Here is a 69,172-nt window from a genome sequence, read left to right as displayed (position 1 = left end):
GTTATTCCGAAGCCGGGGAGGCATTGTTACAGGGTTACGAGAGGAGCTTCCGCACCTCGCACGCTGCTAGCCGTCATCTGTGGTCAGCCCTCCGCCTCGCCCTGCACCGGCAGCTGAGGGGGCTGTGGGAGGGCTCAAAACTTGGTTCCTATTTTCCTGTCAATTAATTTTCATATTAAAAGGTCCTTTCTTATTTTTTAATCCCAATATGGCTTCTATAATGTCTCAAGGAACACCCTGCAGCACTGCCGCGCGCGCGCGCACACCCCCGCCCCCCCCCCCCCCGCCCCAAATTACAGACAAAGATTATTCAGTGAGAAGTAGACAGGTAACTACTTTTGGGTCGAGGCAGATAGGCATTCTCCCTAATTTGTACAAAATTTGTAAATTTTCAAAGATCATAATTTGAAGTTATATGCAAAAACATGCTGCCAAATTCAATGCGTATGAAGGATTGTGTCATAAGGACAAAATAATGGAACTGAAAAGTCTGTCTTACAAAATTGTTTTCATAAAGTTACAACTCAGGCAGGTTCCGTTGTAAAAGCTAGTTATGCAGTAGCATATTTAATAGCAAAAAAAAGAAAACCATTTATGATGGTAAATTTATTCAGCAATGTATACAAAGCATAGCAGACAGAATTCGCCCTGAGAAAAGGGGAGGACATTTCTAAAATCATTTTGTCTCACCAGATTATAGCCAGGCAAATTGAAGGAATTGGAAAATCTAGTGAATGAGGTTTGGAGAGTAAAGCTGCTAGTTTTAAATTTTCCCATTTGGCAATGGGTGATAGTGCTGGTGGTGCAGATAAAGCTCAGCTTGCCGGTTTATTAGAAGTATTGGTGACTGCGGTAATGCCACTGAAATGGCTTTTTTAGTGTCATTAAAAGAAAACTAAATCAAGAGATTTCTATAAAGCAGTAGATATGTTAAAGCAACTTTCTTTGTTGTCAACATACCTGGCACAGTTACTGACGGTGCCCCGGTGATGGTAGGTAAGAGAGGGACTGGTAGAATTAACAAAAGATGATGCAGCTGCTGCCCCAAACTCACATTTGATGAAGCATCATTGCATAGTACATCAAGAAAATTAATGCACAAAAGCTGTAAAAATGGATAGAGTCGTGCAAATCATGAAGACCGAATTTCCTAAGAACTAAGGGATTGAATCATCCCCAATTCCAGGAATTCCTTAAAAGTATTGATGGTGACATCATTAATTTTGCGAAAGTAAGGTAACTGAGTCAAGGCGAAACGTTGAAGAGATTTTATGATTTGCGAAATGTTACCAAGTCATTTATGGTATCAGAAAACGTGCTGAAACTTGATGAAAACTGGCTTACAGATGTAGCATTTTTAGTGGCTTTAACTGCTCATTTAAATGAGTTAAATGTGCATCTTCAAGGTGAAAACCAACTTAATACCGTATTTCAAACCATAACAGTGTTCCAAATGAAACAAATTACAGCAAGCTCAAATTAAGGCAAAAAATTCTGTGCATTTCAACATGGCTAAACAGTCCTGGGAACAGCAAAAAATAATGCCATCTTTTTGATTTGATGACAAGAATTTGAAAACATTACAATTTTTCTGGGAAAATAATAAATATTTTGTATATTTGTGATTCCATTTTCAGTCAACATAAATGTACCTGCCAATTTTCAAGTGGATTGCATAGAAATGCGTTCTGACATTCAATTTAAAGAAAAATTTGACCATGTCTCTTTACTGGACTTGCATAACACCTATCTTCCCAGAGACAGATATCCCTTGCTTCACAGTCATGCTTTATTCATGTTACCATTATTTGGTAGCATTTAGATTTGTGAGCAACTATTTTAAAGAATGAAACACATTAAGAGTAAAATTAGAACCAAAATATCAGCACCTTGAGGAACTGCAACTACTATCAAACCAGATACTGATACTCTAGTTTCTCAAATGTCAAACATCCTACTAGTTTTATGTTGCTCTCTTTTCTTTTATAATAAAAATAAATGCCTTTCTATTGCTTAGATATGTATGTTTTCTGTATTAGTGATCACAAACTTGGGACCTGCTCTGTGATTTAAAAAAATTATTGAAAAGGCTGCTGCTTCATTAGGATTATTCTGTAAGAACTTTTTTGCTTATTTGTGGTGGCGGATACTACAAAAATGCACAGACCTCAGGGCCCCACCCCCCGCCGCCACTCGGCAGTTTTTGTTAGTGTTTGTATATTTAATGTGTGGCCCAAGACAGCTCTTCTTCCATTGTGGCCCAGAGACACCAAAAGGTTGGACACCCTTGTTTTACAGAGTAGGACTTGATTGGTATTTTGATTCTGCTTGGGCATTGGAAGATTTTCTGTCTTTAAAATGGAGGTGATTTCTGATGTAACTACAATGTAAGATAATTATTATGTGAATATAAGATAGTGATATCTTCTCTAAGGTGTTTTTTAGGTTAGTGGGGGAGATTGAAAAGTATGGATGTTGTTAAGGTTCAAATCAGTTTTCATGTAAGAAGAAAAGGTAGGCAGATACATGCATAGGGAGGAACAGTTAAGTGGATGCTGTGATGATAACAAACAAGTATTAGAAAAGAATTCCACTGGTCAGCTGGCAGTGAAAATATAAAGAGATAGCTCAAGGTCTGTTACTTGCAATAGGTAGGTGGAAATTGTAAGCCATAGTCCTAGAAGACTTGGAGCCCACAAGATGGAAGGGAAGCTGATGGGTTCTGTTTTGGGAATGGATAGGCACATACAGAGGTTAGTTGACTGCTATTGATGAAAGCAAGAAAATCTGAAGACCGTTTAGTGCGCCGAAAGTTAGTGTTGCGCTTACCACTCTATGTAGCTCAGTTCGTCGTCATCCTGCAAAGCAAAAGCTCAATTCCCAGTTGGAGCGTGTGCCTGGGTTATGGGTCCGGTCCCCATTCGGAGCATAAGTTATGTTTCTCTCACATTGATGTTTTTCTCTCCTTTCTCCCTGCCTTCCCCTCTATAAAAGTAGAAATCTTTTTTAAAAAATTAGAATGTTAGTTCCTGGCGGGTATGACTCAGTGGATCGAGTGCTGGCCTGCGAACCAAAGGGTCACTGGTTTGATTCCCGGTCAGGACACAGGCCTGGGCTGTGGGGCCAGGTCCCCGGTCGGGGGTGCGTGAGAGGCAACCACACATCGATGTTTCCCTCTCTTCCCCTTTCTAAAAATAAGAAATTAAAAATAAATTAAAATGTTAATACTGTACGTGGTCCTTTCCATAAATACCCTTTTCCCTATTAAGGAATATCCTAATACAGCTGCTTATGATAGCTGTTTCTGGTATGCAGGCATGTGCAGTGATTGGGTTCTAAAGACCAAAATTGACAAAAATCACTGTTGAAAATTACCTGTATATGGCTTTATGGATATGTGTGCTGTATACTTGCCTGATAGTTGAAACAGCAGATTACACCTCAGTCCTGAGTTGCACATCAGTGAAGTTGCTCCTGTTGTATTAGAGGCTATGTGGTGTGGAAACGAGACATGCTGGCCAGTACGTGCTCAGTTTGTGAAGTAATTAAAACATGAACCAGTACCATCGTTTGCTAATGCAGACCTCTGTGGACTTCTCTGGTGATGGGATTTTTATAGGTGTGCCTATTTTGGATATTTCACATAAATGGAATCTTGTAACATGTACTCTTTAATGACTAGCTTTTTTCACTTAACACAGTGCTTTTAAGATTCATCAGTGTTGTAGCATGTACCCGTACTTGTCTTTATGTTATTGAGTGGTAAGAATATAGTTTTGGGGAACAATTTCATTATTAGATAAGAACTACAAATATTTCCTCTCATTCTGTGGGTTGTCTTTTCCACCCTTGACGGTGCCCTTTAAGTGTTTTTCACGAAGTCCAGTTTCTTTTGTTGCTCATGTTGGTGTCCTGCCTAAGAAACTCCCCGAATCTAACCGTTCATAGTTTTAGCTTTTACATTTAGATCTTTGATCCAATGTCATTCTTCTGCATGTGGCGCTCAAGTTGTCCCAGCACTTTGTCAGACCTCTTTCCCCTTTGAGTGGCCTTGGTGCTCTTTTTGAAAATAATTACCATAAATACAGTGTGGGGCCGAAGTGGGTTTACCATTGTGAATATGTGAAACAGTTCATTCTTGTATTATTTATTATTGTATTATTCAACTACTTCGTCTTCAAATAATTTTAATTTTATTTCAGTTGTAAAGTATCATTTGCCATCTTACCCATTTTAAGCTCAGTAGTGTTAACCATATTCACGCTGTTTACAGGTCTCACTCCCCATCTCGTAAAACTAAAAATACACCCATTGCACAGCTCTCCGCTTCCACTGTTCCCCAGTCCTGGCCACCACCAACCTGCTTTTGATTGATGTAAAGAATTTGACTACCCCAGATACCTCATAGAGTTCAGTTATCCAGTATTTGTCTTTTTTGTGACTGTCTTGTTTTCTTTAGTATGATGTCCTCTAGGTTCATCCACGTATAGCATGTGACAGGACTTTCTTTTAGACTGAACATCCCATTTTACATACGTACTTGACATTTTCTTTATCCACTTGACCATTAATGGACATTTTGGGTGTTTCCACCTCTTGGCCATTGTGAATAATGGTGCAATGAACATGAGTGTGCATGTCTTTTCAAGACCTTGCTTTTTAATTATCAACTTCCCAGAGTCTGAAAGTTCTTAATGTCTTGATTGACTAAAAATGTAGATTCAGCCAATTTCTATGTAGTCCTTAGTGAGTGCATTCAATTAGTAATAGTGACTTATTTCATTTGTAGTGATGATGATGATGATTTTGAGGATGAGGAAGCTGAAGAAAAAGCTCCAGTAAAGAAAGTAAGTAGGACATATAATGCTACCAGGCTGTCAGAAGTAAGTAATAACAGAAATTATGGAGATTTTTCCGGTGCTATCTACTTGTTTTATAGTGAATGGAAGCTGGTTTGGGGAGGAAATGATGGTTTCATACTTAAAATTGGTCCTGAGCAGGGCGGTCTGGAAACTCTCTGGTAGTGGGGAATGACTTGTTTTCTTATCATGTGGCTTTCTCCCTCTTTGTTAGTCCTTCTGCAGCTTTTTGTCAAAATGATTGCTTTAATCTTAGCCTCACAGCTGCTTTTATTAACATGGTTTAGGGCAGTTTTATGTACACTGGTTATGTCTGTATGTGTTCACTAAGATTAATTTTTACTTACAGTCTATACGAGATACCCCAGCCAAAAATGCACAAAAATCAAACCAGAATGGAAAAGACTCAAAACCATCAACACCAAGATCAAAAGTAAGTGGCAACATAAAAATAAAGGCTTCATTGAAACTGAAAGAATGTCATCTGAAATTCAATCTAAAATGTGCTTGTTGATAGCCATTGTCATACATATGATAATATATTATCTAATATATGCTATGATATATTTTCTCAACTAGAAATACTTTTATTATGATACAGAGTTATCTCCTGTAAGTGATCTTGCTTGTTGAAAGATAAATTTATTGCACGGTGCAGTTTCTCAGCCCTGGCTGCATAGTAGAATCAAGTGAGGATCTTCAAAGAACCCAGAGCCTGGGCGTAGTTAATCTGAATGCCCCAGGTGTTGGGCTGCGTTGGCGTTCTTAGTGCTCCTGGGCCGCTGGTTTCAGTCGACGGCGCCCGGGAAGTGCAGAGCTGACCCAGGGTTGTCTGGGAATGCAGGCTCCAGTTCCTTTTTTAAGGAATGGCTTAAAAAACAAAATTACTCAGCAACTCAATTCTGGTTATTTACTGGTTGTTACAAGGAAGGGTTATAAGAATAACTTCACTGGAAACATCTAGGTAGTATGGGTCTTACTGAAGAGCTGTGTCTCAAAACTTTCTGAAATTTAAACTTTTCTTCCAGGGTCAAGAATCCTTCAAAAAACAGGAAAAAACTCCTAAAACACCGAAAGGACCTAGTTCTGTAGAAGACATTAAAGCAAAAATGCAAGCAAGTATAGAAAAAGTGAGTAAAATTATCTTTAGGAAACTAGATAAGCTTATGTACCTCTCCCTCAGATCATCCCTTTCTTGGGAGTTTGGGACAGCACTGTTCCTCACTTTCAATCCTTAACATACCCGCTCCTTTTGTGGAGTGAAATTTTTTTCAGAAAGGGATTATTAGTTATTCACTTTCATTTATAATCTCTGGTGATTTATTTCCATGTGTGAAGTTACGTGTGTTTAATTTTCCATTATAAAAGAAACACACATAGGTTGATTGTCAGATGCACTGCTGACCTCGGATGTTACAGTGAGGTGAATGAGAGAACACGTTTCTCTGCCTGGCCTTCTGGTTGTAAGAATCTACAGAACCAGCAGAGGGCGTGTGAGTCTTAATGAAATGGAAACGGCTGGAAAAGTCAAGGCCTTGTAGTTTGCTATTGTAGTGGGGGGAAAAAGGATTGGCTATAGTCAAAAACTTTTTCCAAAAAATGGAATCATTTCTGTTTACCTTTTATACCGCAGTGTCACCAGGTAGTGCGTTTGGTTATATCTTGAATGAGTTTCTCAGTGACTGAAAGACTTATTATTGAGTTTCCCTTCGTCTTAAATATTAGAAATGCGAGAAGAGGATTAGGTCTCATTATGCTACTTACTTGACTCGGGGACTAAACTAAACTTCGGGGAACTCTGAACTTGGAGATTATGGAATAATTGATTTAAATATCTTGAAACACATTTGAGGGAAGCTTTAATTCTGTGAATACCAGCACTTTTAGGTCCCAATTATTGAGGGTAAGTGGGGCGGCAAGGAAAAGTCTGACCCCTTCCCCGGGTGTTCTCGTGCTCCCTGGGTTCTGCGTGGCCTCAGTAGATTCCCTTTCCGTGTGCAGTGACGGCCCCATTGGAAAAATTCCGTTCTAGAACCAGCGTGTGTTTCTCGGTTTTACTTCTGTGTTACTGTTGACCTTCCTCGTATGGCTGCTTTATTTTTAGCCCTTACATACAGTGCTAAAATGACCTTTTTTAGATGCCCCTCCCCCGCGTTTTAATATGGTCCTATCTCCTTGGTTTAATTGCAGGCGCATTGAACAACCCTGGGCACTACTGGTAAATTAAGCCCAAAGATGGGGAAAGAGGAAAAGGAGAGAGAAATGTAGTCCATGCTGAGTGCCATCAGCAATCCAGACTGAAGCCTTCCATTTTAACCTCAGTCCCCTTTCCGGGTTTACCGCTCAGCCATGCCCCGCTCCAGGCTGGAAGCACTCACTCTTGGCCTCCTAAAGCGCTTTTCTTTTGACCGCTGTGTTTCAGTGAACTTTTCTTTCTGCTATTCATTTGCCTTACTTTTTTGACCATGTTTTAAACACGTTTGTATCTCCCTAGCTGCTCAATAAATATTTGAATGGCTCAAATCAGAATGTATGTGACAGTAATTTAAAATTGGAAAATTAAAGTGAGGTTTATTTTTCAGGTGATTAGGTATCGTACACTATACCTGATCCCTAACCTATTTCTTGCCATGGTCCCTTTGGCATTCCTGACGCCTTCTTGACTTTTTAAAATGCATAAAAAGAATAAGTTAGAAGGAAAATCAAAATTTAGTCATCAAAATAGGAAACAGGTGTGATGTACATGGTACATTAAATAACTACAGTAGCGATACAAACATTTCACGGTTGTAATGCTTTGAAAATTATTTGGTGTTAATACTCTTGCTGGTTTCATCCTCGTGCCCGTAATTGAAGGAAATGCCAAACTTTAGGGATTAGTGAAATGCAGTCACATTAATTATTTTCCATCGTTCATATACTCCTGAATGAACTCTCGGGTTAGTTTTGTGCGGGACATACGTTCTTAATGTATGCATTAAAGCGATCTTTTAATGGTTTTGGTCAGTGGTCTACATGGTACTCAAGGGGTGTGCGTGTGTTTTGTATTCGGTTCTGGATGCGTGAGGGCGATTACACTGACGTGTTAGGGAAGAGGGAACACTTCTCTTCCCCTGGTGGGCAGTCCAGTGGACACTGGAGCCCCTGAAGAACCTTAAGCACAGCTTTCGCTTCCTACTTCTGAGGCGGCGGGGAGAACGGGACGCTGAAACCTTCCGTGTGGGAGTGCCGTGGGAGAACTAGGTTCTGGGGGTTGCTCGGGAGGTCTTTCTGGGCCTGAAAGAGATGTATTCAGTATTTTAAAAGAATTCAAGGGACAAGGAATGACCTGACGAGCCATGTAAGAGCATGCAAATACGAGGAATTTCATAATTCACGAACTGTTTACATACTCACCTGTAATGATGCTTTTGTTTCACTAGGGTGGCTCACTTCCCAAAGTGGAAGCCAAGTTCATCAATTACGTGAAGAACTGCTTCCGGATGACTGACCAGGAGGTAACTTGAGTTTTCTCAAGACATGACCTAAGTCAGTTTTTTATTGCAATTTATTATGATTCTTTATTTTTATGATTCTTTTAGCCTTTTTTTAAGCGCTGGCCTCTTTTAAAAGACTCCTAACCACAGACAATACTTGAAATTAAATATAGGGAAACATTAAAGAATTTAGTTGGCAAAGACTGAAAAGATAACTTTTTTAGTGTATTTCCCCCACCTTTGATACAGTTGGTAAATTATCTCTCGGTTACTGAAGTCCGGTTTTTTTGGTACTGTGTTGGCCAAGGAGGTAAACTGTGGTTTTCCTTGCACTCCATTTGGCTGCGTGGGGTGGTCTAGTCTTTGCTTTCTTGTGAGTTGGCAGAGGAAGACCATTTTCTCCATACATCTTATGGGAAGCGCATTTTGCTGAAATGAGCCTGAAGTGTAAAATCTGGAAACAAGAAGCCAAATTGTAATTAGTGCTCAGTATTTTAGTTTGAGTCAACTCCTGGATTTTTCTGGGTTTTTTGCACATGAAGGCATTTTGTCAGTAGAAAATTTGCCTTAATTTTTATTGTCTGTCTGTGGCTACTAACTCACAGGTTGTAAAGGAAGACGCGGAAGCAGCTGACCGGGTTGCCAGGCATCGCGCATGTGCTGCGCATCCTGTGCTTTGTCTCCGTCAGGGCCCGCAGGGTCTCCTAGCCTTTTTCAATAAAGAAAGATGTCAGTTAGAGCTACCTTTTTCTTACAATATTTAGTATTTAAATCATTGAACAGCAACACTTTTTCTCAGATTTGAAACCCTTTCAGTGGTTCAACACTTGACAGTGGCTTGTGAGTTCAGCCTTGATGGACTTGGTGGCCACGAGATGATCAAATTTCAGTTCTTTTGATGGCGGTTCTGGTGGGGGGGGTGTGGTGTGTGCATGTAATTGTAAATCCTGTGCATTTTCTGAGTAATTGACATTTACTAAACAGTTTGAAACTGCAGTATGCAGTTGTTAATTCAGTGTTGAAAATGGTGGGAAGTCAGATACAGACCAGCGTGCACTGACGGGTAAGTGTAGAGAGAGGTACCTGGTTTCTCCAGCCCTTACCAAAGACGTAGCAAAGGGAAATTTCGGTTCAGAAAAATTCAAGTGAAGACAAAAGTAATTACGTTGCAAGGGCCGTCCATACAGTGTAACGTCAGTCTTCCCGCTGAAAAGTGACTGCACTCACTGCTAACAGAAGTAGTTTCTGACTCCAAAACTGAAAGTATACTTTTAAGTGCCAGGATGAAATTTCTGCAATAGTAAAAAATGTAATAGCTCAATTTACTACTACAGAGATTATCAAAACTAAATGCCTCACGTTTTTATGGCATAGCTACAGATGCAAGTAATCACTATAAAAATTTTCCCATTGCTTGTGCAGTTTTTCTTGTGAAAATGTGTTACTTATGAGGATTTGGCTAGTAAAATCCCTTCCAGATGGACTTGAGAAACAGCAAGTTTTTTGCCGAAATTCTTGAATTAAGAGTTGGAAAAACTTATATACTTTGTGGAGAGAATACAGATACAAATTTTGGTGAATGTGTAAAGGTGCAAACAGTGTTAATTCAAAAGTTGACGCAAAGCATGAATGACTCCATGGGTCGTGTTGCTGGCCTCCTCGTGTTCTACGTAAGACTGGTCAAGCCGGGGCTGCTACTTTCTTTCAACTCTGCGTGTCGTGAAAGTGCTCTCAGAGTTGTGAGGATGAGCACACTCACTGAAGGCGTTCCGTTGCTTTTAAAGAAATTGTTGCATTCTTTAAAGAATTCACCAAAACATCAAGTCTGTTCTTTTAAAAGAGTACATTATTGATGACTAGAAAAAGAAATGCCAACTTGAAGTAGATAATACTGTACCTATCAAGACTCACTTGAAATGGATTTTTATCACTTGAAGATGTTGATTTTTACATGGTTGTCACTGAATATACCAGGGTGGGGCAAAAGTAGGTTTACAGTTTTGTGTGAAAAATACTACAGTAATTAACAAGAACACACAGTTCTGCACATTGGCCCCTGTAAGCCTGCTTTGCCCACCCTGTGGAATCATTGTCATGTTGAAGGACACAGAAACTGACGGTGGTAACAGTGCTTTGTGTTGTCTGACTGCACTTTTTGGTAGATGGCATTCTAAGTAATTGGGAGGTTTCAAGAGGGAAAAAGCAAGCCAGGTTAAGTGCTTTAACCAGATACGAGCGTTCCTTCTGCTAATAGGGCAGGACGTGCTCACTGTACCAACTCGTGATGCTAATGCTGAGCAAGGTCTCATTACTGAATGTTCACTGCACACAATGAAATGGTTTGGATGTGCCCACTTTTGAAGAATTGAGTTACAATATAAAGAACACACTGAGAAGTTTTATAAGCAAATTCTGTAAAGCAAGGAACTGCTGAGATCCCACATCCTTAGGGAAATACAAAGAGTGAAGAAAAAGATGTAATTTCAGATGAACATAATTTTTAGTGTGTGTCCCATGCACCTGTGCATAGGCTTAGACATAACCGGAACTGCGTTCTGTGTTCGGATTTGCCGAGCCTGGCAGCCCGGAAGCAGTCGGACACGGAGGCAGCGCGGCCTGACTGCTCTTTCTTCAGGAGATGTCTAAGCTGCTCCATACGTATTATTACTGTAATTTTCTTACAGAGGATCCTGTGATTTTTATGACAGAATTGAAGTTTTAAGACTGAGTATAAATTTTTTTGAAATCCTTAATTATCTAGAGTGAACCTTTTTGGTGGTAGAATGAAAAATAGATATGTTGAACTGTACAAAGAGACGTGGTTTAATTTATTGGTTGTCTGAAGTGCTGCGGTTCTTTAACCACATTTCTTTCTTTTTTTTTTTTTCCAGGCTATTCAAGATCTCTGGCAGTGGAGGAAGTCTCTTTAAGAAAATAGTTTAAACAGTTTGTTAAAATTTTCCGTCTTATTTCATTTCTGTAACAGTTGATATCTGGCTGTCCTTTTTATAATGCAGAGTGAGAACTTTCCCTACCGTGTCTGATAAATGTTGTCCAGGTTCCATTGCCAAGAATGTGTTGTCCAAAATGCCTGTTTAGTTTTTAAAGATGGAGCTCCACCCTTTGCTTGGTTCTAAGTATGTATGGAATGTTATGATAGGACATAGTAGTAGCGGTGGTCAGACAAATGGGAATGGTGGGGAGACGAAAATATACATGTGAAATAAACTCAGTATTTTAATAAAGTAGCACTGTTTCTCTTTTTATTATTTCTCTTTATACTTCGTCAAAAATAAACGTACATAGTTAAAAGTGTCAAATAGTAGCCTAAAGTCTCATGAGAACAATAGTCCCTGCCTTACCCCTGTAAAATAGCTCAGGCTTCTCACAGTCAAACAGTCTATTTTTCATTGTGAGGATTTGGTGCTTAGACCTCCTTACCTCCCGATAGTAGGTAGTTACAGCCGTGCTGATGTTTCCAGATGCCCCACCAGGCCTCTCCTCATCCGTCCTAGCCTTTCCACTCCCCGAAGAAAATCTGGCCTGTAAAAGCCGCCTGCACTGTCTTCTCTCAGGCAGACCAGAAAATGATTTCTGGTCCTACTTTCTGAATTTGCCCTCCCTGACTCCCTCTCCTTCCCCTAAAAAAAAGGAGATCCCTGGGGAAAAAGTTGAATTCTCCTGTGGTTGTACAAGGACATTCGGGGGCCAACTCGGTTGTTTCCCTGTGATCCCCGTGCATGATGGCTGGGAAGTACCTTCCTATTTGCGCTCTCCTATTCTCCAGTAGTTCCCTAGCAACATGGGCAAAAGTATTTTCTGAGTCTCTGTATCTGAAAAATGTGTTGATTTCTGACAGAAAATACAGTGCTACCTTGTCCGTTGAATCTTAGAAAATTTTCAATTGTATACCTTCTTCCTTGGCCTGATCTTTTGCCGTTCCCATATATTCAGCATATGAACAGGGTGGTGGTTTTTGTTTCTTATTTGTGGTGGTAACAGACTTCTATTGCAGGTGTTCTGAGATGTTGCACTGTGTTCTCAAGTCTTGCTCTGGGCCCGGCTAGACTGGGTCTGTCCTCCAGAGGCCGTCCTCCCCTTCTGGGCAGTGTCTGTGGTGCTTTCAGTCACCTACCTCAACTCCCTTTCATTCTTAGGCCTTTGATTCTGTGGACGTATTTCCTTCTTGTGTAAACTGTAGGTGAGAGACTTGTCTTCAGATTTGTGACTTCAGATGCCCTTTCTAGTGCAGGGATGCAGACTCGGATCTGAAGGAATTCTAGCATACACACTGGTGGCTCATTTTTCAGCCTGTTCACTTTTTCTTTCATGTTGGTGAGGAGGGCGGCACTTGTTGACCAGGCTGTATAGTTCCAGCTACGCTTTGATGTGGTCTGCAGGCATCGGCCCTTTAATCTGCGAGGTGCTTGTGCAGAGCACCCTTGTCGCGGTCGGTGGGTGGAAGATGGGAGCAGTACTTCGTTGCCTAGTCCCAGCTTCGGGTGCCAGGTGCCTCTTCTGTCACTTAGTCGGAGTTTTCTTCATTGGTGATTTCCCTGCAGGACAGTCTGTCCTTGCGGCTTCTCCATACCTTTATTTTAATGGAGACACAGTAGGACATGGTAACAATGTTTCGCTGGAAAGTACCTCCATCTTAAAAGATACTTATATTCTTCAAGTTTCAAAGATCGTCTACCTTACATGGACAGGATGATCCCAAGTAAAACACTAAACCAACCTGCATGTTAACGAGTTACTGGTGCCAAAGGCACAGAGAACTAGGTCCAAGGGGAGTCATCTTAGGTAGCGTCTCGGTGTCAGTCGTGGCGCGTGGTAGGTAGTAATTGTGACTGTGCGTGTTCGGACGTGGAAGCGACCTTGCAGGAAAATGTCCTAACCAAAGTGTAGGTCTGAGGTTTCTAGGATGCTAGTTGCTTCGTGTGGAAGTTAAACCTCACCTTCGGGTTAGCTGAGGGCACTTTTATGCAGGAGGGAACGTAAGGACTTTTCATCGGTCTGAAGGAAAGCAATTGGTGGCCTTCCTGGTCACCCTCTTTGTGCTCATTAAAAAAAGCTAATCAGATCCCTCTTTGAAAAAATGTTCCAGGTAGGGCTTTGCTTTTTTTCCCCCTGAAAAGCAGAAATTAACGATTTCGCTGCGCCTCAGGTCATTCATAGCAGTCATTACTAGACATCAGCCAATTACGTGTGGTGGGGAGCTGGAAACCGAACGTGACCAGGGTGACTTAGGAAACCTTCAAAAACTGACTCTTGCCCAGCAACACTGGCTGTGCTTAGGTTAGTGTAGGCTTAAGGATTTTCTAAGACCAGTAAGGAAAACAATTACTTTTCCTTAGTTCCTAGTGTTCATCTTCTTGAAGGCTAGCGGAGGCAGCTGTGAGAGCAGCCGGTTTATCCTCAGGCTGGGGGATGTGCCCTGCGTTGGCCGGGGTTCCTGGCCACCGCGGGTCTGCAGCTTGCCGTCAAGCGCTTGCTGATCGCATCGGCTATTTCCCGCGCGCCAGTCTCCTGAACGGGAATGTTAGTGGGGTAGCCCTGAGCAGTGCCCCTTGTCATTCTGCAGGCATTCTCTAAAATCCCCACTTTCGCTGCCTCCATTCGTACCTAACTTTGAAACATATTTTTGATGTTTTATTATCTTACCAAATTTTCAGAATCATGGCTTCATGTCCCAGCAACCTGTGAAAGTAACTAGTGAGTTTTCAGTATCCTGAACTCAGACTCGGATGTACTTGTATTCCATCCAATCCATTGTATTTATCTTTGGGGCCAAGGGAATCCCCTTCAAGCTGGCCTCTACCATCAGAGACTCCAGCGGTCTTTGATGTCAGGCGTCTTATCTTCGTTTTCTCAGACCTGGAACGGAGTGCTGGTTCCTTTCTTTAAGAAAAGAAGAGTGGAGACCACAGTCTGGTGAGAGCGATGCCCGCTGATACTGTTCAGCTGACTGTGGGTAACCAGGTCAAACCCTTGGGGGGAAAGGCAACGGGGAAATTGTAGGGGCCCTCGGAGGGCGGAGGGGCGCTCGGTGGCCGGCGGTGGCGAGCTGCTGCTCGCTCGAGTCGTGCCAGGCTAGGTCCCAGGTGAGAACTCTGCAGATGTGTTACCTTAAACCCCAACCAGAGAACAGAATAGGTTCATAAGGCCATCTGGGGAGAGCGGGGGGGCTGTCTAAACCGGACCATGCAAATAACAGAGTGATAGAATGAGGTTTATAGTGGCCTGTCACAAAGCCTGCGGGAGCTGCTATGTCTTCAGACAACCAGTAGCTTAATGAGGGGAGACCAGCATTGTCTCGGGTGTGGGGTTCTGCTGTTGTTCAAGAAGAAAGGTTCGAGGGTCACCAGTGCTCCCCCAGCCTATCAATCAAAGACAGTGGTCTGGGCTCTGGAGATAGCGGGGTTAAAGCTACTTCAGAAAGCCAAGGCCACCTTCCAGCCAGTTCTTACAAACAGCCAGTTGCTCTCTGACTCATAGACTTGGCAGTAGAGGTCCTGTTTTAATGCTGAGAAAGTTTCAAGCGCTGGTTTTGAGAAAATTTTAGTCTCCTCTGCGAAGGGTGTACTTTTCTTATTAAACTGTTTGATCCTGTTGAAGATTTGAAGGCTGCATTTATTTGTCTTACGTTCCCAGGCTGGAGTGTCTGCCATCTTTTAAAAAAATGTTTGTATTCCGCAGATGACCTGACATTTGGGAGTCTTACCATTGGAGAGAGGCAGAAAACAAGAGTCAGACTCTGGTGCTGTTATTTACTTTCCCTTGAAAGAGAGATAGGAAGAATCTAAACATTTGGGTATATACTGTATTCCAGAGTTCTAAGGGCTGGGGATTAGGAAGCAAAACAAGTAACTGCCCTGCAATGCTGGCATTCATGGGGCGGTCTACATACCTTCTCAGTTCCCCTTAAGGCAACCAGGGATTTTCTAGATGGGAATCTCAGAAAACTGCAAGTTCACTGGCCTGGCGTGGGGGGTGGAATGCAGGTCTGGCTGGCTCCAGCGCCACCCAGCACCTGGCCACCTAGGCCCAACGCCTGACCTTGGACGGCAGTCGCCTGCTCGCTGACCTGCTCAGTCACTACTGCACGGTTCCATTTCACCTGCGGCGGTGGTCGAAAACTGCATTTTGACCTTTAACTTTAAAGCCGTCGATAGATAAATTTCCAAACCAAGTGGTATCCCCACGCCGTTAAGTACTACTTGGCCCTAAGAAGGAACAACTATGGAGAAAAGCAACAAACAGACGAGGATGAATCGCCAAGGTATGCTGAGCAAAAGGAGCCAGACACAACAGAGCGCATACTGAATGGTTCGATTTATGTGAAGCTAGACTCCAGAGCCAATAGATTAAACTTGGGACCAATCATGGGCGTGGGGAAGTTGCCTGAGAAAGGTGTTTGCATAGGTAAACATTTGTCAAACTTGAAGCGCACTTTAAACATGCATTTAGAAGTTTTATGTAAATAGCACCCTTGAAAAGGCCTTTGTGGCTCCCCAGTCGGCCTGTGAGGGGCTACAAGGGATGACCCGGCACTGCCTGTTGGCAGCCTCATCTGCCGCCCCTCCCCTGGCTAACCCTGCCCCTCACCCAGGCCTTCGCTACGTGCAGGCACTTGCCATCTTTTGCCTGGAATATTCCTTTGCACGGCTGACTGCTGATGGGCCATCTTCCCCAGTCGAAATGCTTTTTAAGAGCAGGGAGCTTGTCCATCTTCAACCAGGGTCTCACAGGATGAGCTCAATAAGTAGTGACTGTATTCATGGGAAATGACTGTCCTATGGTGGCACATTTTAAGTGCTATATGAACATTAGAACATTTAAGGTTCATGTGTTTGTTAAACAGGTATACAAAAACGAGGTGTGGGGGGGGGGTGGTGAATGCCGGGAAAAAGGGAAAATGTAAAATGGCTGGATTGGGAGTCAAAAGTCAGGTTCTGGTTAAACAACCTCTTCAACTGTAAACCGAGAATGAGCCTGCCTCCCTACTTCATGGAATGAAGAAACGAACATGAAAATAACCTGAAAACCATAATTAGCATTATTAATAATAATTGCTAAAGCCTTTGGCGCCTCCATTGTGTGCCTGACTGATCTTATTCAGTAACAATGCACAACGGAGGTGCTACTGGTCTTAGCCGCGGTTTGCAGATAAGCACAGTCTCAGACTTGCTGGAATTTGTGTCAGAGGCAGCCCTGAAACATAGGACCTCTGACTTCAGTTAATTCTCTTACTCTTAAATGGACATTTGAGTCAGTCTTATTTTAGCGATAGTGAGATGGAAAAATACACTTTATCTGAGCATGAAAAGCCTGCAAGCACCTTAGCTAGAACATCGTGACATATCTACTCCATCCAAAAGTAATGGGGGCCAGGATGGAAGACTTGAAGCATGATTCTTAGCTAGGAAATCCTGCAAACACCCCACGTGGCCAAACCGCCTCTTGACTGGTCTGTCGGAGTTCTTCACATAAAGCAAGAACAAGGATGGTGGCCATGACTCAGGTCCCAGCAGGGTATTTCTGTCCCTCTCTGCGTGCGTGGCCATTTGTGCCTCTCCCGGGGTGGGTGCATTTTCTCTAGGACTTGGGACTTACCAGTGACTGCAAGGCCAGTTCTGGCAATGAGAATGTCCAAGTAAATTCAGGCCAGCCCTTCACACAAGAGCTTTGCCCATCCCTTGGCAGCTAATTTTGAAAAGGTTCTCTGCATTTGTTTTGGGTCCGATGCCAGAATAGAGGCTATCTATTTAAGAGAGCCTCAGCCTGGGAAAGGAACTTAAAATAGCTTGCAGAGAGGCCTGGTATTTGGGACAATCGGTGCTATTTCACATTTTGAGACTCTAAGAAATAGCAGCGTTGGAGGGCGCCTTACCCTCAGTCTACACTCCAGTGAAATGGGAGCATCAGCCCCAACCAACAATAACAGGAGGTTTGAAGCCCAGCAGTGCGGATTCCTGGGTTCTGCTTTTTGAGCTTGCCCACCAGTTTCTTTCCTACTATGACCTGTTCCCTTTAGCGGCAGACCAAAAAGCAGAGCTTGTCTGTCCAGGGCGTGAAGGTGAGGCAGTTGCGGGTGACAACATTTTGAGGTTGGTGGGAAGGGTAGGAGTGATGCCTCTGAAGGGGTAGAGGCGGTGAGAAGAGATGTCCTGAGTGAGTGGGGTTGGGGGCGGGGCGGACTCCTGGTTAACGGGGCCAAACTGCTTAGCAGGCAAAGGGAAGCCAGTCTCGGTCCGGAGGCCACGACTGGGCCTCGAGTGGTCGCTGACCAGAGTCCTGCTGGCTCCTCTGGGTCGGGAGCCCGCCCGGGCTGGGGCTGCAGTGAAGCCTCGCGGCCGCTAGGTAGCAGCCGTGCGTTTCCCAAGCTGGCTCGCGGGCCAGAGAGCCCAGCTGGAATCCCTTGTACCCAGCCGAGAGCCCCGGAGGGGTAGTCGTAGACACCCTGGAGACCCCTCCCCCTCAACCTCACAGGGTTTTCTGCACTTGTATCCAATACGGGGAGGGGAAGGAGAGATTAGAAGGGGATCACTTAGTGCGGCCAGCTATCCTAGAAGGCAGTTGGGACACGCCAAGGTCGTGCGTGGACTCACGGGGCGGGTAAAAGCGACCCCCTTCAGGGGAGCCGCCCCGGGGGCTGGGCCTGGCCCGCCCCCTCTTCGCTCCCCCACTCCAGCGCTGTTGGGTGTGAGTGAGAGTGACTGGCGAATGTGGGCGCGTGAGGACGTTCCGCACCTAACTGCGTTCTTGGGGACCACCGCCTGCCCTATTCGGGCAGCGTCTGCGCCGCGGCGCGGGTCTTGACTCCCTGGCGCAGAGCTCCGACGGCTGCCGACGCTCACCAGCTCCAGTCTCGCGGGCTCTGCCCCTTCGGAGCTGCCGGTCCCGTCGCCGAGTCCGAGCACCTCCCTCCAACCGGAGCCGCCAGGAGAAGGAGGAGGAGGAGGCAGTGGAGAGGCCGCGGCAGGCAGGCAAGCAGGCAGGGCCGCCTTTGATGTGGGCGAGGCGCACCCAGGCGAGCTGAGCGCCCGTCCGGCCGCGCCCCGAGGGGGGAGCCCCCGGGCCCCGCATCCTCATTGTGCCGGCTCGGGCCCGGGCCCGCCCCCGGCCCCCCGCCCCCTCGCCGCCCGCGCGTAGAAAACGCCCCGGCCGCCGCCAGTGGTGGGAGGCGGCGATGCGCACGGCCAGAGAGACGCGGAGGAGGAGACATGAGCCGGCGGGCGCCCAGACGGAGCGGCCGTGACGCGTTCGTGCTGCAGCCGCGCGCTCCTCCGGCCCCAGAGCGCTGACCCCTGGCCCCGTGCAGCCCCGCGCCCCGGCCGGAGAGTGCGCCCTAGGTTCCAGCCCCGCCACGCATGCTGTCCCCGGAGTGAGCCGGGCAGCCAGCCTCCCGCGGACGCCCGGACGGCCGGCCGGCCGGCAGTGAGCAAGCTTCCCCGCACCAGCCTCCTGCACAGCCCGGAGGGCGCAGCGCTCGGGAGGAGCCGCGCGGGGCGCTGATGCCGCAGGGCGCGCCGCGGAGCGCCCCGGAGCAGCAGAGTCTGCAGCAGCAGCAGCAGCCGGCGAGGAGGGAGCAGCAGCAGCGGCGGCGGCGGCGGCGGAGGCGGCGGAGGCGCCCGGTCCCGGCCGCGCGGAGCGGACATGTGCAGGCTGGGCTAGGAGCCGCCGCCTCCTCCCCGCCCAGCGATGTATTCAGCGCCCTCCGCCTGCACTTGCCTGTAAGCGCTCGCGCGCGGGGCTGCCCACCCTGCCTGGCCGTCTGTCCGTGTGCCCGTGGCTCTGTCTGCCCGCCCGTCTGACTTTCCGGCTGAGTGTCTGTCTGTACGCGCGCCCCCCTCTTTGACGTGCCACTAACCATCTCTCCCTCTCTCTCCCGCAGGTGTTTACACTTCCTGCTGCTGTGCTTCCAGGTACAGGTACGTGGGCTTCTGACTCTGACCTCCCCCCGCCCCTGCCTCGCGGTGCTCGCCGCGCCCCCTCCCTGTGCCCCACCCCTCCTGGGCGCCGAGCCTAGTGCACCTGTTCCCAGGGCGCGGAAGGGCGGCTCCGCGCGCTCCCTGCGCCGGCCGGGGACCGGCCCAGGGCCAGGGGCTCTGCTGCGGGGCTCGGCCTCTGTCGGCCTCTGCTGGGAGGAGATCCCTGGAGCCGGCGGGCTCAGCCGCTGCGATGTGCCGGCTCCAAGCCCCCTGCCCGCAGCCGGTGAGGAGTTGGGACCTAGGGGTTTTCTCTGTCAACCGTCCCTTAACATCCCCGATCGCTCTTCCAAACAAAAAGGCTCCTTGCAGCCGAGTGGATTTTGAGTCCAGGGAGAACTAGCTGCAGTTGTAAATTACTCTGTGGTTTCAAAGGCGTTTTCAGCGTTTGAGAGAGACAGACAGACGGACAGAGACGCGCGACTAGGGGAGACTGGGCTGAGAGCGAGCTGAGTGAGTCCTAGGGCCGAGGGGCTGTTCCCTGCGAGGCCGCTCCCGAGCCGGCGGCGCTCCGCACACCCTCGGCCAAGGTGGTGCAGCCCTCGGCTGGTTCCCGGCCTCGCTCCCCGCTCGCTCGCTCTCCGAGAATCAGAAGAGGGCTTGGCGCTCAGCCTGGAAAGCACTTGCTAAAATCTGATCTGTTACTTCAGCAGCTTTCAGACTCGGGAAGGTCTTGGCACGCAGACAGTTGGAACACTCCGGCTTCCAAAGCCGTGGAAATGAAGGAGGGGGGGGGGCGGTGGAGAGAAGAGGGAAAGAGGGAGCCGACTTCAGCCCCGATTAGAACCAGACCAGGGCTGCCTCAGCACCGCGGTGGGGGTGGGGGGGCAAAGGGAAAGGGAATAGGAAGTGCCAGCTGCCCTAGCCCCCACCCACCTAGAGCTGTGAGGGAGGGGCCCTCCGAGGGGCTGGACTGGGGCCAAGAGAGATTATCTGCCCTCTTGAAGGCAGGTGTCCTCACAAGGTTAGAGAGGGTGCTTAGGCTTCAGGCTTCTGGGTTCCAGAGGTGCCCGCGTGGCCCTGAGCAGGGAAAACGATGGTCCTCCCGGTTTTCCAGCACCGGGCGCCCTGCGGTGTGTGCTGAGTGCTGTGGCCTCTCAGCCGCCTCCCGGCGCAGTGTGTGGTGGTGGTGGGTCTGCTTATCCCCCCTCCTGCTCCTGGGAGAGGATTGTTACCATCAGGATGGGCACTGAGCTGGGGTCAGCTGGTTGGGGCTGGGGGCTGGAAGGCAGGCAGGCAGGCAGGATGGATGGATAGACGGATGGATGGACAGACTGATGGGCTCTTCCCTCCTGTTGGCCAGGCTGGGGTCCCCAGTGACTCCTTGAATCAATACAACTGGAGTCAGTAACTTAAGACTGGCTGTTTGCCAAAGCAGATGTGACCCTGTGTGCGGGTGGGGGCGGGGAGAGGCTGGTGCGGGAGAGAGAGGCCAGTGCCAGGCATGGCCCGCCTGGCTCGCAGCTGAGTCCCCAGGCAGAGGGCAGGCCCCAGGGTCACTGCGGAGGATCCGCCTGTCCGACCCGGGCAAGCGCTGCTCTCCGCAGGGCTGAGCCCGGGGGCGGGAGACCATGAAATGGGCATGCAGGTTGGCCGCGGACGGTGCTGCCTGAGCTTCCTGATGCTCGCCGACTCTTGGTCCTTGAAGCGGGGCCCAGGAGGGGTTGTGTGTGGTCTCTGTGTTCTCTGGGGGAGTGTGAGGGAGGGAAGCTGGCCCCTGCATCCCACCTCCACCTCCTTGGCCAGAGCTAGAGCCAGCCTCTCGGGGAAGAGCTGGGTGGTCTGTCTGGGTTACGTCCATCTGGGTTAGGGCTTCAAGCAGGTGAGGCAGCCCCCTCTCCTACCTCCCCCCCTTCCTTTGCAGCTTTTCCCCATTCAAACTGCCGCAGGACTGACGTTTTTAACCCATACACCCTGAGAGCGGCTAAGGATGGGGGGAAGGGTCCCGAAACATTGCACCCACATGGTGCTTGTGTCTGGGAGAGGGTTCCCGGCTCCCCACAGATCTTCAGAGGCACCTAGGGTTCCTAAAAGATAAAGAAACACCGCCATGGGGTGTCCGGGCAAGGCTGGCAGGCTCGGGCCCCCGTTCCTGCTCTAGGGAAGAAGGCAGAGTAGCCACGGAGGTGGTGACTGGCAGCCTGAAGTCGGCCCCTGCAGAGGCGTGTATCGGGCAGGCCCTGAAGAGCAGCTGCCTCCGGGCAGGGCAGGGCGAGCTTCCGGGGTGGCTGGGGCTGTGCCCTCCGGGGGCCAGGCTGAGCCCCCGCTTCATCTTTCCCTGTCTGTAGGCCCTGTGAGTCTGAGCTTTGTCATTTGTGAAATGGGTGGCCCTGAGGCTGAGGTGACCCACGAGAGGTGTGTGCCAGAAGTTTTGCAAATCCTCCCCCACTCAAGAAGGCAGGTTGTTGTACTGAGAAGGGGGTGCACCCCGGCCCTTCCCCAACCCCATGTTTTGGGAGACTGGTCCAGTCTGAGCCATGGAGTCTGGTCTGGACTCCTCCTCTCTTCCCATCCGCCAGCCACCAGGCCCAGGATGGGCCCCTGCCCCCAGCCACATGTTCCTGAGCATAGTCCATGCCAGACAGGGCCCTCCCCCTCCCCCATGTGGTGAACCCCGCCCTCACTGCCGGCCACCCCGGGAAGCGGGACGCTGGGAATTTAATAAAATCCCTTCTCCACACGACCCGGGACACCGCAGATAGCTCGAATCGGAAGAATTTTAAAAATTTCCAAGGGGAGCAAGCGGCGTGACCAGTAAAATTGCTTTTCTGCACTTGGCTGAGCGCTGACAATGACACCGGGCTGGGCCTTTCACGCTGCCCGGCGGCACCTGCCCGACATTGTTCCTGGCCTTCCCCAGGCAGGCCTGGCGGAGGCGGCCCGGGGCGGGGCCTCGGTGCCGCCCGTGCCCTCCCGCGGCGCTGCTTCCTCTCTCACCGCGCCGCGTGTCCAAGGTTGGAAGTGTCCTTCCACGCCCCTCGGCCTCGCGCCCCCACCCCTGTGCCTGGCCACCCTCCTCTGGGTCTGGAGGAGGACGGGAAGCGGCCCTGTTGGACAGCACTTTCTTAAAGCGGCGATATCATCTGTCTGTCCATCCAGGTAGATAGTCATTCAACAAATACTCGAGGGGAGCCTGCTTCCTGCTGGTCCCACAAGTAGGCCTGGTCTGCCGCTGGCCTCCGGGGCTCCCCGGCTATACATAGGAGCTCCTTTGACCATGGCCCTCTGTCCTCAGGCTGGGAAGTGCTCCTAACTCAGGTTGGAGAAGCCACCTGCCTCGGGTCAAAGAGCACCGCGTGTAAGGGTTCCAGAGTGTCCCTTGCCTCAGAGGCTTATCTCATGCTTCCTCCTGAAGTAAGAGAGGGTAACATTCCTATGTCACAGATGGAGAAACTGAGGCATAGAGCAGGGAAGGGGTGTATTCAAGGCCATGCTGACTAAGACTCCAGATTCAAGGTCTTGTATTTCTTCCCAACACGCCAGGCAGACAGGCGGTTTTCGGAAACAATAAGGAATTATCCGGAAAGAATACTGGTGGGAAAGAGGATTCCCAGGAGCCAGGCGCAGGGTCCCCAGTGGGAGCTCCCCGCAGGCCTCTGCGGTGGGGAAATGCTCGGAGCCTGGGCAGGGGTCTCTGCGGTGGCAGGCGCCTGGCTCGGAGGCTGCAGGTTCTGATCTTCCTGGACTGTTCTGGTCTGAGAGGGTCTCAGAGCCAGTAGTGGGTATGTTTTGGGGGGTGGGGCCCATGGGACTCAGCACTGTGCCCCCCCCCGCCCCCGGCTTCTTTCCTAGCAGGGAGGGAGAGGGGGCACCCTGCCAACATTCCCGCAGTGTCACCTGCTCTGAGATAAGAAGGTGGATTTTTAAAATTTCTTGTGGTTGGCACGGCCAGTGTCAGCAGCAGGCTTGGGGCCGGGCGTCAGGGCCACCGCGCTACCCCCACCCTGCCTTGGGCACGTGGGGCCCCCAAAAGGAGATGGCGGGCGCAGTGGGGAGACTTCCTGTCCTCGGCCGGACCTCTTGGCTCTGGCCTTGTCATCCAGCAGGAGTGTTATGGGTGTGGCCCGTCAGGCTAACGGCGACGCTGGTGACCGCCACCAGGTGTTGCGCGCTCACCATGCGGCGGGCTGGTGCTTTCTCCCCCTTGACAAGATGGAATTCGGGAATTAGCTCTCCAGATGAAGACAGTGTGGCCCAGCGGCATGAAATAGCCTGCCTCGGGGGGCAGGGCCAGAGGGGGCAGACTGGCTTTGGCTCCGAGTGGGGCGGCTCGAGGTCCCCAGCTTCTTACACGGCAGAACGAGCGCTCTGGGCTCTGCCAGCCTGGCTCAGGCGGCCAGTCTGCCTTGTCGTTGTTGTGTGACCCTGGACAAGTTACTTAACCTCTCTGGGCCACAGCTTCTGCACATGTAAGATGGGAGGGAAAGAACTAACAAAACAGCCCCTACTTCCCAGGGGTGTAGCGTGGGGGCCGGCGCATCTGCGTTTCAGATCTAGTTCTGGGCCTCTCGCCCGGGGGGTGCTCCCTGCCACCAGCCCTTGCTCGTGTGCTGAGCTCCCCTTGCCCAGGGCACTGCCACCTCCTGGTGGCAGGGGCAGGGGCCATCTGGCTCCAGCCAGGCTTGCTGGGAGGGGCCGGGGGATGTGTTGATATCATTTTGCTCTGACATCGACATGGCATAAGGCCTCAGACCCATTTAAAATGCCGCTGTGCCAAGGACGGAGCCAGGGACAAGCTGCCCATGGGCAGAACAACTCTCAGGATCCCGGGGATGGTGGCTCTTTGGATGACCTCCCTCTCTGTGCCTCAGCTTACCCACTTGGGTCTTAGGTGAGCGAGGAGGCTTCTGCGGTGCTGGAAGGTGTGGGCTTTGGCACAGGAGAGACATGGATTTGCTGAGCAGCTGCGCAGCGAATGACTCTGTCAACCCTCTGCACCTCAGCTTCCCCATCCGTAAAATGGGGCAATGAGAGGCACTTACTTTTCAGGGTGATTGTGCGGGCTCCGCGGAGTAGTTCACACAGGGCCGCCGCATGAGGCTGACACTCAGTAAGTCACTGAGGGACGGTGATGGTGCGGTCAACGACATGTTAGGTGTGTGACGTGTGGCAGATGCCGAAGAAAGCCAGGCGGACCTGCTCCCGGCCCAGTGGCATCGGCCTCCAGTCTGAGGCTCTGGACCTCGGTCTGGATGTAACCCTCACTGCACCTCTCGATGGCTGTGTGGCCTTGGGCGAGATCCTTCGCCTCTCTGCGTTTCTGCCTCCTCATCCCGTGGGAAACGGGTCGAGCGGGACCCCTCTCCCGCCCGTTGGGAGGAGCCCCCGAAGCCACGTCTCAGGCCAGTTGTGCGGCAGGCTCGCCAGTGCGTCTCTGCATTAGCACACAGCGAACATTCGTGGGACGCCGCCGCACGGCTGGCCCTGGGCTGCGCTTCGAGGGGGGATAAGGAAGACACCCAAGGCCTCAGCTTTGTCCTGAAAAAGGGGATGTCCTGGGGAGGGACGGCCAGCGCTTTGGGTGGCTTTCTTCACCGCACTCTGCTTTGGGTCTCCTTAGTGCTCAGTCCCTGGCCCATGAGTCGGGGTGTTCTCTGCCGGGGCCCACAGGGATGCATAGGAGCTCAGGCCGGGGACCCAGCCCCGGCCATGCCCGCTCAGCCCTCTGTGGCCATGCATGGAGCAGATTGCTTGGGCTGTGTGTGGCTCATCTTTCACGTGGGCATCCAGAGAGACCCTCCCCGTTGGAGTTGCTGTGAGGTGGGTTGTGGCCCCCGGGGGGTGCCTTGGCACGGTGCCCCACTCATTGTAAGTGTTAAGTAAATGTGAGCTGCAGTTACGCGTGGGACTCGGGGGTTCCCGGAGGCCTGCTTGTCCGCCAGCTCCCGGTTCCCGGACGTCAGGGGAGGCCGGCCGCATCCTTGGGCCCTGCAGCACCTGGCGCAGGCCCGGCACGCGGGGTCGGGGCAGGGGTGGGGGGGTCAGGTCAGTGCCGGAGCGGAGGGCGGAGGGCATCAGCTCCTCTTGGGGCTGGGCATCCACACAGAGCGCTCCCAGGGTACCAGGTGTGTGGAGCAGGAGGTTCAGGACCTGTCCCTGCCCTAGGGGACTTGAGAGTAACCTGGAGGACCTGTGCCGGGGGACAGGGCCTCGCGGGTGCCGTGCTAGTCTGACACAGGGCCCTGCAACCAGATGCTGGGGCGAGAGGGTCTGGCCAGAGATGGTGCCCTGTTTGAATCTTGAAAGACGAGAAGCCTCCGTGTGTGCGTGTCTGTGTGCGTGTGTGCGTGTGTGTGTGTGTGTGTGTGTGTGTGTGTGAGAGAGAGAGAGAGAGAGAGCGAGAGAGTGTCAGGCAGCTGTTGCGGGCTCCCAGAACCTCTGCACGCAGAGCAGGGAATGTCCTGATGTGCTCAGGGGAGTCCACGCCACTTGGGGTGTCTGGAGCATCAAGTTCAGGAACGGGGGTGAAGTAAAAAGCCAGAGTGGGCGTTGATCACCGACGACGTCAGGGGCTTGTTTATTACCTTGTAGGTGGGCCTGCCTCCTGACCCAAGGGCGCTGAGGGAGAGGGAATTGAAAAGGGGGGGGAGGGGAAAGGGAAGAAAGGCAGGAGCATGGGTCTTTAGGTGTCCCGCTCCCTCCCGAAGGCTGGCTCCAGGCTGCCCGCCAGCGGCACCCATATTGATGATCTGTTCGGAGAAGGCTGATGTATGGGGAGAGGGAGTTCTGGTCAGCCGCCTTGGGTGGCAGCAGCCCCCACCCCCATCCTGATGGCTCAGCCCTGCCAATCAATACATTGATAGCCCTGGGAGCTTAATGGAGAGGCTGGGGGCGGGGAAGGTCCTGGCTGGGTTGGGCGTGGGGAGTGTAACAGGAGAGAGGGGAGAAGCCTGGGGCTGAGCAGTGGGTGGGGGCGCTGATCAGAGCCAAGCTCCGATTCAGGGGTGGGCCTGGCCTGCCTCCTCTTCTTTCTGTCCAGGGGCGCTAGCTGGGGGAAATCCGTGGGCTCGCGAGCCAGCCATGGGTTCCAGTCTTGGCTCTGTCGCTTTCTGTAAGACTTGGGCCAGTCCCCCCGGCCTCTGTGTCTCCCTTTGTCCGGGGGGATGGTAGTCGTCAGACCTGCCCAGTTCGTGTGAGGAGGAAGGAGACAGTGCCTGGGAAGTGCTTAGCGCGGGCCTGGCACGGCGCGAGCGCCCACGAAGTGGGAGCCAGCCTCGGTCTCGCGCTCCACGATAATAACAGTCCGTGGAGCCCCGGGGGCTGGCAGCCACGCCCGGGCCTGCGTCCAGGCCGCTTGCTCTCGAGGAAGTTTGGGGAGCTGCATTTCGGGGTGGAGAACGGGGCTGACTCTATCAGGGCCCACTTCCGGAGTGTGGGGTGCAGGTCTCAGGTTCGAATCCCGAACCAGGACAAAGCCTTGGCCCCGCTGGCTGCTGCTGCTGCCGCCACCGGGGGAGGCTGGCGGTGGTGGAATGTGGCCGGAAGTCTGTGGGCTGCCCCTCCTGGGACCAGGGAGACCCTCCCTTTCTGGGCAGCCTGCCTGGAGACAGGGGCATGGCTCGTATGAGGGCTCAGGGATGGGCACCTGGGCGGGAGGGGGCAGCCTGACCCCATCCTCTGCTCTCGGGTGGGGGAGTGAGCTCAAGGCCTCCAGCCCCAGGCCCCGCCCACGATGGCTGGTGGCCAGAACCAACTGCTGCCCTGAATAGGGGGAAGGAGCCACAGGGAGGAGAGGAGATGGAAGAGATGCAAGGCGGCAAGGGGGAGGTGGTGGAGAGCTTGGCTTCTAGGCCAGACAGACAGGGAGCTGGACGTGAGTCGCGATTCCTTTTCTCACCAGCTCTGACTTTGGACAAGTGATGTAACTCCTCTGAGCCTCAGTTACTTCATCTGTAAAATGGGGACAATAATCACACCAAGTCTTCGGGCCGCTCTGGGGATTCCGTAGGATCACTGACCTAACGTGGTTCTTCACACAGACGATGTGTTCAATAAGCGGTGAAGTCGTGGCTGTTCAGAAAACCATGCAAAAGAAGAGGGAAAAGGTCACGACTATTGCTACTAGTATGATATTTTTCTGACATAAATATTATAAACAATTCCTCTTCTGCTGCTGAGAATGCTGAAGGTCACAGGAATCAAAGAAGGTGGTGATTGGCAGGGGGTGGGGTCAGGAAGCACCTGAGGTCCATACAGGTTGTTGGAGTGTGTGGTGTGTGTGTTTGTGTCATGTGTGTATGTAGGTGATGTGTGATGTGGCACATGCCTGTGGGACATGGGGCTGTGGCCTGGGAAGAAACAGGAAGCCCCCAAAGGTACCTTCAGAGCCAGGAGTGGGTGAGTGAGGCTGAGACCCTCAGGGAGCTCGGGTGCGGCCATGCGGCCATGGGACGGGGACCCGGGTCGGTGTCCGAAAGCTGGCCCTGGGCTAGGGGCTCACCCCAGCCTCTTTCCACCCCACAGAAGGTTCCGATCAGGAGCCTCAGGGAGGAGGCTTGGAAGGCGGGCAGGGCCAGATCGTGAAGATTGTTCCCACCTGGGGACGCTGTGCTGTGGGTCATGGGGAGGCGGGCAGAGCGTGGGCAGCGGAACAGCACCCCACCCCCCAGTTTGTTGTAGAGCTGCGCCGACAAGGGTGAGACTGCAGGTGGAGGGGGCAGCCCTGTCCCACTCAGCACCATGTCCCTGAGGGGCTCGGGGGCAGGGCTGGCGGGAGAGTGGTATCTGTGGGGCTCTCGTTGCCCCTGAGCAGTTCCTGGACCGGGGAGTCGATATTTCCAGCCCCCGCTCCATGACCTGACACCTGGAGGGGTGTCAGCAGACAGCAGCGCTGACTGTTCTAGAAGGCCCGGAAGAGAGCCCCCACCCTTAGCAGCAGGACAGGGGGAGAGAAGGGTCCTGAGTCGGCACTTTGTGTGAGCCCTGCAGGCGGCCCTGGGAGTGCCCTGGGCTCGAGAGCCGCCTCGGGGGTCCGCCCTGTGCGCCAGCTCTCCCTGGGCGCGCCTCCCTGGGTGGCTGAAGGAATTAGACGAGGTGCCGTACCGAAAGGCTGCCATGCGGAGTGCCCGGGACAGCGGCTGACAGCTTTGAAAAACACCCCTCTGTCGCCCCTGCGTTGGGTGCTCCGCTTGTCTGGGTAGGAAGCGGTGGGGCTGATCCTGGCCACCAGGTCGCCCTTGTCCCTGCCACCGTGGCTGAGCAAACGTTAGTGGGATGGCAGAGCCAGAGATGTGGAGCGAGGCAGGCATGCTGGAGGCTGGGACAATACGCTGCAGTGTCCCAGGCCCTAAGCCAGACTGGGGTGGGGTAGGGCAGGGCAGGAACGGCTTCCAGACCAGGCATCTGAGGACACGTGCCGGGTGGGCAGGCAGGGCAGGGTGCCCTGGGCAGAGCCCCGGGCCTGAGCGAAGGTCTGGAGCCCCCGGAAGTCTTCCCTGGGAAGCCCAGAGGCCTCCTGCCTTGTCAGGGGGACAGACTCTGTTTCCGTGTCAGAGGCCATTCTGCCACCTCCCTCGGGGTTGATGGGACAGAGGGGGACTTAAATGGTGGAAGCTGGGCAAGATGGATGTCTCCTCCCACATCCTGGGGCCGGACACCGGACGGCCCCTCCTGACCCCGGGGCGCCGCGCCGCCTCCGTCCAGTGCGCCAGGAGAAAATTGTTAATGGGAGGCCAGCTTCTGGGGCAGGGCTGCTCCCCTCAGGGGCCTGGGGTGAGGAGATTGGTTTGACCTCTGGTCGATAAGGTCTCCTGTGAGCAGGAGGAGAGTTGGAGGACAGGGAGGGAGGCTGGAGACCGGCCCCTGGGGGCGGGGCCAGGGCCAGGGCCAGGCCTCCATGGGAACTCATTCCGGGGAGGTTGAAGGCCTTGGATGGGGGGGTCTTCAGGCCGCATGCCCCCAGGGTTCTTCCCTCCCTGAGCACCAAGGTGTGGAGTGGTTGGGTCCGAACGTGGCTGTGCATGGTGGTGGGGGGCCAGCTACGGGGCTGGCAGAAGGGAAGGGTGTGCACGCTCAGTGCACCGGCTGTGGCATGGCTCCCTGTCTCCAGGCTGTGTGACTCAGAGCAACTGACTCGCCTTTCTGAGCCTCAGTTTCCATATCTGTTAAATGGATCTGATAAGCATTCCCATGTCCCGTGGGTCCCAGACGATCAAAAGCAATAACATTTTCCTAAATTGTCATCTTTGCCTCGGAAGGGCCTTGTCTGTAGGGACAGGGGCAGTGATTTGCTTGTGTCCCCAAGAGGCTTCTGTTTGCAGGGCTTCCCTGGGGGCCTCTCCCAGGGCCGCCTTCCGCTGCTGAGCCCTTACTTCTCCCCAGGCGCTGTGCTGCGACCTCCTGTTTGTAACCCTGGCGCCCAGAGGCGGGTGCCGTTGTCCTCATCCTTGTTTCAGAGGCGAGGAAACCGAGGCCCAGCGAGGTTAGGGAGTTACCTAGGGTCCCTTCGCTAGGGAGTGGTGTGCCCTGGGTTTTGAACCAGCTCCGGCTGGCCCTGGTGGGGCAGGCGGGGCAGGTGGGGCAGGCGGGGTCCAGCAAGGTGGGGCTGCCGTTGCTGTCTCCGTGACCTTGTCAGCTCTGCTTCGGAGCCTCAGTTTCCTCAGCTGTAATACAGGCCAGTGCTTCCCCCCACCTCCACCAAGGATGGTGGTGAAGGGCGAATCATGAGGCCCAGCTGAGGTGCCCGCGGGGTCCAGGCTGGGGCGGGAGGATTCCGTGCAGGTCAGCTGGGGACAGAGCCCCTCGACTGCGAGTGCGCGTGGCCATGAGGGAAACATGGTTCTTGGCCTTGGCAGCCCACAGCCCAGGGGTGAGACAGGGGCAGCCAGGCTCCCAAGAGCTCTGCCAGGGCCGAGCGGGCCATGCTTTTGTGGGACTGAGGTCCTGTGTGCCTGGCATTGTGCCAGACCTGTGGGTACGGAGAATAAACCTAGAACACTGTCTGTCTGGGCTTGAAGAATCGTTCAGCTTTGTGGTTAAGAAGAGGTGGGACAGGCATATAATTAGCAGGGCTTAGAAAAGCCTTATTTAATGTTAAATGGAGTGACAGGACTCCAGGCCCTTTCAGTGTTCATTTGTTCATTTCTTTCTGCATTCATTCGACGACGGTTTGAGTTAGAGCTGTGCTGGGGATGCAGCAGCAGACGACGGAGAGGCAGCTCCAGAGTTCCTGGTGCTGCCAGCCTAGTCAGGAGGAGACAGACAAAAACCAGATCAAGACGTTAGGTCTGGTTGAAAGTGTTAGAAAGAAAAACAAGGCATGGCCGAGGGATGGACAGTGGCCTGCCTCAGAAAGCAGTCAAGAAAGGCTTGCCTCGGGATGGGACAGCCGAGCAGAGTCCCAGGGGAAGTAGAGGAGCCGGAATGGAAAAACTTGGGAGAGAGCATCAGCAGCTGGAGGAGCGCGTGCAAAGGCCCTGGGGCAGGTGCGCATTCGGTGTCTCAAATGCTCAGAGGCCTGATGAGGCAGCCAGTGTGAGGGGCGGGGGCGTGGCAGGAGATGAAGGTGGAGAGCTGGCAGGGCTCATCCTGCAGCGCGTGGAGGCCGTGGTGGGGGCTCTGCCGTCCAGGCGTGACGGGAGCCCCGGAGAGTGTGCGGGCAGGGCCACAGAGGTGATTGGGTTTGCTGGAGGAGAGACAGCCAGTGGGCAGGAGTGGAAGCTGGAGGCAGGTGAGGGGCCAGGCTCGGAGAAGGGAGACTGGAGGCGCCAGTGTGGGCGTAGCCAGAGGCGGGCTCTGGAGAGGCGGTCGGACATGAACTAAAGCCGTAGGGATGCAGGGCGTTTGGACGAAGATGCAGAGGAGAGGCTGCTTCAGGAGGAGCCAGTGTGTGGGCAAATGCTTGGGGGGCTGGAGGAGCATGAGGACCCCACGGGAGGGGCCAGGACCCCCTTAGCACCAGGTCTGGGAGAGACGTGACTGCGAGCTCTGGCCCATCCTTTCCCAGGATGACACTTGCCAGGCCTCCCCGCTCCCCGCCGAGGACCTGAAGAGCAGCTGATGCTCCCTACCCTCTCCCACCTCTATATCGATTCGGGGACTCTTCTGCCCCCTCGGTCACTTTAGTCTCACAGCCACCCTGGGATGCAGCCAGAGCAAGGGCTCTGCTCTACCGTTTCGCTGGGAAGGGATTTGAGACGGAACAAATTGTGTGCCCGAGATCACGAGAGGAACCTCTGCCCCACACTGCTTGCTCTGATTTGGGGCTGTGGTGGAAAAAGAGCGAGCTTTGTTTCAAACAGACGGGGACTGATTCCTACCTTTGCCGCTCCCTGGCTGGGCCGCCCCGGGCAACTTGCCTCACCTCTCTGAGCGAGCCTCAGCTGCCTCCTCTGCAAAATGGGGGTGGTAATGGGGCAGCTACGAGTGTGTGCGGAGCCCTGGCCCAGAGCTGGTGTAGAAGGGGCCCTGGCACGCAGGGGACCCAGGATTTCCATGGGGCTCACCGTTGCTCCCGCCTCTCCCTCCCCAGGTGCTGGTGGCCGAGGAGAACGTGGACTTCCGCATCCACGTGGAGAACCAGACGCGGGCTCGGGACGATGTGAGCCGTAAGCAGCTGCGGCTGTACCAGCTCTACAGCCGGACCAGCGGGAAGCACATCCAGGTCCTGGGCCGCAGGATCAGTGCCCGTGGCGAGGATGGGGACAAGTATGGTAGGTGCCCACCCCTTCCTTCCCCACCATGCACATACTTCCCAGACTCAGAGACCTCGGGTTCAAGTCCCAGCTCTGCCTGTGTGATCTTGCACCTGACGCTGAGCCTTCCTGGGCCTCAGTTTCCTCATCTGTGAAATGGGGATACAGGGATGCGTCCGGAGAGCCTTGTTGCGCGCACTAACCGAAGAGGTGACTAAAAAGTGCTTTGACTGGTAAATGCCCCTTAAGTGGCAGTTTTCTGGCTATCAGTGGCTGCTCGGGGATGGCCTAAAGCAGGTGGCCGCGCGCCATGGCATTGGTCCACCAGCCCCGGGTTCAGAGGCTCAGAGGGGCGGGAGCCCCGGGACAACGTTTTGTGAGACTCAGCCTGGCGTGTGAGTGTCTTTATGTGTGTCTTTGTGTGGGTACCTGTGTGTGAGCTTGAGCTCGTGTACCTGTGAGACATGGGGACAGCACTTTGGGCCACTGTCCTCTTGACCTGGCCTTGACCCTGGAATTGGGTGTTTGGGAACCACCACCTGCCTCTGCACATGGGGCTGGGAGGCGTGAGACACCCCGACTGGCCTCTCTGCCAAAGCCCCCGGCCCACAGAGACCCTCAGCCAGGAGCGAACCGGGCAGGACTCCGCCTTCCAGAGCCGAGGGGGGATTTGGGGGTAGACGCTGAGCAGTACCCACCATGCTCCCCCCATTCCTGCCTTCCCAGGCCAGGTCCTGGGAGCTGTTAGGCCAGGGAGATCGGGGGCTGGGGCCGCGGGTGGCTGAGGCTTGGGGCCGGGTCCCGTGTGCGCGCCTGGGGCCCGCCAGCCCCCGCTTTTTTCTGGGATGGTGCCCCGCCGGCCCCTGCCCATTGCAGTCAGGACGTGACAACAAGACAAATAATTTCTTGGACCTTTTATCTTGGACACCATTTATTTTCCCTCAGCCCCAGGGCAGGACTGACCTCATGGTAGGGCCCACGTGTGGCAGCTGCACCGGCACGGGGGGCTGGGCCGCCCGGGCTGGGCAGGGCTGGGCCGCCCGGGCTCCCGGCTCGGGGCCAGCTGCCTCCCGCCTTCTCCCTGCCCCATCGCCCTCCTCTGCCCCCTTCCCCGTCCTCCCTCTTTCCCGCCTGCCTTCCTCAGCCCGGCTGCTTCTCCTCTCATCGGGCCTCTCTCTCTGTCTCAGGGGTCCTTCGCCCTCCTTCCTGGCTCTCATCGCTCCCCCTCTTTGTTTCTGGCCCTCTCCCGGGCTCCCCCCTCCCCAGCATCTCTGTCTTTTCTGCCTCCTTCCCTGGACCACAGCTCTGGGCCCTGGTCCCCACCTCTCCCAGGCCCTCTGCTGGCCGCCTCTCTGGGGCCTCCGTGGCTCCGTGCCCCCCCTCCAATGTCTGGCTGTGCTGGGCAGACCCAGGTGGCGCTTTTCCCTGGGATCTGCTGTCCAGTTGCTGCCAGGGAAGGGGCAGCTGGCTTGCCCGGGCGGGAGGAGGTGCCCTCCTGGGGAGTCCCCGGAGCTCTTGCTGGCCCCTCCAGGCTGGGAGAGTACAGGGGGGTCAGACTCTGGTCTGAACCATCTGTCCAGGCCCTGAGACAGGAGGCGGGAACTCGGGAGGGAGAGGGGCCCGGCCAAGGGCGGGCTCCGCACTCTGGAAGCCACTTGCCGTCCCGTTTCCTGGGCCTAAACTGGAGACTCGGGGAATCTCACCTGCTGTCTGACCTCAGGCAAGCCTTTGCCCTCTCTGGGTCTCAGTGTCCCTGCCAGACAAGACGAGGGTTGGACTAGAGCGGCGCTTCTTACACGTGAACCTGCATGGAAATCACAGGGGGCTCTCGTTAAAATGCTGACGTTGCCTCATTGGTTCCGGGCTGGCCTGAGCTCTGCATCTCCCGCCAGCGCCCAGGTGATCCTGAGGGTCTGCACTCTGAGTATCCAGGGACCAGCCCATCCTGGCTTCTCCTCCAGCTCTGCAAACTCTAGATTTAATAATATCTCTTCAGGAATATGTTTTTTACTCCCTCAAGCCTCCAGCACCCAGGGCAGCGTGGGGCCTTGCTGGCGCGGAGGCTGCTCCATCTACAGTCGCATTAGAAACGCAGATGAGGGGACAGGACCCCATCTGTGAACCCCGGGAGAGGAAGTGAAACAATGGAGCCAATTGAGGCTTCCAATGTAGATAATCAATACAAATATTATTGGGAGGGTGATTTATGTGGTCAGGGCTGTGTTAGGGGCCGGCCCCGCCTCCGGGGGAGGGGCAGCCAGTAGCCCTTGGTCAGGGGACCCAGGATAGTCCAGGAACTTGCTCCCGCCTTCTCAGGGCTCGATCCAGTTGAGCGAAGGATGCCAGCTGAGCCTCGCGTCCTTACACGGTTAGGGTGCAGTCTGGGAACTGCAGCAAATGCCAAGTATAGGCAGAGTCCCTATTAACACCTGGAACTGGGAATTCCTGATCTCAGATTCCACGGTCTCTTGAGGCACTGGACTCTATGGGCAGGAAGGGTCTTCGGACCTCATATTGGGTGTGGTCTGGTCTCCTGCCAGTGCGCCCTGGGGTACCCCACTCACTTGGCACAGAGTTACTGAGCGTTGGGGATACAGGGCTGAGTATCCCCACACCTGGTCCCAGCCCTCAGGGAGCTCCTGGGCCAGAGCCCCTGGCTCCTTCCTCAGGGCTGACTCTGTAGGAAGAGCCTCGGTCCCTAAGTCCCGTGCAACCCTGCTTGGGCCCTTCCCAACGATTAACGGGGCCGGGGCGCAGGGTACGGGGTGCGCGGTGAGGGTCTTGGGCCTCCTGGAGGCCGTCACACGTTCGCCAGTGATGCCAGCTCTGTGCCCACTCCTCAAGGTCGCGGGGAGTCAGCTGCCCCACTGGGCAGCCCTCCTGAGCGCCCTGCTCCCCTGTCCCTCCAGGAATGTGAGCTCCTTGAAAGCAACAACCCTGTGCATGTCCCCACGTCCAGTACAGAGATGCCCCCAGGGCTGCTGGATGAATGAATAAAATAGCTGTGGGGCAGCTCAGAGCATCACCAGGCGTTGGGTTGGTGTGTGCGGCTCTGTGGGGAGCTACGTGGGTGTGCCCAGCTTTCGCTGAGCAGGAGACGAGAGTGAGGGGGCGCTCTAGTCCCCACCACCCTCCTTCTGGTCCCTGTGGGAGAACAGTTGGAGCACGGAGCAAGGTCCTGTGGGCTGGTGGGTGTGGCTGAGGCAGCAGGGACCCCCACTCTCTGAGCCTGACCCCCGTAGTCCATTCTCGACACAGCAGTCCCGAGGTGAGACCACACCACTGCTCCCATGTGAAATCCAGGTCTGGGTGGCCTGGCTCGTGATGGCCGCTCCAGCGCTGGGCTCCCCGCCAAGCCTGCTCCCAGCTAAGGGCCTTGGCGCTGGCTGTCCCCTCGGCCTGTGAGTGCTCTTCTCCCAGATATCCTCACGGCTTCTGCTCCATCGTCGCCTTATCACAGAGTTCCCGCCTCTGAGCCCTGGTGGGCATGCGTCTCTTCCTAGCACTTATCGCTGCCTGACATTCTGTTGTATGTTTAGTCAGTCACTCGCCACCTCTCTCATTATAATGCAGGCTCCTGAGGGTAGGGCTTTTGTCTGTTTTGTTGGCTGCGGGGTCCCGGGCACAGAGCCAGCCATAAGCAGGTGCCCAGTGTGTGCCTGAGCCAGCAAGTGCATGGGTGACACCTGTGTGCCCCTGGGAGTGCTGAGGGTGTCACTCCCCCTGGGCATGCGCCCAGCACACAGTAGGTCTTCCCTTCACCCCCCTCACCAGTCAGCCTCTTGCTGTGCAACAGACTCAGCTTCCCCCAGAGGCTCCCCCAGCTGGGAGGGGGTACGTATGGCTCAGCCTAAACCCCTGCCCTCTGAGCTCATGTCCCACAAATTCTGTCCCCAGAGGCGCGACCACCCACACCTCGCGGACTGCACAGCTGAAACGGCCGCACCAGAGCGACAGTGAGGATTAAATATAGCTCTGGATCAATCCTATTGATTCTTTCCCTCCTCCTTCCCGGCGGGCCCACGTGGCCTGCCGACCTCCTCAGGGACTTCAGAAGGAGAACCGCGGCACCTTGGGAGAAAGGCCCTAGCACGTGTGCGCAGGCGCGCACGACGGAAGGGTTCCTTCTCCCCTATCCCCGTCTCCCCCTTCCTCTGGACCTGGTCCACCTGCACCAGGCAGGGAGGGAGTACTGGTTCGGTGTGACATCCTTTGTCTTTGTGGCAAGGACGTTTCCTCGCTGGAGGACACTGTCTGGAGAGTGGCCAGCAGCACTGTCAGCGTTGGAGTGGCCCCGGCCGCCAGCTGCCGGCCGCCCTGTGCAGGGCCCACGGGCCGTGGGCTCTGCCCCGCCTCTCCCTGGCTCCTGGCTCCCCGGTGTGCTCACCGGGCAGGTCTTGGGGGGTTTGCCTGGGGCGTGGCGCGTGGGGGCGGGAAAAAACCCATTCTCCAGCTTTGTGCTCCCTGCTCCCCTCTCCGGATCTTGTCTCCTGTGTCTCCTTTGTATTCATCCCTCCGGTTCTCCGGTGGCTTCTCTGGGTCTTTCTCTGCTGTTTCCTACCCTGCAAACCAAAGCCTTCGACGTGAGGCCCAAGACCACCCCCTGCGAGGCCCTGCTAGAGGCTCAGCGGAACCAGCCGGTCAGTCAATCGGTCAGCAACCCAGTGTCACTTCTCTGTGCCATCGCAGGCTGGCTGTGTGCCTGTCCGTTCTTCCTGCCTTGGACTCTGTCTCAGACTAGCTCTGGAGTTACTCTGCCCGTGTCCAGATCCCGGCCCTACTGTGTGACTCCAGCAAGCCACTTAACTGCTCAGTGTCTCAGTTCTTCCGTCTGTAAAATGGGCACAATGGTGCCGGCCCCATAGGGCTGTGGTGAGGAAGGAGCTAGTGAGCTATGGCGCAGTCAGAGCCCAAGCACAGTGCCTGGCAGAGGGTGAGTGCTCAGATAAGGATTAGCTGTTATTTTTCAAAATGATCATTGTTACACCATCTATTTAAGAGAAATGGGCAGGGGGCGGGGGCGCAGGAGGGGATGAGAGCATGTGTTTTTTATAGAAAGGGCTTTCTTGCCAGGTCTTTTTTCTTCCGCTCCCTTTTTCCTTTCCTGCTTTCCCCTCCGGGTCCTTGGAGCTCCTGGCTCCCAGCCAGAGGCAGGTGCCAGGCCCCTGCTCGGGGCTGAGCCCGGTGAGGCAGGCTCTGCAGACGTTCCTCTCAGGGGCCGGTGGGCCCCCTAATCCTGTACTCACGCCCCCTCGAGTTCATGTAGCTTTTTTCTTCCCTTGACCAGATATGAAGCCACTTCTGCCTCTCTGGCTGTGGTTTGGGCCTTGGGTGCTCCTAAGAGTCTCCCATCTTCCAGTGACCCTAGGGGATCCCTCCTCCCTCAAGGGCATTTGCAAGTGCAGCTGGGAGGGATAGGCCTGGCGGCAGCCCTATGCGCTGCTCTGCCCGTAGACTCTGCCCTCTGCGAGGGAGGTCAAAGCGGAGACCATCCCTGCCCGCTGCTGGCTTTCGGTCCCTCACCCCGCCCCCAGGGAAGGGACAGCATAGGGCAGGAGGGAGGTGAGCGGGCATCGACAAGCCAAGGCCAAGACTTCTGGGTTCGTCTGCCTGGGTTGGAGTCCTGCCTGGGTTTGAGCTCCCTCCATCGCTGGGTGATCTTGGGACTCAGTTTCCTGACCTGTAAAACAGGGATGATAATAACCATCCAAACCTCATACATTGTTGTAAGGATCGAGCGAGGTTAAGGCATGGAAGGTGGTTAGAACTGTGCCCGGCACGTCATGGTTCTAGACACATGTGAGTTACTGAGGCTTCCTAGAGGAGCCGAACTGAACGAGGCCTTGCAGGTCACCTAGTCCGGCCCAGAGAGGGACAGGGTCTTTCCCTCTGTTGCACCGCAAGTCAGAATAGGGGACAGTAACCTGAGGCTGGGGATGGGTGGGCGGGAGCTCCGAGCCTGGCGGGGCAGGAGTGACGGCACCGGCGGGGAGCTGAGCGGCGGAGGGCCGGGGCTGCGGAATCAGACGCTGGGGTCGAGCCGCGGCCCTGCGCTGACCAGCTGTGTGCCTTCGCCGAGTCTCCGCACCTCCCCGCCTCTCATTTCCTTTGGTGTTCCTCACACGCCCCCCACAGGGTCATATATACATTGAGTAAAATGCCCTCGTTGGTCACGTCCTGTGAGCCCGGGGTGGGTCAGAGCAGGAAATCACAGCGGCGGATAAGACGGGGTGGACCCTGCCCGCCTGGGCCTTACCTTCCAGTAAGTAGAGACAGATACTAAAAAGACAGCAAGTAAGACAATTGGGAGAAGAGCTCTGAGGACTACGGAGCAGGAGGAGGGTGGGTCGTGCTGGAGGGGGAGGCTGGTGTGACATTGGACAGCATGGCCGGGGAGGGCCTCTCTAAGAAGGTGACATTTGAGTGGCGACCTAAGAGATGAGAAGCCACTAGGGGAAGCTCTGGGCAAAGCAATAGCCAGCGAGAGGGAAGAGCAAGTGCAAAGGCCCTGGGGTGCGAGTGTGCGGGGTGTGTCGGAGAGCAGCCGCAAGGAGGCCGTTGGCGGGCGGGCTGTGGGCGGGGCAGGGGCTGGCGGTGGTCAGCGGGCCCCAGAACACGTGCCCCTCATGGGCCCCCGTGAAGTGGCTGGATTTCCAGTGGGTCAGAGCCCCGAGGAGGCTTTCAGCAAGGATCTCTCTGACTGACGTCTCGGGGAGACTGGTGAGGGGCAGGAGTGGCAGGGGGCGGGGGGGCGCGGGGAGGCTGTTGAACTGTGAAAACTAGAGGGGCCGCCAGGGCGGTGAGGAGGTCTGATGAGGAGCGGAGTGAGATAATGTCATCGCCTCCTCGCGCCTGGCTGGTGCGGGCCTGAGAGCAGCAGACCTGGGCAGAGAGGAGGCGTCTAGGGCCCAGACGCGTCTTGGGGGCTTGGGCCTTGGATTATGGAGTGGGGTGCAGAGTGGTGTGATGCTGAGGAGGAGGCAGGCTCTGGGGGAAACCTGGCCTGGGCGGGTGTGGTCGGTCTCTCTCTCTCTCTCTCTCTCTCTCTCTCTCTCTCTCTCTCTCTCTCTCGATCTTTCTCTCTTTCTGAGAACTGCTGCTGCTATTACTCCCCAAAGACTTTACATAATTCTGGCCCAGCTCCCTCCTCATTATGTCATGCGCTGAGTGGAGTCTAGGTCACTCCGTGGCTTGCTGCGGTCGGGGGGGAACAGACTTCTGGCTCCCCTGGCGCGGCGCCGGCGCAGACCCTCCCCACGCTGGGGCGTGGGCGGCCAGGCTGGTGGGCGGGGTGCAGTCCGGCCCCAGCCCCAGGCCCTTTGGACGCTCCCTGTGGTGGGCTGTGGCTGCTGGGCGGTGGTGGGCTGTGCTTTGAGCCACGTCTCCCTTCCGGAGCCGGGGGTCCTCCCCTGGAGCTCAGGCCCCCGCAGAAAGAGGCCGGCAGACCTGATGTCAGCCCTTCCTGCTGGCTTGCTTCTCTGAACCCCAGTTTCCTACACTGTAAAATGGGGACAAAGACGCTCCAGCGTGTGGGGATGTGTGACTTCAGCGGGCTCCCATGGGAGCCAGATCGGGCGTGTAGTAGGAGCTGTTACCCCCTGGGAGTCACGTGGGGTCGCCTGGGCCCCAGCCCTGTGGCCTCATCTTACAGCGGTCACATCCCTACCCCGTCCTAGACCCTGCCCCCAGTCTCAGCGAGAATCGGAATAGGGTGGAGCCCCCCTTGCGTAGGTAAGGAAACCGGAGCTCACAGTGAGGGGTAAAGGTCACACAGCCCAGCAGGGCCAACACCAGAAACGGAATCAGACCCCTAAGTCCCAGTCCAAGGCCCTCTCTGATATGCGGGGCGCCCGCAAGCCCAGAGGGCACTGCGGAAGTTCAGTCGGGGGCACCCAGGCCTCGGACGCAAGTCCTGCTCCACCTCTGGCCTTTTACACAGACATCTGATTGTTTCTGGCATGTATCTTTTTTCTCTTCTGGGAGAACAGTTTTGTTTTGCAGTTAGGAAACTTGAACAACAGGTACGGAGTTTCCCCACCCCCGCCCCTGAGAACAGGCGCGGGCCCCTCCCAGCATCATTCTGCGTAATCCTCATACTAACCCGCAGACCAGGGAGGGTTTCCCCCATTTTACTGGAGGGGAAACTGAGGCCCAGGGCCGTACAGTTGGCCGGGGATTCAGGCCCAGGTCTGTGCGCTCTAGCGCTCTCACCTCCCCTGACCTCCAGCCGGGAGCAGAAGCAGGGAGTGGAAGCAGGGAGCAACTCCCGGGGCTGCTGGGACATTTGGACCTGGGTCCCCAGGGTCCGAGCTGCCACAGAGAGGTCCAGGGTGTCTGCGTTAAGGGGAGCAGGGAGGATGGAGCGCCCGTCCCCTCTGTCGCAGCATCGGCTAACGTTCCTGACTCAGTGTTTACTAGGGATGGGGGAAGGTGGGGGGAAGAATGTGCTTGCCCCTTGTTTCTAGAATTACTAAATTCTTGTTAGATCTTTAAATTTTATGTAAATTCTTCTTTTTTTTCCGTGGAAAGGTGGGGTATCATATTTTAATTAGTAGTGGTGTCAAAGGAGGGCTAGATTAATTATTGGAAATTCTGCATTCCAGATGGTTTTAATTTTCACAGCAGGGCACCAGGGTATATATTTTTAATTTTTTTTAATTAAAATCATACCTAGTGTATTTTAAGGGCGCTGAGCTCCGCTCTTTGTGGCTCCAAGGATACCATATTTAGGGCTATGATTTTTGTTATGGAGAAGCCCGTCCCTTGTCACCGAAATTAAAATTCTGCAGGGGAGGGAGGGGCAGGTGCTAGGAAGCAAAGGGTCAGGGACGGGAGGGTGAGAACGGAAGGGTCGTGGGCAGAGAAGGCAAGGGAGGGGGCGCGGGGGTGGGGACCAGGTGTGGGGGTTCAGGGCCGGAGAGGAGAGAGGACCTGGAGAGTGTGCGTGGCCTACCAGAGTCGCACAGGACGCTGCTGGGGAGAAAACGTGGACCGGCAGGGGCACAGGGAGGGGCCCGGACACCCCTGTCCTGTCGAGCACAGATGGTAGCAGAGGGTCTCCTACCCAGGACAGGGGGTACTGGCTCCCGAGTGGGACTCCCGGGCTCCAGGGAGTTAGTTACTTTTCAGCCTCGTGACCTGGACTGAGGAAGTGAACGTGCCCTCCCGGGGCCTTCCCGTGACAAAGGGGTGGAGGCAGGAGGGGACAGAGCCTCTGATGTGTCCCCCAAGGCAAAGGGCATGTGTGTCCGTGTGCATGTGTGAGTGTGTGTGTGTGCACGTGAGAACTCACGTGCATTTGTCTGGGTCCTTATTCCGGAGACGGCTGATTCTGTGGGGTTATTTGTATGGCTCTCTGCTCTGCTCTGGGGAATGGAGTTGAGGGGCAGGGGAAGGTGGGTCATGGAGGGAGGGGGAGACCCCCTGGTGTTTAGCCACAGGGACAGAACTTCTCTCTGGCTGGAGCCAGCTGGGTCCCAAGCGGAGTCCAGAGAAGCTGGGGGTAGGGAACAGGTGGGGACAGCTTCCCTCTCCCTGCCTGAGACGCAGGGTGCTCCAATGGGACCTGGCAGAGGCCTCTCCCGTGCCTAATTTGGCGACAGTGTGGGGAGGGGGCGGGGGTGTCCAGGGACATGGTAAAAAAGCATGTCTTTTTCTGCTTCTGCCTTTCGAAGCCCAGCTCCTAGTGGAGACAGACACCTTTGGCAGTCAGGTCCGGATCAAGGGCAAGGAGACGGAATTCTACCTGTGCATGAACCGGAAAGGCAAGCTCGTGGGGAAGGTGAGTGAGGGTCTGGGATCCTGGGGAACTGGGGCGGGTCCCCTCTGGAGCTGCGAGCCCCGGGCAGCAGCAGCCCTAAATGGAAACCGGCCGCGGAGTGTGCATGCGAGGCTCCCACTGCAGTTCCTCCCTTTGCCCCCTTCTTCTCTGCCCGGCTCGCGCAGCCTGCCAGGCCGTTATCCGATTTACCATGTTATCCGTGCCTGTGACTTCGGGGAGAACGCAGGGCCCTGATCTCTCCTTGTGGATGTGGCACTGTAGCGGGTCTGGAGGGGCGACGCCCGCCCCGGGGGGTTCTGGGGCTCCCCGCTGCCTGCGTGTACCTGATGTCTGGGAAGAGGGAAGCAGCCGGGCGGAGGGCTGGGCCGCGGCGTTGTTTTAACAATCGCCAGGCTCCGGAACCCAGCCGCCTCGTCAGCGCTGGGCCTCACGGTTCTAGCATTTCAGGAAGATTTTATTACTTTGGAACGGGCAAGAGAGCTGCATGTAACAAATTAGGGCAGGGTGGGGGTGCGGCCGGGTGGACCCATGTGCCAGGGGCTCTGAGCCTCCACCGATGCCGCATCCCAGTGTTCCCCCTCTTTTCCTGGGTGTGCTCGTTTGCGAAGCTCACACACTCGCGCCCTGTGGGAGTTCCAGCGGAAGGTGTTGCTGGCAGTGCCTCTGTGTTGGATCCCGCCTGCGCCCCTTCCTTCTGCTGGGACCCTCCTCACCGCCCTCCCGCTCCCGATCCAACTTGGATAATGGGATGACGGCGGGGGCGGGGGGGGCGGGCTTCTACTTGCTGGACAGGTGGAGTGGGTGTGGGGTGGAGAGTAGACCCAGATTCCAAGGAAGGTGACGTCTTCTGCTTGGGGGCAAGGCCCTGGCTGGTTATTTACATTTATTGCACCTTGTTGGTAGGGGGAGGTTCCTGCCACGTCTTTGATTTTCTCAGTCTCCCAACACATCCCTCTATCTGTCCTCCACACCCGAGTGGCTGGCAACAGTGTGGACAGTGTAGCAGGCCAGGGACTAGAACCCGGGTATTGTTGCTTATTGTTAATAATAATGGTACTACTGGCCTCCGTTAATTGAGCACCTACTTTCTGCCAGATGCTCCCGAATAATCCCAGGAGGTTGGTACCACTGCCATCCTCATGCCACAGATGCGAAAGCCGAGTCGGGCCGGGCCCCAGGCACTTGTCCCAGGTCCCACACTAGAGCTGGGCGGGATGCACAACCCAGTCGGGAAGGCAAAGATTCCAGCTGCGCTGCCCACACCAACTACAGCTCTCAAAGAGCAAACAAAATAATAGTAATCGTGTCGCGCGGCTTGGGGATGACGACGAGTGGTTTCAATTAGTGATTCACTCGCCGCGACCGACCGGCGGCCGGCGCGGGGTCTGGGGCAGGGGCGGCGGCGGGTGGGCGCAGGTCCCCTGGCCTGGCCGTGCGTTTCCTGAGCCGCGCAGCCGCCCCACGGCCCTGCGTCGGGCGCTTTGTTCTCCTGCCCGGCCCGGGCCGTCTCCCAGGCCCAACCTGCTCGCAGTTGTACTCTCGGCCTTCTTCTTCTTCTTTTTTTTTTCCCTGTTGGAAGGAGGGGCGCAGGGCAGCCTGCCGTGCCCCGCGCCTGCGCGCCCCTCCCTGCTGTCTGCGCGGTTCCCGGCATCTTGACCCCAGGGAGGGCCGTTGTGGGGTCAAAAGAGCAGCCCTGTCCCCTCGGGCCCTTCGCCGCCGCCTGCCGCCCTCCGCCCGCCCGCCGGCTGGCCGCTGAGTCACCGCTTCCACAGGAGCCGGCTCCGATTTCCTGCCCCCTCGCCCTCTCTCCCGTCATTAATATTGGGGACGGTTCAGCTGGAGGCAAGGCGAGGCTCAGCGCCGTCCGCGGAGGACCGCCCCCTTGCTGCAGCTCCCCATCAGCCCCCTCCAGGCTTCTGTCTTCTGGGCCGGCCCCGGGGGCTCCAAGGGCGCCCCCCAGATCCACCTGTCCAGACTTCACTGGGAGCCCGCCCCCTTGTTGGCCTCCGCCCAGCCCAGCGCCCCTGACTCGCTCAGGTCCTGCAGTGGAAGCCCGGGGCCCTTGGGCTGCTGCTGTTTTGCTGTGTTGCTGTTGCAGGCTCCCTGGCCTCAGACGCACGGCACTGCCAGCCAGTCCCACTCCCTGGAGGCTTTGTGCAAGCCAGGCCTTCTGCTGGGACTACCCTCCCTTGTCCCTCTGCCCTGCATCCTGGCCCATCCTTCCGGACCTGCCCGCTTCTCTGACCCGCTCAGCCGCCCACCCCCGGGAGCCCCAGCCCCTCACACAGCCCCTGCGCCGCCGCAGGTCTGCTCTCCTGGGTCGTCACTGCCTGTTCTCGGACCTGCATTCCCTGATAGACTGTGAGCTCCTTCAGGACCAAGTCTGGATCCTTCTCTCTGTGTTCCCTTTACCTGCCCCAGAGCCTGCAAGGGCACCAAGAAATGGAAATACAGTTACTGTTTTCTGAGACTTGACTCTTAGCCTCCAGCCAGAATTACCCACATCAGGCCAGGGAGTCCGGGTTCCCTGACCTCGCAGAGCCTCTGTGTCCTCACCTGTGAGATGGGATTGAAAATGGTGGCACTCAGAGGCACTTACTCGCTCAATGCTAGTTCCTTTCCCCTTTGAAACCAGATCACTGAGTCCCTCCTTCGCCTCTGGGCACCCTTGGCTTCAGCTTAGGCTCTGGCTCCTTTGGACAGCTTTCTTGGGCGATCTTGACCTTGGGAGCCAACCTGGCCACCGATGGGCACCGATGAACCCCCACAGAGCCTTTTCAGGTACCCCTGGCTCTGGGCTCCAGCCCAAGCCCCTCCCCTCCTCTCCAGACCCCACATCCGTCTGGCCCAGGCGGTACTGCTTCCTTTCGTGCCATAGTCGTTGAGTGTGGTGCACTGTGCACTGGGCGTTTTCTCCCCATCTCTGGAGACTCAGCCCAGATGGGTTTTTCTCATCTGTGCCCTCTGGTGTGGTCACTGGTGAGGTCCTCTTTGGGGCAGCAGGTTCAGAGGGCTGCCCACCCCTGCATCTTTGGGAAGACTGCTTTGGTTGTAAGTGACTAAAACCCATCGCAAAATGCCTTAATGCCAAAAAGGAAACGTTTGTCTGTGTAACTAAAAATGTCCAGAGGGTCATTCTAGTTTCAAGTAAACTGTCTCTAGGGGCCCAGAGGATGTCATCAGGATTCAGTCTTTGCATCACGGTTTGGACAGGCGGAGGCGGGAAGGGGTACAGGGGGAGATGACAAATTCCAGATCATTGAGGTTCTGGATTCAGATGGTCACTCGCTCCCTAAACCCTGCTCGTCGGCCTTGCCTGAACCGGGCCCCAGCCCCAGGTGTCTTTAAACCCTAGCAGGCCACAGCAGGGTCGCAGAGGGCATCAGGAGCAGGGGCGAGGGTCAAGCCCAGGTGCGGACTGTGTTGGCATCTTATCTTCTGAGCTTCTGGGGGGAATTTGTGACCACCATAGGTAGCCCCCATGGCTCCTGAACCTGGGGTGTTGCGAATTTCAGCCCGAGGCCCAGCCCCCCAGCCCTGCAGGTAAACCCAGACGCGTGCGACCCGTGCGCCAGGCACTGTGCTCACCCTCGCTCACTCGGGAGCTTGCTTCACGCCCATGTAGGCGTATGGGCCTGCAGAGGCGAGGTGTTTTGATGGGCGGTGCCCAAGCTGCCGTCCCCTTTCTCCTTATGGGTATGCCTGGAACTGGACAAAGGAGAAAGAGGCGAGGCGCAGTGGCGAATGCAGGTTCAAGGCCTGGCTCTGCCATTTGCAAGCTCCATAACCTTGGATAATAAGCCCGGCTGCCTCTTTGGACTCTGTGTTCTTCTTCCAGGTAGAGTCCACCGCGGTGAGTGAGGTGGATTCAATGAAATAACGGATGTGCACATACTGGCCTATCGTTGGCCATTAATAAAGGCTGAATGAATAAGTAGGGAGACCGAGTGGGTGACACACAGAATGTTAACCCTCTGCTGTCTCTGTCCCCGTCTCAGAACATCCCCAGGAGGGGTCTCTCCTAGCTCATGACTGTCGGGGGGACATTAGTTGGGGTCCAGGAGGAGCCAGGGCCTGTTTTCTTCCCACCATTTCAATCCCAGCAGAACTCACACCCATTCACCCACAAAGGCTCTGGGCACCCCTGTCTTGGGTTAAGGCCTGTGCTGAGCCATGAAAACAACTAAGAAGCAGTCCGTACCACCTGATGCTCTTGGGCTGTTGAGGAGGCAGGCAGATATGGAATTGCTCTGTTGGGGGCAGGTAGGAGAGATGAGTGCCCAGGGGGTCTAGGAGATAGAGTATGTGAATCCAGTAATGCTTGATGCTTGAATGGAATGTTGAAGAGGAGGACATACCCAGGGCAATAGATAGCAGTCAGGGAAGGCTTCCTGGAGGAGGTAGTTGCTGAACGAGCCTTGAAGGATGAAAGCCGTTGTCCATGCAGGTATTTCAGGGTGGGGAAACATCATGATATGAGCTTTGTTTCATTTGCTTTGACTGTTCCATCGAGATGGGCCAAGGGACCTGGACTCAGGTTGGATAGGGAGCTTCCAGAATTATCCATGGAGTACCCAGAGCCCATGCCCCTCTACTCCCTTGCACGTATGCTCTGGCTTCCTTCACGATTCATCCCACCCATTCTGTCCCCTGGATCTTGCGTGTGTCTCCCAGACACTTCCCTTGCCTGCCCTGCCGCCTCCTCGAAAGATCTCGTCCTCCAGAGAATGTTTTCTTGCCCTGCCTGTCCCTTTCTGCAAAGTTCAGCACTTTGCAGAGCCCAAGCTTGCCCTCCACTCAAAGGTGAACGTTCCTGGAAGCTCCAGCCCGTTTTCCACTTCAAACAAAAGGCTGGAACTCGCACCTCAGTCTCCACGCACAGCCAGACCGCCGGGCTTCCAACTTGGCTGGGCATCTGTCCGTAACGAGGAGTGGGCCCGGCCTAAATTTGGAGATGTTGGTTGGAAACTCCAGTGCTGCTAATTCAGGCCTTCCAGCTTTGTGTGTTTCCCACTCTTCCCCATCGGGCTGTTCGGCTGTCTCGGGGAGGGGACTCCAGGCCTGCCGCCCACTACCTTTGTCCAGCGCAGGCCCAAGGAGGGGAGCCAGACCTTCCGAACCACCTGGTCTTCACTATCGATTCAGCAGGTTCCTACTGTGCGCCAGGCTCATTTATGAGCATTGTCTCTCGCAAGATTTCTATGACATGGGTCACTGTCCCTGTTTGGTAAGGCAAGGAATCCAAGGTTTAGAGAGTGGAATGAACTAATCTGAGGCCACGCACAGAAGCCTTGGAGTTGACTCAGCTGCTCCTGAGTCTGAATGTAGGCGGTGCTCCTTGCCCAGCACAGCCTCCCAGGAAGTTCGCACGTCAGCTCGGGAGCCCGAGGTCGCTGCGGCGAGGGCACAGGCTTCGGGGTTTGGTCATGCTAACACTCTTATTTTGGGGGGGGCTCCCACTCTCCTTCACACCAAACACTGAAATGCACCCCATCCCACATTAAATGTAATTTATACTGAACAACATAACAGTGCAGCTTGAGCGGCAGTGGAGTTGCCGACTCCCTGTCAGGTTTTGGGCACGTCGGTCAGGACCCCTGTCTGTCACAAATGCCAGAACACAATCTGAGCTGGTTCACAGGACGTGAGATAGTGTCGGCCCATGTGACAGTCAGGCAGGTGGAGCTTCAGACTCAGCTTGGTCCAGAAGCTAAAGCGTGCGACCAGGGCTTGGTTTCTCTGCTGCTTTTCCTCTCTTGGCTTTGTGTCCTCCATGCTGACTTTGTTGTCAAACAGGATTTCTCCTCATGGTGGTAAAGCGGCTTTGCCTCAGCCTTACCGTGGTCCCCAAGTTTAAGCGAGCCTATGTTTTTTAGGCATTGTTTCTATAAGGGTCTTGAGGAACACTGATTGGATGGCCTGGGTCATGTGTCCAGCCCTGGACCAATCACAGGCAATCATGTTTTGATTGGCTGGCTACCTCTGGGTTTCTTGTTCTCATAGAGTTGAGGTAGGAGCTCCTGGCTGCAGCGGGGAGAGTGGGGAAGATCTGGGTCCCTGAATGATCACAGGAGTCTGTTACCTAGTTGGCGGGTGGGGAAGAATCCAGGGACTGATGCAATGAGTGCACTTCACAGATCCAGGAAGTCAAAGTGCTGAGGCCAAAGCGTGGGCCAGGACTTCTCTGCTGTGCTGCCCCAGGCCGTGGCTGCCCGCCCGGGCTCGCACCTGCCCTGTCCCTTCTCACCTCCTTCTCCTCTCTCCTCCTGCAGCCGGACGGCACCAGTAAGGAGTGTGTGTTCATTGAGAAGGTCTTGGAGAACAACTACACAGCCCTGATGTCAGCCAAGTACTCTGGCTGGTACGTGGGCTTCACCAAGAAGGGACGGCCGAGGAAGGGCCCCAAGACCCGGGAGAACCAGCAGGACGTGCACTTCATGAAGCGCTACCCCAAGGGGCAGACGGAGCTGCAGAAACCCTTCAAGTACACCACGGTGACCAAGCGGTCCCGGCGGATCCGGCCCACGCACCCCGGCTAGGCGGCCGCCCCGGCCCACACTCACACTCCCAGAGAACTGCATCAGAGGAATATTTTTACATGAAAAATAAGGAAGAAGCTCTATTTTTGTACATTGTGTTTCAAAGAAGACAAAAACTGAACCAAAACTCTTGGGGGAGGGGGAACGATAAGGATTTTATTGTTGACTTGAAACCCCCTATGACAAAGACTCACGCAAAGGAACTGTTGTCAACCACAGGTGCTTGTCTCTCTCTCTCTCTCTCAGAACAGACAACTCTAACCTTGTCCCCAGAGGAGGACTTGAATGAGGAAAACGACACTCTGAGAAACCAAAGTCCTTTTTCCCAAAGGTTCTGAAAGCAAAAGGAAAAAAGCAAAAAAAAAAAAAAAAAAAAAAAAACCCAGAAAAAAGTAGTACCCCTACCCCCCCAAGAAACTCCCCCCTCTTTCCCAATCTCCTGTCCCTGCCCCAAACTCCAACAAAAATCGCTCTCTGGTTTGCAGTCATTTATTTATTGTCTGCTGCAAGCTGTCCCGAGACACCGCGCAGGGAAGGCGTGCCCCTCGGAATTCTCGGCGCCTCGACCTCCGACGACAGACGGCCTCGTCCAATCACGGTGACCCTGCCTTGCTCGCAGCCTGCAGGATGCTGCTATCGACTTTCCGTGACTCACGTGACCTAGCACACCAATGATAAGGGAATATTTTAAAACCAGCTATATTATATATATTATATATATAAGCTATTTATTTCACCTCTCTGTATATTGCAGTTTCATGAACCAAGTATTACTGCCTCAACCATTAAAAACAATCGACAAATTATTTAAAAAACCAGGAGGCACTGAGTGGTGACCAGGGGCAGGGCGGCCCCTTTGTGTGGTGTTCTTCTTGGTCTTTGCGCTGAGGGCTGGGGCCCTGCTTGTTCACTCATTCACTCAGTCCCTCATTCATTCATTCATTCGACACCTGCTATGCTCGAGGCACTATGAATGTAGCCTTCAGAGATGACATTCCAATGAGGCATTGATTTGATGATGGGTTCAGGTGTATGGTCACACACGTGTACTCTCACACACATTTACTTGGCATCTCTTAGGTGCTAAAGCTCTCTTCGAGGCACTGGAGGTTTATCAAACAACACAAGAAAAGAAAACATCCTAGCCCGCAGGGAAGTTCACTTACAGCCATTCATGGCTTGGTTGCTTCAGTCATTGATTTACAGATTCACTTAATGTCTATTTAGTAAGCCCTTGCTAAGTGCCAGGCACTCTTTTAGGTACTGGGAATTCATCAAAGACCCGAACAGACGAAAAACCATCAGGCTTCATGGAACTTGCAGTCTAGGGATTCCCGACTGAGTCATTTGTAGAGTCCCCTCTGGCTTTTGCCGGGCACTCTCGTCTGTCTGGCGGTGGAAAGCAGTTCAGGCGGGGGGGCCTGGCGGCGCTCTGCTCAGACCCCCACTGGCTGGGGCACGGGGAGTCCATCTGGCCGCACGGATGCCCAGAGCCCGCCCTTCCAGGCCTCCTCTCCTAGGGCTGCTCGGGGCGTCAGGGCAAGGCAGGGCGCGGAGGAGGTGGCTGGGTGGGAGGCTGGCTGGGGGGGAAGGAGCCTCCTGTGGGGTCCTGCTGTTGTCTCCTGCCTCCCTGCCCAGACCGGCCAGGAGAGTCCCCCATGAGGTCCCATGGGAAAAGGAGGGGACAGGGGCAGGGCAGGACCTGGGCTTCTCTGTAGAAGGTTCCTGACTGAGGAGGGGCTTGCCTGCCTCTGAGCCCTGTGCCCTCTGCCCCCCACCTCGGGGCTCAGGCCACGCTCAGCCATTTGTTCTGTCCTGACTCTGCCCAGAGAGCTCTTCTCTTCCTCCCGGGCCGTCGCCCATTCCCCGTCCCCTGTGTCTGTGGCTCCCTCTCCTGCCTGTCACAGCACATTGCCTTACAGCTTCAGGTGCACAATCTCATTGTGACCCCAGGACAGTCTGTGAAGAAGGGACTGTCTGTTGTCATCCCAATTTCATAGGTGGGACTGAGACTCAGAAATGTGAAGTCGCTTTCGCAAATCACAGACTAGGGAAGTGCTGGGCCCGGTATCCAAATGCTGGGCTCTCCAGGATTCTAGTTGCTGCCACTCGGTCAGGACCTACGGGGCGTCAGCTGCGTGCTAGGCACTTTACACACACGACCCCGGCATCGACCCAACGTCCCTGGGTGAGACGCAGGGACTCCTGACTTCCACATTTGGCACATGAACAGACGGGCTCAGAGACATCCTCGAAGGGCCCGAGACTTCAGCGAGCAGGTGACCGAGCCTGAGGCCCTCGGTGGTGATGACGATCATGGCGGTTGTTCATTGAGCACCTATTATGTGTTCATTCCATTCACACTCCATTAACTTTATTTATTTCAACAACAGCCCTGTGAAGTGGGCGTGTGCTCTAGTTGGCCCTGGAAGTTCCAGAGAAGTGAAGTCACCTGCCCGAAAATTCAAGCGAGAAAAGCATGGGCCCAGAATCCCATCCGTTGTTCGTTCGTTCACCCAACAGCTGCGTGTTGAGTTCGCTCTGTGCCAGACGCTATTCCAGGGGCCGAAGCCACAGCAGTGACCTGAGCAGAGCCCCTGCCCTTGTGGACGCGCATTCCCTGGGGGAGGAGCGATAATAAACCAAAGAGTCCTAATTTACAATGTCAGACAACAGGCAATCATAAGGAAAAATGAAGGAGGGCGAAGGGGTGGCGGGGAACGGGGCTTCCGTTTCAGGTAGGGTGGTCGGGCAAGGCCTCTGAAGGGGGGTCCGTGCAGACACTGTGGGGAAGAGCATTCCAGGCAGAGAGAATGGAGAGGGCTAAGGCCTGGCGGCCTGCCATGGGGTAAGGAGAGGCCAGTGGGGCGGTTGCCCAGCGAATGGGGCGAGGCGCAGAGTTTTGCAGGAGGCCGGAGTGTGACTGCAGCTTCCGTTCAGGGTGAGGCGGGCACCAGGTACAATGGGCTCATACCTCAGAGTGCAGCTCTGGCTACCGGGTAGAGAAGGGAGGGCAGATTCTAGCTGGGAGCCGAGGCCACACCTGGGCACTCACCACGCCTCTGCTGCCTGCCCCGCCCCCTGCGCATCCCTGGGTCCCGTTCTCTGCCCACAGGCTGCTGGCACCTCCTGTCCCCAGCACCCTGCCTTGGCTCCACCCTGGGGCCATGGGCCGGTGGCGATTTCCCATTCCTGCTCCCCCCAGAGACTCCCTGACTTTGGGAGGTGTGGGACCAGCTTGTGTTTACTTCGGACAGAGCTTTCTGGATGTTTCCCGAGTTATGGGAAGGATGTCAGCGGTAAGTCCAGGGGACTGGCAGGAAGGCTTCCCAGCCGCAGGTGATGTCTCCTTAGGACACTTGCTTGAGGGCGGTGCCCAGGGAGAGTGCCCGTGGTCCAGCTGAGGAAGGGACCCCAGAATAACGGCCACCACTTCTGGAGCATGCACCAAGCACGATTTCCTTGAATCCTCCCAACCAGCCTTTGGGGTGGGCACTTTTAGCCCCGCTTTACAGAGCAGGCTCAGAGCAGTGGGGTCACTTGCTGAGATCACACAAATAGTAAATAGAGGAGCCAGAATTTGAATCCAGGTCTGTCTGTCCCTAGAGCTGTGGCTTGACCTAAGCCAGGATGCTTGGAGCTCTTGGCACCTGTCTAGGGTTTTACACTTTCCCCTCAGTCCCCCTGATCCCGCCTCAGGGACCATCATCTCCCAACCCGCCTGAGCGAGGGGGCAGGTGGCAGGTTTGCCCTCTACCAAGGGGCCTCATGACAGCCCTTTCCCCCTTGGGACCCCCCCCAGAATGTCACTGTCACAGAGGGTACAGGGATCTGGGACCTGAGGCCCCTGAGTTTGCTTTCGGTTCGCCACTTTGCCAGCTGTGTGACCTTGGACATACCCCATCTTTCCTGGGAGCAGTGTTTCTCATCGATCCAATTGTTCTTACCTTGTGGGGCCAATGTACTGTTCAAGAGAGACAGCGGAGCAAATAGCGGCATTGTTCCTGCACAGTGACAGCTGGAAGGTCCCACGCAGTGTTTTCTCGTCTCAGTCTCCTCTGTCCACCTCCCTGCACCTCATCCCTGTAGACTAGAGAGACCGGAGTTAATGACAGCCCGTTAGATGGCCAATGACTAGTGGTGATAGCGATAATGACCGTGGCGGGGAGGGGTGGGCAATATGGCAAAAGCGGGTGAGTCAGGGCCGTTCCAGGGAGTTCAAGGGTCAGGGAACGACTTTGGTGGCCAGGCAGGTCCCTCTTAGCATCCTTCCCAAATTTGCTTCTGTGACCCAAAGAAGCAGAGGGAAGGGCTGAGGACTCTTGGTCTCAGAACCTCGCCCTCTGCCGCCCACCCCCACAGAGATGCCACGTGAGCACGTGTCAGACATGAGTAAAGCCCGGCCCTTGCCCTCGTATTTCAAGGGGCCAGCAGGCAAGAATGGGGGGATGGGTCCCTGCATCAGGGAGAGACGTGGGTTTGGGTGGGTGGGGAGGCCAGGACAACTAGCAGAGGCTGTGTCTGGGGTGTTCCTGCCAACCAGGTGAGCTGTGGGCAGAGGGGGACGGAAAGCCCAGGCCGCGTGCAGGAAGCGAGGGCGGCGCCCTCCGGGCCTCCTGCCCAGCTGGAGCCTAACGAGCCGGCCCGGGATGCCCGGGGCTGGAAAGCCCCGTAAACGGGCAGAGCCCTCCCTCCGCATCGGGCCGCAGGATTGGGGCTTCCAGAGAAACAATAGTGAATTAGGTGTTAAAGATGTGAAGGCTGCTCCCCAAACATGCAATTAGGTAGCAGGTCTGTTACAAACATTAGGCGGGGAGTTGGGGACCAGATGGCGGCAAGGCTCACCCGGCCGTCCTGTCCCGAACCGCCTGGCTTCCTGGCTGAGGTTTCCAGCTCCAGCGAGGCGGGGAGGCGGCAGGTAGGCCCGGTGAGTGGCCCCCTGCAGCGCGGGCCAGTAATTAACCGGGCATTCCCCCCCTCCCTCGGGGAGCCTCGCGACCCAATTAGCACTTGCTAGAATTTCTGCCCAGCCCTCTGCTTGCGGAGGGAGCGGCTCCGTCAACGTTCCAGCCTCCCTGGCGGACCACTCTGCAGCTGCAGGTCCTGTGTCACCCTCTGGGGCTGGTCAGAGGTGCTGGCTGATTTTTAAGAGTGTCACAGGCTTAAGGCTCGCTTACCCGCCCCATGCGGGGCTCACTGTCCTCTGCTGAGCGCCGGCTTTGTGTGGGCATTTTACTCAATTCTCTTATATAATTCTCACTATAATCCCCCAAGAGAGTTATTTTTATCTGTCCTACCAGGGAAGAAACTGAGGCTCAGAGAAAGGAGGTCACTTGTTTGATCAAGTTCATCCGTCCAACTCCCCAAATCCTGCCTGTGATTCTTCTATGTCAAAGCAGCCCCCCAAGGAGTTGGTGTCACCCCTGTTTTTACACAAGGACAGCGGGCCAGAGAGGCAAAGCGACACACTCAAAGTCACACAATGGAGCCAGGATTCGAAATGAGGTCTATCGGGTTCTAGAATCTTACCTCTCCCCTCCTCCCAACCCCCCGCTTCTGTCCTGGTGTTGTTCTGGATTCTTTTGGCTTCAAGTGACAGAAATACATGAAAACTGACTTAAGCCAAGAAGGAAATTTATTAGGATGACAGTATTCAAGGTCTGGAGGGAGCATGCTGGGAAATGCCAGGCGGGGTGACGTGGTTCTGCTGCACTGTCACTGTGCACAGTGACAAGAAGGGGCTGGGGGTGGTTCACCCCATCTGTCCTCAGTCCAGGTCTTGCGGAGGAGTCAGTGCGGCTTCGAGGGGGAGGAGGTGAAATGCCCCGAGCTTCCTCCCTCCAGGCCACCTTCGAGGAAAACGTCTTGTATCAGAGGGAAGTTAGTAGTTTCTATTTCTTAAACATTTATTCTGATTTTTAGGGGACCCATTATCACTTAACTTTTGCAAAAAGATTAGTGGCTACTATAAACCTACTTTTCACTTGGCAGTAAATCTGAATTGCATGTGGCATAGATTCTGCTGGAAAGGTAAAATTTAAAAAATTTTAGGGGGGTTCATGAGTAAAACAAAAGTGAAGACCCCAACTAGCCCGGTCCACGCATTTGTGCACCATGCACCCGCATCGGCGTCCGGTCTCGGTTCAGGAACACTCCCCTGCTCCCTGGCCGCTGGCCTGCCGTCTCCGGTATGGTACCTCGGGGAGCTCGCAGCTGAGCGCTGTGAACATGAGAGTATGTAGACAGAAGCTCACATGCTTTGGATGCACAGGCGGCGAGGGGACCAACTGGGAGGAGGGCGAGGGGCCAGGGGACTCTGGAAGGTTGAATGGAGTTTGAACTGCCTTCAAAAGCAGGGAAGGGCAGAGTAGACAGAAGGAACAGCAAGTGCAAAGGCAGAGAGGACCAAGAAGATCCGAAGGTTTACAGAAACACGGCAGGGCTGGAGCTGGGAAGCCAGGGGTGCAGCGGTGGGAGAGGAAGCTGAGAGGGGAGAGCGGGGACCTACTCAGGGCTGTCCCACCAGCAACCCGCACCAGCGCTTTGCCCCCGAGCCCGGTTCATGGTCACGGAGAATGTCAGGGCTGACTGAGGGTTAAGAGAGGATTCTTAGAAAGCTCCTGGCGCCTTGCCTGGGACATAGTAAGCGCTCATTGAATGCTGCGGTGATTTTGAGGACAGATACGGGCTCCTCTAAGTGGATTTCCCCAGCCTCCTATGCATCCTGACACTTGCTGTAGGTATCTCCAGATGCCTGCGGGGTGGGGGTGGGGGTGGGGTGGGGGTGGGGGTGGGGGTGGGGGTGGGGGTGGGGGGGCCCTGGGACAAGAAGCGTTCAGGCTGGCCAGGGGAGAGCTGCAGGGAACGGCTTTGTTGGGCGGAAGGACCTGCCAGGCCAGAGAGACAACTCCTTCGTCAGAAAGAGGCCAGGTTAAGCCCCCTGGCGAGAGGAGCAATTAGTTAATTCAGGAGTCAAGGCCTTGCCTTTGTTTTCCTTGTCCACTTTAATCCTTCAATCACCTTTGACCTATGCCTTGGGGCAATTAGTGCCTGTTCTGAAGTGGTGGTGGGTTTGAACTTCTGCCTTTCCCCCCCGCAGGCTGAGTCAATACCTTTGTATTCTATTACAGGTAATTGAGGTAAAAGGGTTTATTTAAGCTAACAAATGATTACTTCCCACAATAGAACCTCTAACCCAGTCAGTGAATTGGCTCTTCCCGGCATCCTATGTTTTGTCTGCAGCCAAAGCCTGTGTTTTATTGACTGCTTTGTCCTCTTCTCTCTTTCCTCCTTGCTTCTGTCTCCTCCCACCCCTCCCCTTTGCCCTCACAATTCATTTCAGTAAATTCAGTGTAATTGGCACTCACAAGGCACCCCTTAGGCGGCCACATCCTTAGATCCCAGTACAGTCTGGCCCATCCCAGGAGGATCTCACAGCCTAGTGACAAAGACAGATTTGCAAGCAGATAAATGGTAGATTACACTGTGATGTGATAAGGCCAAAGTAATTCAACAAGTCTAGACAAAGGAGCTGGATGGTGTGGCGTGATCTTTGTGCAGAAGAGTCTAGGGTGGGAGATAAGACTAGAGACAGTTGAACCATCAACCAGGAGGCTTCCATGGACCAAAGAGAGGTTTATCCACATGGCCTGAAGGGTAGTTATTTCAAAGAATGTGATGGACTTCTCACTATACAACACAGATTTGGCTGTGGTGCCTGTTTCCATACAGAGGCATGTACTTTAGAGAAGCCTATGTCATCCACATCCTGAGATGGTGAGTCTTGATTCTTCAAAGTCTGTCATGCTAATGGCATTCCCTTTGCCAGTGATTGGCTTAAGGAGGGACATGTCACTATATGCTGGCCAATGAGCTATCTTGGGAAGTCTGTGGGTTATGATGGTTGGTGTGCATGTGTCTAAGGCAGTTTCTTAACTCTTAAAAGCAGACACAAGAAATTCCCTTTCCTGAGTCTAGAATATGGTGAGGATGAGATGGCTGGAGCAGTCGTAGCCCTCTTGCAACCAAGAGGAGAATGAGCTGCTACACGGAGGATGGCAGAGCAAAAAAATAGAAGAGACCTGGGTCTTTGATGCCATTGTTCAGCTGCTGAATTAAGCTATATGGCGGCCTTGTTGACTTGAGACTTCTCATGGTCTGAAATAACAAAAATTCCTTGTATTTTAGTCTCTTTCAGTCAATTTCTGTTAAGCGTTCCTGAAAGCTTCCCAACCGGTACAGAAGAAGAGGCAGAAATTAAACAATGAGTCACGAAGAGAAGGAATGCAGCCCAGACAAGGGAGCTGAGAAATAGGGTATGTGCCCGGGGTGGGGACGACAGCCCGTGTGTGGACGGTCTAGCTCTGGGGGGTGAGGTCAGATAGGGTTCAGCCAGGTTAGGCACCCCCCTCTTTCCCCCCTCTGTCTGCCTCCTTCTGTCCCTCCATTCCCTTGAGGGGCTTCCTGCAGTCTCGCTCCAGATATAAAAATGTGTATTGAGCGCTCACTCTGTGCCAGGCCCTGTGCTAGGCTGAAATGAACAAAATAGGGTCCCCTCTGAAGAGAGCTCCCAGTCCAGGGACAGAGACAAAAACATAAACCCATGTTTCCAAACATGCGATCAGCCACAGGTGAGGTGGGTTTAGATGGTTCATGAGCTAAAATTTACTTTTTTTCATTTTAACAGTGATGAGTGTATTTTGATCAATTTCTACATACAGCAAACCTATAAAACTTTCTTTTTAATATATTTAAGCAAAGGAAAGAAAGAAAGAATTTAAGGAAGCCTCGTTGGCAATATTATAGGTGGTACATGGGGATGGTAAAACCTGTGCAGTGCGCCCGTGTGCATGCGCGTGTGATATGTTTGCGCGCTCAGTCTTTGTTCGATCATCTGAGAGGAGACTTCTGTTCTCTTAGGAGCTACTGTTTCTGCATTTTATGTGGTTTCACTGGGAGACACTGTGTACATATATGATCTTCCCTACTCCCGCCACATTCAGTCCGTCTAGGGTTTCCCTTCGGAATGTTTCAAACCATGAAAAACCCCTGTCTAGTGGCAGGTGCTACGAGACAGGGGGGTTGGCAGCCTTTGTCTTGTTCCTTCCTCCACCAAGGATGCTGGCCTGAAGTGAGGGAGGCCGGCAAAGAGAAGAAGTAGGAGATATAGTCGATTCTCATTACTGGTGGTAACGCTGCTCTATAAAGTGCCCACAAAGTAATTAGTGATTACGGAAACACCGTTCTTAGGGGAAGCAGAGGGTTAGGTTCCTGTGAGCCCCTGGCCATAACATTTGCGCCATCTGATGAACACGTAATCTTGTTTCATCTGTGTTTCTGTTTAAAGACACCTCATTGAATGTATAGTTGATTGTTACATGAACAATGACCTCACGGCCGGCAGCATTATAACTCAGGCCTGAACGAAGCTCGTGCAGCAAACCTATTTTCTCCACAAGGCACATGGCAGCACTCCTTAGGAACTTAGGAGCTTAGGAACAAGAGACAGCACGTCGGCACTACACTTGGGGGCCATTTCAACAGTAAAACCACCAACGAAAACATGAAAATGAGAAAAACGTGGCACTAACTAAACTACAAAAAGGACGCTTGTTTACCTTTTTTTAGTAACAAAATGCTGCCTTACTTGACCTCGCCTGGGAGCATGTGAGTCCGGTGACCCAAATTTTTCACTACTCTGTGCGTGAGGATTCCACAAATACTGATTTGGGGTTGCATAAATTTTAGCAAGTTGGAAAACTCACAAATACAGAATCCATGAAAAACGAGAATCAACTGTAGACAGAGAGAGATGGCGAAAGCTAGGTCAGCTCCGGTGGGGTTCGCGTCTCTGGTTTTAGCTGCTCCCCTGCCCTCTTTGTGGTCTGAGTGTTCAATTCTTTTTGATTCTATGACATATTTCAAGGTCATTTCTACCTCTAACCTCCTTTTGGTTTACCCTAAGCTGGTGGCATGGGAGTTCTGTTGCTTGCAACCAAATGAGTTCTGACTTAATATATAAAAAGCCTCTGGCACACAGTAGGTTCTCAGTGAGTGTGCATCCCTTCCTTCCTTCATGGAATGCAGGGTTGGCTAAAGGTAACCAAGGAATGTGTGTCTTAGGGAAAGGCTGTAACGAAGAGAAGGCGGGCTTTGTAATTAAAAAAAAAAAAATAGGGAGCAACATATTTTCAACTCTTCCCTTCACCCTTTGCAGCAGCAATAATTTCTTGCCATGTTCCAGTGCAGATGGAAAAGTCACTGAATTACAAACCCAGTTGCGAGCTATTTTTGGTGGAGTTGTGGGGTGTGTGTGTGTAATGTACGCATTGGGATTCTTGGCCACCGCCTCTGTTTGTATCAGCTGTCAGCAAATCAGAGGCGCCGTACACGTTTGTTATAATTCATTACATTAATTAACCACGTTTGAGTGCTGGGCGCAGGCCAGAGGAGGCGCGGGGGAGGGAGGCCTCCACATTGTTGTGTCTGAACCTCCCGGGTCAGAATTTCCACGGTTTGATGGGCTGCCATCGTCTGCACATGTGTCCCCTGACACGCGGACCTTGATGAAATCATCATGTTTACATCTTTGAATATTCTCTGAAGATGATGCCCGTGGCAGGGCGCCAGAGGCAGCGAGCATCCCAGAACTTGGCTCCAGAGGCCCATCTCTGTACCCAAAAGAGTTTGGAATTACCCGGACGTCCAATACCGAACTGGGCACCCTGCTCTGGCCCCTCCCTCTCTGGCCAGCTCGCTGGGCAGGCTGCCTGGCCTAGGCCTTCTGCAGGACAAATGGCGCCGACTGTCCCACCCCGCTCAAGAGCCGGTGGGGTGGAGCCTTCCTCCCTCCACATCTCCCATCGCAGTGAATGGCGGCTGCATTGCCCCCGCAGCTGCGGGTAATTCTTGACTCTTTTGCCACGTGCAGTTGATGTCCCTTCATTACCATTTCCCAGGTCTTGCGCTGCAGTTCCACTTCTGTCTTCCCAGGGGGGTGTCGCTAAAATGCACATCGGACAGGTCCGTCCGCTGTTGCATTCCTCCGCACTCGCCACTGACCGCGGGCCGCTCTGTGATGGCTCCCGAGGCCCTTCTCCCTGCCTGTCATTGACGCCTGCCCATCTGCAGGCCTTCCTCGCCAGGCTCCCCGGCAGCGCTGCCAATGAGTTTCTTGTGCCTAAGTTAGTTTCTGTTGTAGGCAACCAAAGACCCGACTCCTGAATCATCCAAGGTTATATTTGTTCTGTATGTCAGATTAAGGGCAATTCTGTTTATATTTTTCCACAAAAATGTCCTGTGTTCTTACCATGTGCTCAGTAACCGGGCCACTAATTGTTGTTTGGCCGCTAGGGCTTTGGTGCTTAGAAACTAGATCCTTGGTGGTATCACTGAAGCAACTTGGTCTAACCTTACCTGAAGCTAGTACACAAAAGTTTCCAGGGTCTTGAGTCAACAGATTCTTCTTATGGTTGAGTTAAGTTTTCTGTGACTTTCAGTTTGACACAGACGATGAATCACAAACTGTTTTTGGGGAAAGACAATGCCCGCTTTAGCCTCATTACCTGTTAGGCTGGACTTTTTTATTTGTATTATCCAGGCCTATCACCAGCCTCTTCCTATTTACCTTGGCGATGAGAGTAATTACCCTCTGCGTATCACTTAAAAGTTTATAAAGCGCTCTCATCTCCATGATCTCATTTAAACCTGTCAACAATCCTGGGAGGTGTGTGTAATTGTACCCATTTTACCGATGAGAGAACTGAGGTTTGCAGAGGTAACAGGCTTGCCCAATGTCTCATGGCTAGTGAGAAGCAAGGCTAGTGTTCAAATCCCGTCCTTGGCTTCAGAACTTGGACATTTTCTAATATTTAATTAATATTTTCGTTAACTCAGTCAAAAACAGCAGAAACGATCGAATGCCTCTTACATGCAGCGGTCTTGTTGGGCTTTGGTAATACATCAGGAAATGAGACAGAGTCCCTGTCCTTAAGGAAGTGACTGGCAGCAGGAGACACAGACCATGGTGGTGATGTGGAGGGGGCGCCTCTTCACTCTGAGCCTGCGTAGCCGGCCAGCAGGCCTCCCCTGGAGGGGACCAGCCTCCACCACCATTTCCAGTCCCTTTATCTCCCTGCAGCTGAATCAAATTCCAGGCTTGTGTGGGATGGGAGGCAGCTTAAAACAGATGCAGCAGGCCATGTGCATGGGGACAGGCAATTCCCCAGAGGAAACTGGGACGCCATCAGGAAAGGGAAATAGGAACAACAAATGTCGACTGCAATTCAGGACACCCGGGCCGCTTACTGGATTCTAGGCTTATGGTGTTGGGGTGATGGTCTAGGGTTATAGTTGCTACACTTTAGCTTCTGGTAAGTGATTTCACAATTTGAGACATTAGATCTTTGTTTCCTTGAGTGCTTTTGACTTATTTTGGGACCATCTTGTGTGAACAAGAATGTTGCTAAACCTTTTAGGGAGAAGGTAAAGGTTGGTGAGGAGGCATTTTTTAAAATTTTTCATTTTATTTTGCAGAGATGCAAATACATACTCTCTACTCTCTAGACACCACCCAAGGCAGACATGACTAATTAATCCTGGAATTCTTTCCCACTGAGCCCAAATAAAACTCCAGAAATCTAATTCTAGTCCAACAGGCGGCCACAACCAATTGACCAGAGTTGGCCCATGAGGTGAAACCAATTTGGGACTGAGGGGCCTTAGGAAAATTCCTTCCTTTCTCTGGGCCTCCGTTTCCCCGTCTGTGAAATATGGCCCCAACGAGCCATGAGGCGCATTCCAGTTCTGATGGTGCGGGAATGGAAGATCTTGAGTCACTAGGTGGGGGTGGTGGCCGGGGACACCTCGCGGGGCCGGCTGCCAGGCTCTAGATGGAGTGCCTCCTTCTCCCTCCCCCTGGGGCCTTCAGGCCGGGGAAGTGGGTGGGAATCAGGCCACGTGCTGGGACGCAGCCTAAAGGCCAGGATGGCCGCCACTTATCAGTGCCTGCTGGGTATGCCGGCCTTGCCTCTACTCTGCAACACAGCCATTCAACTCAATGCTCTGACTCTCATTTACAGACAAGGCTCCCCACATGCTCACCTGGGGCAGAATCAGGATAAGAGCTTAGGTTCTGCGTCCATAGCTTTTTTCCCAGTTCCATCTGCCTCCACTTATAGAGTCCCTAAGGGGTTTGCCAAACCCCAGCCCCATCCCCGGTCTCCCTCTCCTCGGGGTGCCACTTTGTCTCCGTCCCCAACACGGTCACACTGCTGTTGCTCTACCCGGCTCACCCCGTCCCCTTTCCCTGTCTGCCTGAGTCCCTTCCTCAGCCTCCATGTTCTCTGAGCCCATCACCTGGGCCTGCACCCTCATCGCGGGGTTGCCTGGGGCTGCAGATGCTTCGCTCAGATGCCTAGAGACGGTCGGGCCGGAGAACTTATGTTTCCCTCCCTCCCTGCCAGAGCTCCCTTGGCCAGGGACTGGCTGGGCTGGAGCTTGGAAGCCCAGCGCCCGTGTCTCCGGCTGCCCCAGCTCCAGGGGGAAGGCCGGCCCAGAGTATCCCCAGGGGTTCGGGCTGAGACTGGACCCTCGCTTGGCGTTCTTCCCTTCCCGGTTGTTTGTCTCCCACCGTCTCACGGAAAGCTAGTCCTCGGTAAACCGCCTGCCCACAAATGCTCAGCGGAGTCAGCTCTGGGCAGTCTGACCTAACATACCTTCTTTCCCTCTATTTCTTAGGAAATTTTTCAATCATTACAACACATTATATATAGAGTTTGTTGCATGGCATGCTTGGATGGATGATCTTACGCAGTTCTTTGAATGCAGTTCTGCCTGCCTGGGGGGCCTTCCCTCGCCCCCTTTACTGCTGGACTCCGTTCCAGTCCCGCTTCCTGGGAAGCTTCTGGGCTCAACCAGATGGGGTTAGTCACTTTCTCCCTTGTCGCCCCCATGGTGGCAGAGACCTGCTAGATCCTCATCAGCCTGGCTCCTCAATGCCCGGCCTCCTGTGCAGTGAGGTGCGGTGGTGAGACTGGTTCCAGCCAACGGAACATGGACAAGGGAGGGACTAGGCTAGAAAATGTTCCATGCAGTCCTTCACGACGCCTCCCTCCTGCTTGTTGGTTGTAGTGGACTCCAAGGAGGACTGGACCTCATAATGATCCATGGAGCGAAAGCCCAGCCGGTGCGGAGACCATGTGCTGTCTTATGAACCTACTGAGATTTGGGGTTATTTGTCGAAGCAGCTTGCATTGAATGGTCTGACTAATGCACCCACTGCCATATTGTTCATCTATCATAACGACAGTCACACTGCATCAGAATTGGTTACTTATCAGTCTCACTCAGTGGGCTAGAATCTCCTTCACAGCAGATGGAAGATTCATCTATGCGCAGCGCCCAGCACAAGGTGTCCCGTCTTTGCTTGTTCAACAGATGCGTGAAATCACCGAGAGAGGAAGCATAACAGTCAGGTGCGCGGGCTCCAGAACTGGAGTGGCGGGTTGAAATCTTTGCTGCTGTTGATGCTGCTGCTGCTGCTTCTCGTCCTCCTCCTTTCCTCCTCCTCCTCCTTCTTCCTCTCCTTCTCCTCCTCCTTCTCCTCCTCCTCCTCCTCCTTCTTCTTTTTCTCTTGTTGTTGCTTGGATCACCTTGGGCAAATTACTTAACCTCTTTGAGCAACATTTCCTAATCTGTAAAGTGGTGATCACAGAAGGACCTACTTCATAGAATCGTCATGACGATGAAACAAGGTCCTGTGTTTAGACAGAGCTTGGTAGGTATCAAGTCCTCAATGAACATAACCCTTGTTATCATCATAGCTACTATCATCTTCACGGACACTGGGAGTTTGCTTGACCGCTGCAAGACCGTCACTCCGGAAAGGGAGGGGAGGCTCTTGCGTTCAGATCCCCCTCCTCCTGCTATGCTTTAAGGAGTAGTCGTCTTGGGCTTTCCCCCCGCCCCGGCGTCTGAGTGAGGGCCAGTATCCCCAGAAGGAGTGGTGACCTTGGAGCTTTTAACGCCTGCAGGGCCTGAGTGACTTCCCAGGGGAGAATCTTGTTCTTGGTTGGAAACCCCCTCAGGGCGAAGACAGAGCTTGGACAGAGGGCCCCCACCCTGGGGGAGCCAGGCCAAACCATAGGGTGCCCCTTACTGCGGGGGACAGGGGTGTGCTTATGTCGGAGCCATAGGAACACACGGCCAGCTTCGCCCATTTTCCAGGCTCTCCTTTCTTCCCAACTTCTCTCTCTCCTCCTCCACAGAAATACTCAGCAGTTCTCAAGCTGCTTTGGCAGTCTCTGAGCTTGAATTTCAAGGCCCGAGGCCTCTGAGGACGGGGGCCCAGAGGAAGGCTTTTAGCTCTGAGACGGAGACACCCAGACGGCAGGAAGCGCTGGGGTTTCCTGAGGGCTGGGGGAGATAGGACGCTCCAGGGTTTCCCCAGGCTGCTGGGCAGGGGCCCCAGTTGAAGCCTGACCTCAGTCCCCGTGGAAGCAAGGGCCTGGCCCCAGCTGGAGAGAGAAGGCCCACATGGAATGCTGGGGAATTCCAGGGAATCCTGGCTCGGCTCAGCGGCGAGGACCCCAGCAGTCCCGGGGAGCCTGCGCAGTGTCCTGGTTTGTGGGTGATGAACTCAGCCCCTTTCTAGTCTCCTCTCCCCCTTCTGAAACACACCCTGCTGCTGCCCACTTCTCTGCCATTTTCCTGGACTGTCCTTCCCCCTCCCCTCCCCTGGCACCCTGCACTCACCTTTCCGGAAGCCCCCTTGTCTACGAGGCCTTGTAGCTGATGCCCTGACCCTACAGCCTCAGGTGGGCTCTCCCTCAGAGGTGTCTGTAGGGAGCACATCCCGTCCTATCCTGGGAAAGCCTTGAGGGCAGGGCTCTGCTTGTTCACCTTTGAGTGTGTGCATCACTGAATGAATGAATGAACCCGTGAGAGAATGAATGAGTGAGTGAAGGAATGAATGAGTGAGTGAACGAATGTATGGAAAAGCAGCTGCCTGTGCTAATGAATGAATGAGTCCAGGAGCTCGCAAGGGAATGAATGAACTTGCTCCACGGGAGCAGATGGGTGAGCTGGGGGCTCAGGGTGGGCCCTGGGGCAGAGGCAGCAAGGGTTGCAGCAGGAAAGGAGGCTTTGACGGGATCGGGAAAGGAGCTGCCTGGCTCATGATCTGGGGGGTCCCCCGGGCCATGGGGTCCCTTCTGCCACGCACAGTGCTCTGGCCTCCCCCCGGCTCCTGTGTCTCCGCAGGCTCCATCCTTGGCTGTGCTCAGAGGAGAACCCTCCTGGCCCCCGCCCTTGGGTTTTCTTGGCAGGATCCTCCTTGGAGGCTGTTTCTCTTGGATGAAGCCTCTCTCTGACCCCTCCTCCCCTCCCCAAGTCCCCATAAAATGTTCAAAGTATTTTCTTTTACTCAATAAAGCAAACAAAGGCGAGGGCAGCCTTGAGGCCTGAATCTGCAGCCCTTGGCTTTGCTCAGCCGAGCTCGCAAACCACCTCTGAGCTGGAGGCTCTGGGGACCCCCCCGTGCTCCACTTCACAGACGGGAAAGCGAGGCGCAGAAGGGCCAGGGTCATTCTGCTGAGAGTGACAGGCAGACACTTGACCCTGGGCCGTCTGACTCAGATTTGGGGAGAACTGTCCCCCCGTCGGTGGTCCCTCTCCACCTCACTCGGCTTCCAGGGGTCACAGGGTAGGGGGGCCGTGGGCTGGGTCCTAGGCAGCCTCTGGGTGAGGGTTTCTTTTGTATTCATAGCAGCACAATTGACAATAGCCAAGTGTTGGAAGCAACCTAAATGCCCATCCGTAGATGATTGGATCAAAAAATTATGGTACATTTACACAATGGAATACTATGCAGCAGAAAGAAAAAAAAACTACTAAACTTCGCGACAGCATGGATGGAACTGGAGAGCATTATGCTAAGCGAAATAAGCCAGGGGGCGAAAGACAAATACCATATGGTCTCACCTATAAGTGGAACCTAACCAACAATACAAAGATGCAAGGAAAATAAGACCAGCAACACTGAAAGGAAAAGAAATCAACAGAGACAAGAGGGAAGGAGGGAGGGGGGCGGGGAAAGGGAGGGGAAGGGGAAAGTCAAGGAACATATAGCAAAGACTCATGGACAAAACCAAAGGCGAAGAGCTGAGGTAGGGAAGGAGGGAGGGGGCAAGGGAAAGTGGTGGGGGGGAGGCAGAGACAAATGTATTTGAAAAAATAAAGAAAACAAACAAACAAACAAACAAAGAAGCTGCAGTTTGGCTTGTTCATCCCTGCTGACATCTGTGGGACACAGGCAGAGGGCAGAGCCGACTACTGCGCGGGTCCGGAACCGCCACCTGGGGCTCCCCAGGACCGGAGAGACTTGGGGGGTTGCACAGGGCAGGCGGCTGCACAGAGAGGAATGAGAATGACTGCGCATGCTTGGTGCTCAGGGCCTTGGTGACAGCAGCCCCTACGGTGGCCTCTGTTCTCACCATCTTTCCTGTGAGGAAAGTAAGGCCCAGACAGGGGGCGTGACCTGTTGAAGGTCACACAGGTGGAAAGCTGTGAAGCAGGATGTGAACCGGTACTTGTCAGACTCCAGAGCCCAGGTTCCAACTCAAGCTCGTGGTTGGGGGAGCATCAGAGGTTGAAAGGGGGCAGGTGCGGGGCGGACTGGCATCAGGCGCGCGAAGGGCCAGGCTCAAGGCGAGGGCTCCCCCGGGCTCCCGGTCTCGTGCCGTCCCGGGATCCAAGGCTAAGCCTGCCGGGGCAGATGGGGCTTCTGCTACTGCGGGACAAGGGACTCTCCTTGCTTAATCAGTTTCCCTAGAAGCTAACCGCCTGCTTTGGTCTTCTACGGCGATGGGTGCTCTCCAGCCTCAAGTGGGGGCTGGTCTCCCTTCTGCCTGTCCCCACCCCACAGCCCTGTGGCGGGTGGAGCCAGCTCCTCAGGAAAGGGGGTTCCCTCTAGGCAGCCCTGCCCTCCACCCCCTTTGCATTGCTGGCCCTGGACAGCCCCCTGGGCCCCGGCTTGAGAACAGACACTCACCCCTCTGCCAAGCACGGAGTGGGAAGGGAAGGGCTGCGGCAGCCCCGGCCAGGAGTCCCGGCCAGGGAACAGGATCAAGAGCGGATGGGATGACTGGGGCTGCCGAGGGGCCAGGCCCAGGCCCAGGCCCAGGGCCCTGGAGCGGGGGCAGGCTGGGGGGTGGCACGGAGGTCAAGGGAAGAGCAGCGAGGCTCCCTGGTCCTGATTCTGCCAGGGTGGGAAAGTCAGGAGTCTTGTGGCTTCAGCTGGAGGTGGCACAGGGTGGGAACGAGCCTTGACCTCTGGCTCTCTTCTTAAAGGGCCAGACCTCTTAAAGGGACAGGCTGGGCTGGGCAGGGGCCACGGGCGATCGCAGCCTCTCAGCCCTGGGGGCTGAGCTCAGGGCCTTCCCGCAGCCAGCGGGGCTGCCCCTCTTAGGGATGCCTTGGGTTCCTGCTGCTCATCGTAATGGCCTCAGGCTGGGCTTGCCCCGTTGAGGGGGCCATGAGATGGACCCCTGCCTCACTTGGCCTTTGCATCCAGGTGACTGGTGAGGGGACCAGAGGGAGCTGTGGGTTGGGAGCCAAGGCTCCAAGCAGAGCCCTCCCCTGACTCAGTTTCCTCCTGTCTCCCAGGGGGCCGACAGGGAGGAGTGTTCCCTGACTGGTTCTTCTCTGGGCTCCCTCCCTCCTCGAGGTGTCTGTCTTTTCTGGTGATGTCACCTCCACTCAGCCCAAAGTTCCCAGCCCCTCAGAACATCTAACGTTCGCCACGTCCTTGTCATGCGTCATGAATGGATATCGTATTTGAGGGCCCAGGCGGGCTGAGGTCAAATCCCCATCCTGCTCGTTCCCAGCTGTGTCCCAGTTTCCTCCTCTGTCCATGGAACCAACAGCAGCGCTACGGCAGGGGATGCTGGAAGGATTCGATCAGTTAATGCAGCCACAGTGATTAGAACAGGTGCAATAGGTGGTAGTCAGATCCTGCTAATGCCACAGCCTGATGTCCTTCTGTTACCACATGCCCCCGCGGGGTGGGGGGTTGGGGGGCTGGAGCTGACTTCCCAGCAGGGTCCTGGAGGCCAGTGGTCTCCGGCTGGACAGAACCTACTCCTCCCTCCCATTAGCCACAGGCTAGGGATCCCAAGGATGATGGACAGCCACACAGGGTGGAAACGCCCCCGAGCCCCGCAGCCCCTCCCCCTCCCCAGGCCTCAGCTTTTCCGTCTGTAGGTTGGGAAGATCTGCAAAGACAGCCTGGGTCTCGCCTGAGCTGTAATGCGTGAGAAAGCTTTCAGGACACCAGCAGGACTCCCAGGTTGGAGACAGGAAGGGGGCCTTCGGAGCGGGGGAAGTGAGCTGGCTGTGTCCACAGGCTCGGACCTTGGCCTCTGCCGGCAGCTGGGCCTGGACTCCTGCTCGTGGCCGCCCCCTCTCCTGGGTCTTCCGGGATTTCCCTGCTCCAGGCTGACCCCTTCCCTGCGGAGGGGGCTTCTGCTGCCCACCCAGGCGCTCAGCCTCTGCAGGGCCTGGGTGCTCCTGCGCCTGGGGACGTGGGCGGGGCCTCTCCGGGGCTGAGATGGAGGGGATCCTGAGCACCGCTCTGCCCCGCGCACCGCACGGAGCCCCCGCGGAGTCGGCCGGGCTGCTGGCTCCGCTGTCCTTCCCGGAGCCTCTGCAGTCCTGGCTTCCTCCGCAGGCAGATTCCCGGCGAATGGTGCTCCTGAGACTGCCGCGGGCCCAGGCTGCGTCATTCCCGCCCTCCCAGAGCCCTGGGACCGGCTGGGCAGGGCTCCAGCCCTGGGAACTCCGCCGGCTGCTGCTTTTTTTTTTTTTCTCCTTCGAAAATTCACTCTGTGATTCAATGAAATGTCCTCTGCTCCCCATTGCCGGGCAGAGAGCACTGGACCTGGAGTCCAGGTTCTGGTCTGCGTTCCGCCTTGGATACCCTGCGTGACCTCGGGAGAGACCTTCACGCCCATGGGCCTGTTTCTCCTTCGGTGAAGTGGCACAGGGCTGGGGGCAGAGAGGAGGCTAGAGGAGGGTCGGAGAGCTACCTTTGCCTCCCCTTCCTGCCTGTCTCCTCCCTTCGCGGGGGGGTGGGAGGGGCATCCTTCTTTCTTTTCAGGAAGTTTGCCCAGGGGCCTGAGCTGGGCCCCTGCGCTGTGTCCTCCCTGCTGAACCAGCTTACAGATCATTGGTCCCAGGCTCAGCTGTGGTAGCCTTGGGATGAGACTCATCCTCAGTTTTCAGAAGGTTCCCCTGTAAGATCTCGTCCCCAGCTCCCTCCCTGCACTACCCTCCTACCCCCAGGCTGAAGGCGGAGGCACCCCTCCATGTGGGGCTCCACCACTAGAGGGCGCCCACCACTCCCCAAAACATGATTTAAAACACAAAACCAAAATGCTCACCCCAACTGAACTTAATGATAAAAGCCACCATTTATTGAATCTGTGTGTCGGGTGGGGCGCCAATCTCCATAGCACCTCCAGGAGGGAGATGGTGACTTTATACCCACTGAACAGATGATGAAACTGAGGCCTAGAGAAGAGAAATGACTGGCCCAAGGTCACCCAGCTGGTCAGTGACAGAGCTGGGACCTGCATCCAAATCCAACCAGGGCTGGTCTCAGGCCCGGAGCTGAGGGCTCAGGGGCCCCCAAAGTCAGCCGTTGAGGTGGGGTTGACGGCTGGGGTGGGAGCTGGAGAGGGGCGCTAGGACTGAGACGATAAGAGACCACCAAAGGAAGTGGCCGCAAGCTTAAAAAAAGGGGTCTTTTAATAATTATAATAATTATACTCGTAGATAACATCCATGAAACACTCACCATGTGCCATGCACAACACCGAGTGTTCTGTCTGTATACA

At 54.5% G+C, this 69,172-nt stretch overlaps 2 protein-coding genes across 3 annotated transcripts in view; both read left to right on the top strand.

The window, feature by feature from the left end:
* NPM1 (nucleophosmin 1) overlaps positions 1-11,578 on the top strand; it is a 17,058-nt gene extending 5,480 nt beyond the window's left edge. Inside the window, exons 7-11 of one of the 2 annotated variants that reach the window (XM_054568054.1) lie at positions 4,790-4,847; positions 5,209-5,292; positions 5,888-5,989; positions 8,282-8,356; positions 11,227-11,578. In XM_054568054.1, the coding sequence (XP_054424029.1) occupies positions 4,790-4,847; positions 5,209-5,292; positions 5,888-5,989; positions 8,282-8,356; positions 11,227-11,265 (358 nt within the window). In that variant the 3' untranslated portion in view covers positions 11,266-11,578. Of the gene's footprint in view, positions 1-4,789; positions 4,848-5,208; positions 5,293-5,887; positions 5,990-7,049; positions 7,365-8,281; positions 8,357-11,226 lie in introns of those variants that run through there. The other variant, XM_054568056.1, reaches the window with a different exon arrangement.
* A 7,448-nt stretch (positions 11,579-19,026) lies between these two features.
* FGF18 (fibroblast growth factor 18) lies at positions 19,027-48,315 on the top strand. The gene is made up of 5 exons (XM_054567876.1): positions 19,027-19,071; positions 19,233-19,269; positions 31,796-31,976; positions 41,633-41,739; positions 48,012-48,315. Exons 1-5 carry the CDS (start codon positions 19,040-19,042, stop codon positions 48,276-48,278), a joined length of 624 nt encoding a protein of 207 aa, XP_054423851.1. The 5' UTR covers positions 19,027-19,039; the 3' UTR covers positions 48,279-48,315.
* The last annotated feature ends 20,857 nt before the right edge of the window (positions 48,316-69,172 follow it).

The sequence above is a fragment of the Pteronotus mesoamericanus genome, unplaced genomic scaffold (genome assembly GCF_021234165.1).
Source record: "Pteronotus mesoamericanus isolate MK-2021 breed Mesoamerican mustached bat unplaced genomic scaffold, CSHL_Meso_final contig_2, whole genome shotgun sequence".
In the NCBI taxonomy this organism is placed as follows: domain Eukaryota; kingdom Metazoa; phylum Chordata; class Mammalia; order Chiroptera; family Mormoopidae; genus Pteronotus; species Pteronotus mesoamericanus.
This window is presented reverse-complemented; position numbering and strand designations above follow the sequence as displayed.

Bases quoted from the DNA above. Each gene is read 5' to 3' on its own strand.
- FGF18 (XM_054567876.1), top strand. From the start codon at position 19,040: ATGTATTCAGCGCCCTCCGCCTGCACTTGCCT. The intron at 19,072-19,232 runs GTAAGCGCTCGC...TCTCTCCCGCAG, and splicing joins CCCTCCGCCTGCACTTGCCT to GTGTTTACACTTCCTGCTGC. The intron at 41,740-48,011 runs GTGAGTGAGGGT...CTCCTCCTGCAG, and splicing joins AAGGCAAGCTCGTGGGGAAG to CCGGACGGCACCAGTAAGGA.